The sequence below is a fragment of the Schistocerca nitens genome, chromosome 4 (genome assembly GCF_023898315.1).
Source record: "Schistocerca nitens isolate TAMUIC-IGC-003100 chromosome 4, iqSchNite1.1, whole genome shotgun sequence".
NCBI classification, from domain to species: domain Eukaryota; kingdom Metazoa; phylum Arthropoda; class Insecta; order Orthoptera; family Acrididae; genus Schistocerca; species Schistocerca nitens.
In genome coordinates this window covers 192,365,997-192,438,085 of record NC_064617.1, presented here as the reverse complement: position 1 = coordinate 192,438,085, position 72,089 = coordinate 192,365,997, and the positions used below count along the sequence as shown (strand labels likewise).

General features: G+C 43.6%; 1 protein-coding gene across 1 annotated transcript; it reads left to right on the top strand.

The window, feature by feature from the left end:
* The first annotated feature begins 20,528 nt into the window (after window positions 1-20,528).
* Window positions 20,529-55,894, top strand: LOC126252199 (uncharacterized). The gene is made up of 4 exons (XM_049953070.1): window positions 20,529-20,562; window positions 23,219-23,734; window positions 52,558-53,604; window positions 55,851-55,894. The coding sequence occupies exons 1-4, from the start codon at window positions 20,529-20,531 to the stop codon at window positions 55,892-55,894; spliced, it is 1,641 nt and encodes a 546-aa protein (XP_049809027.1).
* The last annotated feature ends 16,195 nt before the right edge of the window (window positions 55,895-72,089 follow it).

The window sequence follows — 72,089 nt, the reverse complement described above, 5'->3', positions numbered from 1 at the left end:
AACGCGTGCAGTGGTCATGCAGGATTCACATAACCGTACTCTTGCTTATACCATGTTGGCGGGCCGCTTGCCTGGAGCTTGTGCTAGGATTCTTCTCAATATCCCGTAGAACCCGGTCCTCCATATCTAGTGCACGCACAGTCCGACGCCCCCTTGCACATTCGACTATCTGATAGGACCCATGATCACACAAACGCCCAAAAGAGCTTGAAATGTTGTGTGATATCGTTGGCGTTTCTGATGGTACATGTTTTGGTAAAGCCATGCTGCTTCTCGATCGTTTTTTGGATGTACACACACACCATCTCTGTCTGTTCCCGACATGAATACCGGACCATTCTGCTGCTTACAGGACGCTGCATCAATCAAACAGCCTGCAACACACAAGGAACACACGCCATGTAGGCAGAAAAACTTGCATTCGTAAGCGTTATCCACGTAGGCAACGATGCGTTTTGGGACACATGTTTACAGAACTTTGTTTCGTTCATTTCCAGTCAGGAATCCGTCCCTGCGGTTTGTCCGTTTTATTAATGTTCACTCTGTGTAGCCATGGTGCAATTCGGAGCGGACCGTGAAACGGAACTATCGATAGTACAATGTAAGCGCCCCTTCCTCCGTTCTTACAAAGCGACTTCTGTGGGTAGGAAACTATTATCTTATCCAACTGTTATCGCGTCGCATCTATAACTTTTCGTATTGTAAATCTATACTTTACCGTCGTATCTTATTAATTACACCTCCTACAACTTATTCAGTGGGTTCTGGAGTGCGCTCTACCCTCTGAACTCACTCTTTTGCACATTTGTGAAATCCATTAAATGCACTTTAATTTATAAATACATTGCCATTACTTCTTATGTTGAATATACTGGGTGTTACAAAAAGGAACGGCCAAACTTTCAGGAAACATTCCTCACACACAAAGAAAAAAAATATGTTATGTGGACATGTCCGGAAACGCTTACTTCCCATCTTAGAGCTCATTTTATTACTTCTCTTCAAATCACATTAATCATGGAATGGAAACACACAGCAACAGAACGTACCAGCCTGACTTCAAACACTTTGTTACAGGAAATGTTCAAAATGTCCTCTGTTAGCGAGGATACATGCATCCACCATCCGTCGCATGGAATCCCTGATGCAGCCCTGGAGAATGGCGTATTGTATCACAACCGTCCAACAATACGAGCACGGAGATTCTCTACATTTGGTACCCGGGTTCCCTAGACAAGAGCTTTCAAATGCCACCATAAATGAAAGTCAAGAGGGTTGAGGTCAGGAGAGCGTGGAGGCTATGGAATTGGTCCGCCTCTACCAATCCATCGGTCACCGAATCTGTTGTTGAGAAGCGTACGAACACTTCGACTGAAATGTGCATGAGCTCCATCGTTCATGAACAACATGTTGTGTCGTACTTGTAAAGGCACATGTTCTAGCAGCACAGGTAGAGTATCCCGTATGAAATCATGATAACGTGCTCCATTGAGCGTAGGCGGAAGAACATGGGGCCCAATCATCACCAACAATGCCTGCCGAAACGTTCACAAAAAATCTGTGTTGATGACGTGATTGCACAATTGCATGCGGATTCTCGTCAGCTCACACATGTTGATTGTGAAAATGTATAATTTGATCACGTTGGAATGAAGCCTCATCCGTAAAGAGAACATTTGCCCTGAAATGAGGATTGACACATTGTTGGATGAACCATTCGCAGAAATGTACCCGTGGAGGCCAATCAGCTGCTGATAGTGCCTGCACATGCTGTACATGGTACGGAAACTGTAGTGGACTGACAAAGCAGCCAGTCCACAGTGACGGGTAGCCGAAAGGGCACACGTACACACACGCCGACTGGCGCGAAGTCTGGAACAGGATTCGTAATGAATGTGATAAAGAAAAGAACGTAGCTACTTGAACACTTAACTTTTATATCGTCCTTTGGTATACAGCATTCTTGATGATACAAGTGAGACTATCTTGAGATACATGCAATGGTATAAATGGCGCCTTGCTAGGTCGTAACCATTAACTTAGCTGAAGGCTATTCTAACTGTCTCTCGGCAAATGAGAGAAAGGCTTCGTCAGTGTAGTCGCTAGCAACGTCGTCGTACAACTGGGGCGAGTGCTAGTACGTCTCTCGAGACCTGCCTTGTGGTGGCGCTCGGTCTGCGATCCTGACAGTGGCGACACGCGGGTCCGACATGTACTAATGGACCGCGGCCGATTTAAGCTACCACCTAGCAAGTGTGGTGTCTGGCGGTGACACCATAGAAACAACTGGTTCTCCCGTAGCACTCTCCATACAGTGATGTGGTCAACGTTACCTTGTACAGCAGCAACTTCTCTGACACTAACATTAGGGTTATCGTCAACTGCACGAAGAATTGCCTCGTCCATTGCAAGTGTCCTCGTCGTTCTAGGTCTTCCCCAGTCGCGAGTCATAGGCTGAAATGTTCCGTGCTCCCTAGGACGCTGATCAATTGCTTCGTACGTCGTCCTGTCTGTACACCTTCGTTCCGGAAATCTGTCTCGATACAAACGTACCGCAGTACGGCTATTGCCCCGTGCTAATCCATACATCAAATGGGCATCTGCCAACTCCGCATTTGTAAACATTGCACTGACTGCAAAACCACGTTCGTGATGAACACTAACCTGTTGATGCTACGTACTGATGTGCTTGATGCTTTTACTGTAGAGCAATGAGTCGCATGAAAACACAAGCACCGAAGTCAACATTACCTTCCTTCAATTGGGCCAACTGGCGGTGAACCGAGGAAGTACAGTACATACTGACGAAACTAAAATGAGCTCCACTAAATTTTTCTGTCTTTTAGTTTCAAAACTCACCTTTATTTAAAAATCTTGAAAAGTGCTAAAGATAACTCTACCAAACCTCCTTCATCCTATCGTACATTAAAACACAAACAGGGTGCTGAAACAAAGTGCCCAATATTTTGGAACGTGATCACAACCCTGAAAACAAAAAATATCCAGTAAACGTGGATTGTAAAATGCATACCTGTGCATTTGTGAAATAGAGATGTTTTTCTCAGTAGCGAAGATGGACATAGCGCTTCAGATGAGCATTTTTGGGCTCGTGTTTATCAGCCCTTTTTTTTCCTCTTTCATGTTTACTACCTCGTCTCAAAATATTAGACAATTTTTATTAACACTATTTCCAAAATTTCAGCTGGCTATGATTTTTCCCTACCGGATGTGAAACTATGAAAAATAGCGGTATTTGCGGAAACACTGGATTTTGCTCAAGCTTAGTATTTCCTGTATCTACGTCATTCTACGCTATTCTGTGAACAAAATACAAAATTATAACAGTACTTTTAATTTTTGTATTATACAGCTGTGCAACTCTCTCTGGCACAACTACACACAATTGTCCTTGGGGCAGGGTAGGAAGAGTACGGAAAGTCTCTCACTCACTCTCTCTCTCTCTCTCTCTCTCTCTCTCTCTCTCTCTCTCTCTCTCTACGTACCTGTGTATCTATCTATCATTACCCCTTTAATGCGCCACTGTTCCCAGGCAGGAAAAGCGTTTGCATCCTTACACATTGTCCACTTTCATTTTTGGATTAGAAAACAAACTAGGATTAAAGAACGTCATGACGAACGAACGACTGCTGAAATACAAATCCTTTAGCTGCAGAAGTGACTGCTGACACATGTTTTGCATCCAGGAGAACACTGCATTCATTATGATAGGACACAAGTATTGGCAGCCGCAAGGGAATACCACGAAAGGCTACAAAAAGGTACGGCCAAACTTTCAGGAAACATTCCTCACACACAAATAAAGAAAAGATGTTATGTGGACATGTGTCCGGAAACGCTTAATTTCCATGTCAGAGCTCATTTTAGTTTCGTCAGTATGTAGCATCAACAGGTTAGTGTTCATCACGAACGTGGTTTCGCAGTGCGTGCAATGTTTACAAATGAGGAGTTGGCAGATGCCCATTTGATGTATGGATTAGCACTGGGCAATAGCCGTATCGCGGTACGTTTGTATCGAGACAGATTTCCAGAACGAAGGTGTCCCGACAGGAAGACGTTCGAAGCAATTGATCGGCGTCTTAGGGAGCACGGAACATTCCAGCCTATGACTCGTGACTGGGGAAGACCTAGAACGACGAGGACACCTACAATGGACGAGGCAATTCTTCGTGCAGTTGACGATAACCCTAATGTCAGCGTCAGAGAAGTTGCTGCTGTACAAGGTAACGTTGACCACGTCACTGTATGGAGAGTGCTACGGGAGAACCAGTTGTTTCCGTACAATGTACAGCGTGTGCAGGCACTATCAGCAGCTGATTGGCCTCCACGGGCACATTTCTGCGAATGGTTCATCCAACAATGTGTCAATCCTCATTTCAGTGCAAATGTTCTCTTTACGGATGAGGCTTCATTCCAACGTGATAAAATTGCAAATTTTCAAAATCAACATGTGTGGGTTGACGAGAATCCGCACGAAATTGTGCGATCACGTCATCAACACAGATTTTCTGTGAACGTTTGGGCAGGCATTGTTGGTGATGTCTTGATTGGGCCCCATGTTCTTCCACTTACGCTCAATGGAGCACGTTATCATGATTTCATACGGCATACTCTACCTGTGGTGCTAGAACATGAGCCTTTACAAGTACGACACAACATGTGGTTCACGCACGATGGAGCTCCTGCACATTTCAGTCGAAGTGTTCGTACGCTTCTCAACAACAGATTCGGTGACCGATGGATTGGTAGAGGCGGACCAATTCCATGGCCTCCACGCTCTCCTGACCTCAACCCTCTTGACTTCCATTTGAAAGCTCTTGTCTACGCAACGCCGGTACCAAATGTAGAGACTCTTCGTGCTCGTATTGTGGACAGCTGTGATACAATACGCCATTCTCCAGGGCTGCATCACCGCATCATGGATTCCATGCGACGGAGGGTGGATGCATGTATCCTCGCTAACTGAGGACATTTTGAACATTTCCTGGAACAAAGTGTTTGAAGTTACGCTGGTACGTTCTGTTGCTGTGTGTTTCCATTCCATGATTAATGTGATTTGAAGAGAAGTAATAAAATGAGCTCTAACATGGAAAGTAAGCGTTTCCGGACACATGTCCACATAACTTATTTTCTTTCTTTGTGTGTGAGGAATGTTTCCTGTAAGTTTGTCCGTACCTTTTTGTAACACCCTGTACAGAGAGGCCATAGAGACTGAAGCACCCCAAGAATTTCAATAAGAAGGGTGTGAAAATGAATGATAATGTGTACTAGTGTTGCACCTTGGGGTGGCAGCAACAGCTGACGACGGCAAGCGAGAACGGCCACTTTCGTTTTGTTATACAAAGCAAGTGACGTCACGCCCCTGCGCGGCAGCACGCGTAACCGGAATTTCGCTGCAGTCAGTATCGAGCTAGGGTGTAAATCGGACGCTCAAAGCATGTATGTTCCCTCCCGAAAATATCTTCCGCAAATGGCAACGAAAGGTTTGGTTTTAATACGAAATCCATTCGACCACGGCACAATAGCCAGAAAGTTTACATTTTACTAACGTGATTGACACAAGACTGGCTTTCGATAAAGGAAGGCAGTTTTGAAAGGCCACATTAAGTACGAAAACGTTAGTGAGGTTCTACGCCAACGGCGAAATGAGCTTCAAACAGAGCCACCGACACGTGTAACAACTGCACACATTCGTGAGAAACTAAGTCGAAGGCTGTGTTACAGACGTTCACAAAAATTGATCTAAACGACGTGTAACAATAGAAAGTCCAGTGAACTCCCGTGCTGTGTTACAACCACTCGCTCGCTCACCAAAGAAGTCTGTGAGACAGTGCACCCGCGAAACCCGATTGAGTCGTTCAAGTGTTAAGCTGATTTTGAAGATTGAAGTTTTAGGTCCTACAACACGAGATTGCTGAACGAGGACGACCCAGATCGCACAATGGAGTTTTGAAAATAGTTAAATGGCAAAGTGGGCATCAATAGAATTCTTGCAGAGATGATTGTGTGGTCTAATGAGGTGCAATTTAAGGTCAATCGTACAATAAGGCACCGGGGCTGCGTCTATTGATCCGCCACAAATATGCACTTTATTTCGGACAAAGCCGTGATTGATCGGGAGCGGATGTGTGGTGTGTGTTATCGTATTGGCATCTGTGCCTTCCTTGAACGGCACAATTACCGCTGAGATGTACATAGAGAAGCTTCAGACAACCATTTTACCTTCTAGTTGTGTGGTGAAGAAAGGGTTTACTTTCATTAAGGTGGTGCCCCACCCATCTACCACAATCGTTTCGTGAAATACCTCAATGAAAATTTACCCACGCGACAGACAGGTCAAAGGAATGCTGTCGAGTACCCACCACGTTCTCCAGATTCCACGCCCTCGACTTTTACCTAAGGTGATTACTAAAGGACTTCGTTTATCGATAAGAACCACACACATTGGATGAACTTCGAGAATCGAACGGATATCCAACTGGATACGTTGCAGTCGGTAGTTCGTGCAACAGTTCAGCAGCATCATCTCAGTTTGGATGTTAATGTGACGACATCGAACAACTACACTGATTTCAATAACATGAACTTTATATTTCCATCGAAAATGAGACGTTGCAGTCAAGTAATCTGAAAGTTTTGAACAGTTAAACAGCGCATATTGAATATTAGGTATATGTTTCTGTCCACTGAAAACGAAGGACAGTCGCCGAATATTAAGCCAACGGACTTGCATCACCAAAATCCCCGTTCCGCCATTGAAATTCACGTCTTCCGTGGTTCCCCTAAACCATCTGACTTCCTTCTCCCCCCCTCCTTTTCAAATTACTTCCATTGTGGTACAACATTACTCAGCACACGCGTGGCAGAATTCAGCGACCGGAGACACTGATGCACCATGAAAAAGCGTATTTGTTAAGCATCATGAATAAGGCGGGAGACCACATACGAAACTCCAGTTCAATTTCGATAAATTATCAAAGCACAAAAGTACGTAAAAGATAAGATTGTAAATAAAGAAAGGGTACAGTAATAGTGCGTTTAAGTTAAAGTTTTATCCTATTACTTCCTACACCTGATTGACTTTCCTATCATTTTTAGCGTTTTTTGACGTATTGATACTATACAGCAACTGTTTAGAAACAGTATAAATTATTGAATGTGATACTGAATTTATGTTAAAGTAGTTGGTAGCAGTTGAATAGAAAGTATTTCTTCATATTTTTTAAACTGATATGTATCGTAGCTGAGCAGTTATTATACGTTAGGTAAGACACACGATTTACAGAATATCTCAAATTTGTTTGATATATGTTTCAACCGTTCTGGAGAAATTACCCATCAGTCATTAGGAAAGAGAATTAGCGCTGTTAATGGAATTCCCTTTTCAGCTACTTTGCAAATGAAGACCTAATTAGTTGAAACAACGCCAGTAAATTTGAGCTTAATTGTGAGCTTTTCAGATCATGAAACAGAAAGCAAATGCCTGAGTCCATTCAGTGCATTGCACAAGGGCCATACACTTGTTATTAAATTAGCACCAATTTTCCCTGCGATTGTTTACACTCGATATTCGCTGGTACAGTCACTGGTGTCAGAGGCACCACACGAAGTTTTCTTTCTGCCTCGCTTGCTTCAGTCATGGTTTGCAAAAAAAGAAAAAGCTATGCGCTGTTTAACTGTTCAAAACTTTCAGATTACTTGACTGCAACGTCTCATTTTCGATGGAAATATAAAGTTCATGTTATTGAAATCAGTGTAGTTGTTCGATGTCGTCACATTAACATCCGAACTGAGATGATGCTGCTGAACTTTTGAGCTTTGCACGAACTTCTATCGTGAAATAATGGGTGAATATGAATTCCACAGCCAAACTTGTATGAGGGTGTTTGGTAGGGATTTTGATATAAGGAACCTACGAAGTTCGGAGTATCATAGAAGGAAGTCACATGGTTTAGGGGAACCACGGAAGACGTGAATTTCAATGGCGGAACGGGGATTTTGGTGATGCCAGTCCGTTTGGCTTAATATTCGGCGACTGTCCTTCGTTTTCAGTGGACAGAAACATATACCTAATATTCAATATGTCCATTTCGTTTACGATGTGCTGCTGATTATTCATAAGCTTACGTAGCTCGCCGCACTGGCTACATGCTGTTTTATGAGCTCCGTATATACAGGGTGTTACAAAAAGGTACGATCAAACTTTCAGGGAACATTCCTCACACACAAAGAAAGAAAAAATTTTTGTGGACATGTGTCCGGAAACGATTACTTTCCATGTTAGAGCTCATTTTATTACTTCTCTTCAAATCACATTAATCATGGAATGGAAACACACAGCAACAGAACGTACCAGCGTGACTTCACTTTGTTACAGGAAATGTTCAAAATGTCCTCCGTTACCGAGGATACATGCATCCACCCTCCATCGCATTGAATCCCTGATGCGCTGATGCAGCCCTGGAGAGTGGTGTATTGTATCACAGCCGTCCACAATACGAGCACTCTACATTTGGTACCGGGGTTGCGTAGACAAGAGCTTTCAAATGCCCCCATAAATGAAAGTCAAGGAGGTTGAGGTCAGGAGAGCGTGGAGGCCATGGAATTGGTCCGCCTCTACCAATCCATCGGTCACCGAATCTGTTGTTGAGAAGCATACGAACACTTCAACTGGAATGTGCAGGAGCTCCATCGTGCATGAACCACATGTTGTGTCGTACTTGTAAAGGCACATGTTCTAGCAGCACAGGTAGAGTATCCCGTATGAAATCATGGCGGTGAATCGAGGAAGTACAGTACATACTGATGAAACTAAAATGAGCTCTAGCATAGAAATTAAGCGTTTCCGGACACATGTCCACATAACATCTTTTCTTTATTTGTGTGTGAAGAATGTTTCCTGAAAGTTTGGCCGTACCTTTTTGTAACACCCTGTATGTAGCTTGTGTTCAGGCAGTGCGCAGGGCACGGACGAAGTGTGGTGGCGCAGTGGTTAGCGCACTGCACTCGCATTCGGAAGGACGACGGTTCAAACCCGTCACCGATCATCCTGATTTAGATTTTCCGTGATTTCCCTAAATCGCGTAATGCAAATGCCTGGATGGTTCCTCTGAAAGGGCACGGCCGGTTTCCTTCCCCATCCTTCTCTAATCCGAGCTTGTGCTCAGTCTCTAATGACCTAGTTGTCGACGGGACGTTGAACACTCATCTCCTCCTCCTCTGCAGGGCAGGATGCTGCCGTATGTTGCTGCGTCGGTCATACGGACGGAACTAGGGCTTTGCTGAGTATCCTTCCCTCCCCCCCCCCCTCCAAATATTCAGGATCTGTACGGCACGCCAACAGCACTGTGAAGTGCAGAGTAAGTTGGAGAACGGAGGCCTCCTTTTATTGGCCATCTCAACACAGGAAATGTTACACCATAATTTGTTTCGACAGTTCATAGTAGACATTATTTGAGCCCTGTTCGAAGTTACAAGGTGACAGTTACTGAACTACATAAAATCGCAAATTAATTACAAATTACGGCGCGTACGCCTTTATTCAACATGTATACGCCACTACAGATATTCGTATTTAGGTTATGACGCGATCGATATGCGTGGCATCCTCCGCGAGGATGTGGCGCAGATGAATAGCGAAATTCTGCATCATCCGCTGAAGTGTCGGAATATCGATGCTGTAGATGACTTCCTCAGTGGCTGTTTTCGGCTCAGAAATGGTTATGGGGTTATTGCTGCACATTTGGTCTTTAATATAGCCCAAGAAAAAGGAGTCTCATGTGTTCAGATCCGAAGAATATGGCGGCCAATCGATGCCCATGCCAGTGGCCTCTGGGTACCCCGAAGCGAGAGTGCGGTCTCCAAAACACTCTTCTGGTTGAATGGGATTGAGCTCCGTTTTACATGAGCCATATCTTGTCGAAATCATACATTGGATAATGGGGATGAAATCATCTTCCAAAACCTTCACGTACCGTTCGGTAGTCACCGCGCCATTAAGGATTATCGCACCGATTATTCCGTGATTGGACATTGCACACCACACAGTCCCCCAAATGCGCCAATTTTGCTTACTGACCAAGCTATGCAGGTGAAAGTGGGCTTCGTCGCTGAACCGAACGATGCGATCTCCCATCATGCCGCGCTGCCAACCGTACAGTTTGAATATCATAACGCAATCTGTTGAGAAGTTATGACGATTTTATTTTTTATACTTCAATAGTTGTTACTCTGTACATGGGATTGACAAATAACTGATTCGACATACGAGGGGCGTTCAGTAAGAGAGGCAAAGCTTTCTTTCTCGGCCAATTTCGGTAAAAAAGAGTAATTTTTGTATGGGACATTGTTGAGTATTCCCGCATTAGGCCCTATAATTTCATGAACTTCCGATAGGTAGCGGCGCTATACGTCGCGTTCAAAATGACGTCTGTAACGAAAGTGCGTTCCAAGCAGAGACCTCTGAGTTTCTTCTGGGGAAAAACCAAAGCATCTTAGATCTTCAAATGCCTTGCACAATGTCTTGCAAGATCTGGCAGTGAACAAAAGCATGGTGGGTTGTTAAGCGAGGCATCTGCTATTATCGCAACAAGGTCGCGGGAACCTGTCCGATCCCACAAGCGTGCCGGCCGGCCACACACAGCTGCATCTCCTGTGAAGCTGGAACGTGCGGACACTCTCATTCTAGGTAATCGACGGATCACAAACCCTTCGCTGGACGACTCTGTTCGTAGTGCTGACACTTTCCTCCACCAGCTGGAGTACTCAAAAGCGTGTGCCCAGTGGGTCCCTCGCCGTCTAACACAAGACCATAAGGAATAACGGAGGACCGTATGTGCAGAGTTGCTTGCGGGTTATGAGGCTAATCATGATAATGTCTTCACGAAGATCGCCACAGGCGATAAAAAATGGGTTCATAACTTCAAACTGAAAACAACGGGAATCAATGGAGTGACACCACATCACCTCTCCTCTGAACAAAAAGTTTAAAACCACACCTTCAATCTGCAAGTCTGAAAGTGTTATTCTGTTTGATGTCCTCGCTTATGGTGTAACGAGCAACTATGAAGTTGGTTGGTTGGTTTAAAAGATGGGGGAAGGGACCAAACAGCTAGGTCATCGGTCCCTTGTTCCGAATAAAAGAATGTCACAAGGGTGAGAATATGACAAGCAAAACCGACAACACAAAATGGAGAGAAAGGAAAAACCACAAGAACGACGGAAGGGCAACAAACACTTAAATGGAAAAAAGGGGAGAAGAAAACCGCAGGAAACAGCATCTTGGGAATGGCAATCAGGGGGTGATTATGAAAAAACATTGAATAACGTTCTAAGAGTCGGGGCATGAAATATCAGAGGCTTGATTGTGACAGAGAAGCTAGAAAATCTCAAAAGGGAAATGGAAAGGCTCACTCTTGATATAGTAGGGATCAGTGATGTGAAATGGAAAGAAGACTCATCTGGTCAGATGAGCAAAGGCTAGTAACTACAACAACAGAAAATGGTATAACGGGAGTAGGATTCGTTATCAACAGGAAGGTAGGGCAGAGAGCGTGTTACTCAAAACTGTTCAGTGATAGGGTTGTTCTTATCAGAATAGACAGCAAACCAACACTGACAGTGATAGTTCAGGTGTACAATGCAACGTCGCAAGTTGAATATAAATAGAAAGAGAAAGAATGAGGACATTGAAAGGTAATACAGTACTTAAATTGAGATGAAAATGTAATAGCCATGGGGGACTGAAATGCCGCGTGATACAGGAAGATTTCAGTTAGATTACATCATAGACAGATTCCGAAATCAGGTATAGGTATCCAGTATGTAAGGGATGTCACCACCTCATGCATGCAGGCATCTGTCTGTGGTTTGACAGCTGACGGCTGCGTCACTTCGTGGGGCTGCAGGTTCAAATGGCTCTGAGCACTATGGGACTCAACTGCCGAGGTCATTAGTCCCCTAGAACTTAGAACTAGTTAAACCTAACTAACCTAAGGACATCACAAACATCCATGCCCGAGGCAGGATTCGAACCTGCGACCGTAGCGGTCTTGCGGTTCCCGACTGCAGCGCCTTTAACCGCACGGCCACTTCGGCCGGCGGGGCTGCAGGTAGTCTCCTCTGCAGTCTACAGGCGATGGCGGACAGTGTCTGCGTGCGTTGTTTACGTGTCTGTTGCATTATTTTGCGAGCAGGTCTGTAGGCTGTGCTATGTGTTACTTGGGCAGTTTACGAGTTGATTTCGTTCAAAATGGTTCAAATGGTTCAAATGGCTCTAAGCACTATGGGACGCAACATCTGAGGTGATCAGTACCCTAGACTCAGAACTACGTAAACCTAATTAACATGAAGACATGACACACATCCATGCCCAAGGCAGGATTCGAACCTACAACCATAGCAGCAGCACGGTTCCAGACTGAAGCACCTAGAACCGCTCGGCCACAGCATCTGTCACTAATTTCGTGTCTGCACGTCTCCATACTGCATTGTTTAGTAGGAGTCTGCATGTCTGTACTGAAATTATTTCAATAAATTAAGAGTTGTTTGCGTGTCTGCAGAGCGTTACTTAGGAGTAGTTTACAGGTCTGTGGGCTGTTTGGCGTGACCCCAAGCATGTGTTTTGTATCAGTATGATAAATATACTCCATCCCTAAATAAATTGTTCCAAAATAAATAAAGTACACTCCTTCCTTACTCTATCCAGCAGCCCAGAGCAGGCTGAGTCATTTTCGCACTATTTTCCCCCTCCAGACCACCATCTTGGATTACATCACAGGAGGGATGGCAGCACCCTCTGGTATTATGTACTACATCAGTTGGAGTCTACATCTCATGCTGGAGACATTGTCTGCATAATAAAAACTTATGTCCAGCACAGGCAGAGTCGTTTCCCCATGATTTCCCCCCACCATCTTGGATTACATCATGAAACAGAGGACAGCGCTCTCTGGTGGTGGTACTGTGTACAGGTCCAGACCTCATGGTGAACACACTGTTTGCTGCTATCTTGGATAATGGTACTTGCGTCATCAGCTGGCGTCTTGACTGCCATCTTGGATTAAGTCACAGAATAGACGACAGGGCCCTCTGGTGGTAGTGCTGTGTACTAGGTCAGTTGGAGTGCCGATCTCCTGGCAAACACCCTGGATGGTGGAAGACTCTGTTCGCAGTGCTGACACTTTCCTCCACCAGCTGTGGTACTCAAAAGCGTATGCCTGATAGGTCCCTCGCCACCTAACACAAGACCATAAGGAATAACACAAGACCATAAGGAATAACACAAGACCATAAGGAATAACAGAGGACCATATGTGCAGAGTTGTTTGCGCATTATGAGGCTAATCATGATAATTTCTTCACGAAGATGGCCACAGGCGATAAAACATCGGTTCATAACTTCAAACTGAAAACAACGTGTATCAATGGAGTGACACCACATCACCTATTCTCCGAACAAAAAGTTTAAAACCACACCTTCAATCTGTAAAGTCATGGCGATAGTGTTCTGCAAGTCTGAAAGGGTTATTCTGTTTAATGTGCTCGCTCATGGTGTAACGAGCAACTATGAAGTTGGTTGGTTGGTTTAAAAGATGGGGGAAGGGACCAAACAGCTAGGTCATCGGTCCCTTGTTCCGATTAAAAGAATGCCACAAGGGTGAGAATATGACAAGCAAGACTGACAACACAAAATGGAGAGAAAGGGAAAACCACAAGAACGACAGAAGGGCAACGAACACTTAAATGTAAAAAAGGGGAGAAGAAAACCACAGAAAGGCAAGAAACAGGTAGAAGAGATTAAAAGGTCAAAACAGATTACCATGAGTGGCTGACCATGAGAATAAAAAGGAGAAGCCAGCCACTCTGCAACACATTAAAACCTCCACCCTAAAAGCACTAGGGTTGAGGACACAGAGGGACAAAAGACATGCCCAAAAATTTAGATCAAATGATAAAACCCACCCTTATGAATAACACACAAAACTAAATTAGCCTATGAGGCGTTGTGAGATAAAATTAGCGGCAACGAGTTCGGTAACCGAAGATTTCGTCACAGGGCAGTCAAAGTGGGACAGTGCACCAGAATATGGGCCACTGTCAACCGGGCGCCGCATCGACATTGAGGCAGGTCTTCATGGCGCAGGACTAACGCGTGGGTCGCCCAAGCATGGCCAATGCGTAGCTGGCAGAGAACCACAGAGTCCCTGCGAGGGGCCCGCATCGAGGACTGCCACACATTCGTAGTTTCCTTAGTGGCACGCAGTTTGTTGTGCGTACTGAGACTATAATATTGTCTCCCAAAGCCAAAAATCCTGGTGTCGTAAAAACGAGCGCAGGTCAGTTATTGGAATGCCGATCTCCATAAGCTGTTTCCTTTTAGCCTGTTTGGCCAGCCTGTCAAAGTTCGTTGCCTAGGATTCCGACGTCCTGGGGTCCACACAAACACCACTGAACGACCAGACCGTTCCATGGCATAGATGAACTCCTGGATGGTCGCTACCAAAGAATGACGAGGTTAGCATTGTTCGATAGCTTGCAGGCTGCTCAAGGATTCAGTACACAGAAGAAACGACTCCTCAGGACGGATGTGCTCAAGAGCACGAGATATAGCCACCAGCTCTACAGTGAAAACACTGCAGCCATCGGACAATGACTGCTGTTCAGTATGCTCCACAAATCTGGACCAGCCAGCCAAATGGAGGCCGACAACGAGGCCTCTTTCAATCTCTATCGGGGGCTGGTAACGCTGCCTCACACTAGTTCACAACATTTCTATGTCCTTCACAGAGATCACTCATCTGACGCTGGTCACGCTTCTTAAAACTCTGCCAGGCCTGTACTAAACACGAAATCAAAATGATGCACTCTGGTTTCCATTATAGGTGTCACAGAGAATCGTAGCATTAATCATTTACCTATCTTCCAATGATATATACGTGTACTATGTTACATTGACAACCAATGTCAGGCAGTGTAATTATTACCGGTAACAGTAAAACTGTCGTTTCAGTTGATGCTACAATAGGCCTAATTGCATTATCTTTACCAGTTTGCAGCAACTATTCTGTGAAGTTTAAATGTTTCAACGATCCCAGAGTATTGGAAAGCTATCTCATTTACTAAGCTTTTATTTGGTTCAATTGCAAACAGGTTCTTAGAGTGTCGTCTTGTTTCACATGGTTGCCTGACACCTCTGGCGCTACTGTTTGTGATACCTGCCCTGCTACGGTTGGAGGAACATGAAGTGAACACCCTGGCCATGTCTGGATCGGAAAATCCCATCCATCAACGTCGGGCGGCGCCCTGTTATACGTGTACCCAGTACTCGCTTCTGCAACAATGTTACTATGTTCGTCGCTGTTTCCTAGAACATGTACCACCTTATTATGAGACATAATGCATGATCGGCACAGACCAACGCTGAACGGAGATGAACCGCTGGTTTGTAATTTCATGTATAAACAAAAGCCTTCGCCAGTCAATAAATCCACACTATTCTCGTAATTACACTTAAACTTGCTTTGAGGGATGAAGTAGTGGAGGCAGCAGAGGATCAAGTAGGTAAAAAGACGAGGGCTAGTAGAAATCCTTGGGTATCAGAAGAAATATTGAATTTAATTGATGAAAGGAGGAAATATAAAAATGCAGTAAATGAAGCAGGCAAAAAGGAATACAAACATCTCAAAAATGAGATCGACAGGAAGTGCAAAATGGCTAAGCAGGGATGGCTAGAGGACAAATGTAAGGATGTAGAGGCTTATCTCACTAGGGGTAAGATAGATACTACCTACAGGAAAATTAAAGAGACCTTTGGAGAAAAGAACCCAGAGCTCAGATGGAAAACCAGTTCTAAGCAAAGAAGGGAAAGCAAAAAGGTGGAAGGAGTATATAGAGGGTCTATACAAGGGCGATGTACTTGAGGACAATATTATGGAAATGGAAGAGGATGTAGATGAAGATGAAATGGGAGATACGATACTGCGTGAAGAGTTTGACAGAGCACTGAAAGACCTGAGTCGAAACAAGGCCCCCCGGAGTCGATAACATTCCATTAGAACTACTGACGGCCTTGGGAGAGCCAGTCATGACAAAACTCTACCATCTGGCGAGCAAGATGTATGAGACAGGCAAAATACCCGTGGACTTCAAGAAGAATATAATAATTCCAATCGCAAAGAAAGCAGGTGTTGACGGATGTGAAAATTACCGAACTATCAGTTTAATAAGTCACAGCTGCAAAATACTAACGCGAATTCTTTACAGACGAATGGAAAAACTAGTAGAAGCCGACCTCGGGGAAGATCAGTTTGGATTCCGTAGAAATGTTGGAACACGTGAGGCAATACTGACCCTACGACTTATCTTAGAAGCTAGATTAAGGAAGAGCAAACCTACGTTTCTAGCATTTGTAGACTTAGAGAAAACTTTTGACAATGTTGACTGGAATACTCTCTTTCAAATTCTGAAGGTGGCAGGGGTAAAATACAGGGAGCGAAAGGCTATTTGCAATTTGTACAGAAACCAGATGGCACTTATAAGAGTCGAAGGACATGAAAGGGAAGCAGTGGTTGGGAAGGGAGTGAGACAGCGTTGTAGCCTCTCCCCGATGTTATTCAATCTGTATACTGAGCAAGCTTTAAAGGAAACAAAAGAAAATTCGGAGTAGGTATTAAACTCCATGGAGAAGAAATAAAAACTTTGAGGTTCGCCGATGACATTGTTATTCTGTCAGAGACAGCAAAGGACTTGGAAGAGCAGTTGAACGGAATGGACAGTGTCTTGAAAGGAGGATATAAGATGATCAACAACAAAAGCAAAACGAGGATAATGGAATGTAGTCGAATTAAGTCGTGTGATGCTGAGGGAATTAGATTAGGAAATGAGACATTTAAAGTAGTAAAGGACTTTTGCTATTTGGGGAGCAAAATAACTGACGATTGTCGAAGTAGAGAGGATATAAAATGTAGACTGGCAATGGCAAGGAAAGCGTTTCTGAAGAAGAGAAATTTGCTAACATCGAGTATAGATTTAAGCGTCAGGAAGTCATTTTTGAAAGTATTTATATGGAGTGTAGCCATGTATGGAAGTGAAACATGGACGATAAATAGTTTGGGCAAGAAGAGAATAGAAGCTTTCGAAATGTGGTGCTACAGAAGAATGCAGAAGATTAGATGGGTAGATCACACAACTAATGAGGAGGTATTGAATAGGATTGGGGAGAAGAGAAGTTTGTGGCACAACTTGACCAGAAGAAGGGATCGGTTGGTAGGACATGTTCTGAGGCATTAAGGGATCACCAATTTAGTATTGGAGGGCAGCGTGGAGGGTAAAAATCGTAGAGGGAGACCAAGAGATGAATACACTAAGCAGATTCAGAAGGATTTAGGTTGCAGTAGGTACTGGGAGATTAAGTTTGCACAGGATAGAGTAGCATGGAGAGCTGCATCAAACCAGTCTCAGGACTGAAGACCACAACAACAACAACAACAACAACACTTAAACTCGCACAGGATGTTTTATTATAACAAATATGGACAGGGCATAACCTTTCGACCTGCGTGACAATTCCTTCTGAGTTTGCTTTTATTTCATGATAAGAGGATTAATTTCGTTCTATGGAGCTGCTATTCATATCTATACCATGGTGATAAACACTTTTTTTAATGTGAATAGATATCTGTAGTAACGTCTCATTGATCTGATTACAAAATTGTGTGTTTTGGACAAAATAACAAGTTTCTGTTGGTTAAGTTGACTGAACCAGAGGATTCCAACAATAAACAGGTTATAGGTGGTTTTATACGACTTACCTAGAAAAGAAGACATTCGACTTCCGCACACTAGTCATCAGGATTAAAGAGCACCAAACTTTCGCTGTCCGGAAAGTATCGGCTTCCGTTCCAAATCAGAAGAAAGGAATCTAATGCGCTCATTCACTGCTTAATGAATACTTTATTTACTAGGCTATAGTAGCTTTTTTCACAAAATCTCATGGAAACATCTCTTATACATTGAAATGACAATGTTTTCTGCATCCTAAACGTTTCGTTATCTGGTTGAGACGCCATTGCACCAGCATATATGAGTAGTTTTGCCAGGCCCTTTATATGCAGCCTCACATTTTCCTTCTAGCTGTCAAGATTAGTGACGTGCTCATAAGCAATGAATAATTTAAACTTTGACGAAACAGAATAAATAAGTCGAGTATCTCTTTTGCAATACTTCCAACTAGCGTCTCTAGAATTAAAACCATGTAAACCGAGTTGTCGAAATTTAGTGCAAAAGGCAAGCATTGATTTATCTATCGATCCCTGATTCCAATATCTGTTTTTGGAGTACTCCTGTCAGTAGTTTACGTGTAAACTCGTAAATTTGTGTTAAAATTCTCCCTTTTTTAAATACAGCATTGTTCTACGTTTTCTAAAAAATGTTAGATCATTTACGTTATAAAATGCTGGGTTGTTAATTACACTACTTTATCATAAATTTTTTGCCATAACTAAAATGAAGCTCAGCGGTGTTAGTAAACAATATCAATTTAGCCATAGACAAATAACTTAATGGTTTTAGGAGGAGGTTACGTTTATATACGAAACTAGGAACTGATGAGTGGGAACTACGTATGTGTGACATCCTTAAAATGTATTTCAACCACAGAGAGAGTGGATTACGTTTTAAAATGTTACTTGCAAAACCGTTGGTAATTTAAGCATTAATGGGTTTGTTTATGACATAAGTTTTCTACTGCGATTCACGATTTTTATTTATATTTTGCATGACGCTTTTCGAGAAGTAATTCCCACTTTCAAGTGTATTTTCCGTGGGCTATGTCATTTATTCGTAATGTTTTCGATGTGTGGGGTACTGCGTAGTTCTACTATCTTTAATGAAAAATAAAAATAAAAAATTAATAAAATTTAAAAAAAACACGCATGTCCAATACGACTGGTACTCATAGCACTATGACGCTTGTCTTAATGTTGTCGTGGTGCTTTTTGGTATACAAATAATCATTCTTTAGTAAATCTGAAGGTCCTTCCAGTTATGGACTTGGGTGTCTGATGTACTCTGTCTAGAGATGCAAAGTAGATACGAGTTCCTTCGACAGAATTTCAAAACTTTTTCAAAAGTATTTGCTTAATGGTGGTATTTTGTATTGAGCACAAAAATAATATTAAATCATTTCTCAGTAAACAGTCACAACATTTATTACTGAAACGTATATAAAGTATTTAACTCTCTCATGAAGAGCGCCAAGGGAGCAGGTCTCTACCTAAACGGTGAGACTTGTGCCCTTTGCTAGTGTGCCACTTAGAGCCTGTGCCAGTCACCTTCTGAACCGACAGAGGTACTGCTTCTAGCATCACGCACACAATGAGTGACATGTGGGTGTACTTATTTGTCTTGAGTCGGCCATCTAAGCATTTGACATATTCTGTCATGCATAGTGGTAGCACGGAGTCAAATTGGTTTGGCAGACCAGCAAACGGGCCCACCTGCACACTGGAATCCACCAGGGTTTCATAAGTTCATAGGCTCATAGGAAAGTACCTGCATTCTGAACTAACCGAATACGTGCATTTTTCGAGCGTGTGCCATTAATAACAGATTGTGGCCGTCCACGACTTCAGTCACCGAATGCATCGTGGTATGCCGACCCGACCAGCAGGAGGGTAAAGTATTCGCTGATACAGCGTAGGGCTCCAATATATGTTTCTCAGTACCCTGTTCTTTCGAACCATATTTTTCTTGTTTTTGAATAGTATAGTATAGATGCTTTATGGTGACGTAGTTTTTGTGCCACAACCCGGATTAATGTGTATGAAGTCAGATAAAGCGATTAGTGTTCTGGTTAGTGTCATGTGTCGATCACCAGCTGATCACTTCGTCCACCATAGACCCCATGTTAGTGAAAGCGTTTGTCAAATAAAAATGTTTGTATGACGTTTCTTTAGTCATTTTTGTTGTCTTGTGGTGTTAAGGATGAATATATCTATTGTCATTTAGACCACAACTTCTCCCTGTGTTCTGATTAACATTACCTTGCCTTTTTATTAAGGTCCAGATTCGAAAAGAGTAGTAAGCTTGCGAGGTGCAGTTAACTTGTAGCTCCAGCTGATAATTACAACAGTCATGGTAAAGTCCATCGTAAAATGTCTGCATTTATAGTTATTATACTACCGTCGAAAGCAAATGGGAACTTGAGTTCTTGTCAAATTTTATTGCCAAATTGTTATACGAGGGCCATTCCCAAACTAATGCGCCCTAATCTCTGTGGTGACTTTGAGCATCCGAGCCAAATTACATTGATGTAATTTTTTAATCATACCACTGTGCAGTAGATTTCGTGGCCATGCAATGACCAGCAGCGGTTGAGGAGCCCTCCAAAACGGCGTTTGATACCAATGAGCTTATGAAACAGAAATGTTCAATTCCTCACTGTTCAGCAAACTGCGTCGATTTCAACGTATCACCACTTGCGAAATGTGTGAGGTGTCGACACAATAGGCATGAGTGATGTGAGGCGGCTGGCGCTGTTTTCCAGTAATAGTGAAAATGATGTACACGACAAGCCACTACCTGGACGACACCGCTCAGCAGTCATCTCTTACAATCAACAGCATCCAGTTCAACTCCTACGTGATGATCGGCGGATTACGACAAAGGCATTGTGTGTATACTTAAATATCAGCTGTAGTGTCTTAGGTAAGGTGTTACCCAACCTTAATTATCACAAAGTGTGTGCGACACTGGTCCTGCAGATATACAAGCCAAATCAATCACAAAATGGAAATTTTCCGAAGCTGAAGCAGCAAATTTTCAAAACACCGCCATTTCCAGACGTGAGACGTGGTGTCACCACTACGAGCTGGTACCCTAAAGTCAGCCCATGGAGTGGCGACATGCGAATTCTCCAACGAAGAACTTCAGGGCAGAGCCGTCTGCAGGCTAGGTGATGCGCTCAGTCTTCTGGGAGAGGAAGAATTAAAGCAGCTGTTAATTCTGAAAGCTGATTAGGTTGAAAGACCGAATTTTTAGAGGCAGATCATACATGAGAACTAACTTCCGACTTCAACACGATAACTTCAGACCCCACAACGGTTTTGCGACCATAGATCTCACTGCCAAATTCGGTTGGTCTATCCTATCACACCCATCGCACAGTCCTCATTTAGGACCTGCACTTCCATCTCTTTGACTCTATGTAGAATTGTCTACGTGATCAACATTTTCAGGCTCAGATGCTGTCGTCAAAGCTGCAAGACAATGGTTTGCCTCAGAGTGTTAATCTTTTTACGGCTGAGAAAAGCTGCCTGTAGTTGATCGTTGGCAAAAGTGAATGACGAATGGTACTGTGAAAAAATAACAATATGTAGCTGGACTCGTGCTCTGGTTAACTTTCTTACTACACTTTCAGAGCCTTCTGCAGCTTCCATGTAAATGGAAGGCTTGAAGTCGGCATGAACAACCCAGTTTAATAATTAATTGTTACCCCCGAGGGTATGGTTCAAACGACTCTGAGCACTATGGCACTTAACTTCTGAGGTCATCAGTCCCCTAGAACTTAGAACTACTTAAACCTACGTAACCTAAGGACATCACACACATCCATGCCTGAGGCAGGATTCGAACATGCGACCGTAGCGGTCACGCGGTTCCAGACTGTAGCGCCTAGAACAGCTCGGCCACACCGGCCGGCCCCCTAGGGTATCTGTAATTCGAAGATCCCTTCAGTAGAATTGAAAACTTGAGTATTATATTATTTAGGAACAGTCCACTTCAGTGTGTACTGAAATACAACAAGTGAACGTTACTGATTTCTGTCTGTTAACTTTTTACGCGCTGTAGTAAAGAAAGGCACATGCACAATCCCTTCGAATAACTTCTCAGTGGTTTATTGGGATGATTATAATAATTACTGATGTGGTTGACCTTTAGATTCTGCCACCACGTCAATCAATAGTCTAGTGTTTTATATCTGCTGCTTAGATGATAAGTAGAATATATTTACGTTGATAAGGAAGAGCATAATGGTTCAAATGGCTCTGAGCACTATGGGAGTTAACTTCTGGGGTCATCAGTCCCCTAGAACTTAGAACTACTTACACCTAACAAACCTAAGGACATCACACTCATCCATGCCCGAGGCAGGATTCGAACCTGCGACCGTAGCAGTCGCGCCGTTCCAGACTGTAGCGCCTAGAACCGCTCGGCCACTCCGGCCGGCCAGGAAGAGTATAACTCGTGGTGTTGCACGCAGCACCGTCCTCCTGAATATCTTTAAGTGTCCGCTGAGAGTATCGTTCACATTCCATTGCCTGGCTTTTATCAACAGTGACGCATTCTCTCTCCTCGTGAATCACTGGGGAGAGATTTAGAGTTTAATCCTGCACAACAGCGAGCATTTTGCTGACCAGGAAGTGTTCTAGACAACCTAATCTTATGTTGCTGGCCAAAGTCAGGATTAGAAAACGTTACCTGCAATTCGAGCGCTACCACGTTAACCCTCGTTAGAGATATTCACATCACAAAGGGAATGAAGTTTGGGGGTTTAATGTCCCGTCGGACACTACGTCATTAAAGAGAAAGCTCAAGTTATCATTGCTCGACGAAGGACAGAAATTAGGTAGTGTGTTTCTCAAAGGGACTATCCTGACGTTTTCTCTAAACTAATTTGAAAAGCGAAGTCAAATTTAATCCATATAGTCGGTCACGGAATCGATATGAGCTCCCCCTGAATGCAGTCCCATGCCTTTACTTCATTGTACAGTTGAGAATAACATGACGAGGTCATGTAGGGCGCAAAACGACTTAGCTGTATATAAAATAATCTCTGCTTCCGAAATATTTTTGGAACAAAACTGGCAGTCCCTAACTGCAATCGTCATTCATTATCTGCATTTGAATTCCACTAATGTACGAGGGCTATTAGGAAAGTAAAGAACGATCAGGTGTGAAATGGAAACCACAGTGAAAATCAAAACTGTTTTACTTGCAACACCCCCCCAGCAACACCCCCCCCAGCTACACCCCCCCAGCAACACCCCCCCAGCAACACACCCCCCCCGAGCAACACACACCCCCCCGAGCAACACCCCCCCGAGCAACACCCCCCCGAGCAACACCCCCCCCCCCGAGCAACACCCCCCCCAGCAGCACCCCCCCCAGCAGCACCCCCCAGCAGCACCCCCCCCAGCAGCACCCCCCAGCAGCACCCCCCAGCAGCACCCCCCAGCAGCACCCCCCAGCAGCACCCCCCAGCAGCACCCCCCAGCAGCACCCCCCAGCAGCACCCTCCAGCAGCACCCCCCAGCAGCACCCCCCAGCAGCACCCTCCAGCAACACCCTCCAGCAACACCCTCCAGCAACACCTTCCAGCAACACCTTCCAGCAACACCTTCCAGCAACACCTTCCAGCAACACCTTCCAGCAACACCTTCCAGCAACACCTTCCAGCAACACCTTCCAGCAACACCTTCCAGCAACACCTTCCAGCAACACCTTCCAGCAACACCTTCCAGCAACACCTTCCAGCAACACCTTCCAGCAACACCTTCCAGCAACACCTTCCAGCAACACCTTCCAGCAACACCATCCAGCAACACCATCCAGCAACACCTTCCAGCAACACCATCCAGCAACACCTTCCAGCAACACCATCCAGCAACACCTTCCAGCAACACCATCCAGCAACACCTTCCAGCAACACCATCCAGCAACACCTTCCAGCTACTTCTCTACATAGTCGCTGCTCTGACTTAGACATCTGTAGTAGCGTTGTACAAACTGTCGAATACCCTAATCACAGAAGGCGCCTCCTGTGCTTTCTGACAATTTTCTATGCTGGACTTCAGCTCGCTATCTGTACCAAAATCTTGTCTTTATGGCCAGCGGTTTATCTGAGCACAGATGAAAATCAGAGGGAGCCATGTCCGGGCTGTATGGCGGCTGACCTAACACTTCCCATCAAAAACACTACAGCAGTATCCTCATTGCACTGTGGCCGAGAACTTTCTTGAAAAAGGACATGAATGACAGTTACGTTACGTGGGGTTGCATGATATCAGGAGAAATATCACGGCAGGCATCCATACTTGTCGGCAGGCACTATTTTCTAGGCATCGTTACGCGCTCACTGTGCGCTCAGAATGAGAAACGCGACGTGACGCTATCTGTAGGCATACTACAGGCTCTGCCCAACACATCTGTGCAAAGCTTCATCGGATTTTCACTGTGGTTTCCATTTCGCGATCGAATAGACCTCATATAAGCAAATGGTTCAAATGGCTCTAACCACTGGCACCTAACATCTGAGCTCATCAGTTCCCTAGACTTAGAACTGCTTAGACCTAACTAACCTAAGGACATCACACACATCCATGTGTAAGTGGGCTGTTTAGGTTTTTTTATTGGTAACGCCACCTCTGTATGAAAATCACTGGCTGTGCTGTGTGCAGTCTGTGGCTGCTTTGCATTGTTGTAATACTCGCCATTGTAGTGTTAGGCAGCTGGCTGTGAACAGCACGTAGCGTTGGGCAGTTGGAGGTGAGCCGCCAGCAGTGGTGGATGTGGGGAGAGAGATGGCGGAGTTTTGTAATTTGTCATGAACTGCTATATATATTATGACTATTAAGGTAAATACAGTGTTTGTTCTCTATTAATATCTTTCATTTGCTAACTATCCCTATCAGTAGTTAGTGCCTTCCATAGTTTGAAACTTTTATTTAGCTGGCAGTAGTGGCGCTGGCTGTATTGCAGTAGTGGGAGTAACCAAGTTTTTTGTGAGGTAAGTGATTTGTGAAAAGTACAGGTTAATGTTAGTCAGGGCCATTCTCTTGTAGAGATTATTGAAAGTCAGATTGCGTTGCGCTAAAAATATTGTGCGTCAGTTTAAGCACAGTCCTGCATAATTTTTCCAAAGGGGACGTTTCATATGTCGACCCTTAGCCGAGGATACCTCACTGGAATCTTCTGATTTTTTTCTTGTAGTTTGTGTAATTAGTGTAGCTTTTGTTTATTGCCAGCGCGTAATTATAGAGAGAATTTCCATTGTAGTTGTAGTTTTTCATTGTTGTACAGTAAAACAGTTGTGGTATGCATGTAGATTTGCACCAAGTATTTCGCAGCTGCAATTAACTAGATATTATTTTCAGTGCTATGTTAATGTGTTCCCCTATTTTTGCTCTTCAAATCGTGTTTTTCTGTGTTGTCGTGTGAAACACTGTGACAATAATGGCGTGTGAAAAACGTAACACTAGGCTCCAAAGTAAATTGAGAAATGACAGCGAAGACGAAAGCAGTATGTTAGCGCCGCAGAGTAATGAATTAACTAATGTTCAAAGTAGTAATTTAGTAATTGTGCATAGGGAAATGGAGCGGGCGGCAAACAATGGTGTAGACAGCGAAACAATTAGAAAACAGGGAAGCATTATCGATCGATCGGTCGGCGACAGCTCGCCTCAGGAATCCGAAATGACAGGAAACAATCGCGCAAATGCTGTGGATTCAGGATTTGGGTCCTCACCGTTTTCTCAAATAAGTCAAGACACATTTTCTGCTTGTCAAAATGTGAATGTTGCCGGTGCAACTTCACTGCCGGAAAGCACTGAGGAACGTGTTTCAGACACCAGTGCATTGTTATTACAGTTAATGCAACAAATGGGACAAAGGCTACAAAAGTTAGACACAACGCTTGAACAAAATCAGAAACAAATGGAACAAAAGCAGAGTCAAACACAGCAAAAGTTAGACACAATGGAACAAAATCAGAGACAAACACAGCAACAGCTACAAAAGTTAGACTCATTGGAACAAACTCTTGAAAAAACACGTGACGATTTAACTACTGAGTTACATCACATTGAATCGAAATGTCAAGAAGTCTGTAACGACGTAAAAACCCAAATTTGTGAGCATTTCCAACCTATTTTTTCGCGTCATGAAAATGCACTACAGAATCACGAAGCAGCCATAAAAGAACTGCAAACTACTGTTCATGAAAATCATGAGACCTTGCAAGCTAAATTTGACTCAGTTGCATCTACCGATTCGGTTACGCAACTTGCAAAAACTCAGGAAAATTTCAAGGACACAGTAAATACTCTGAAACTTGGTTCAGAAGAACACACTGAGGAAATAAGTACACTATCGGAGAAAGTAGCCGAATTTTCGGATCAGTTCACTAACTTATCTACGAAGGTAGATGATAATCTGAACGACACAAAACCGGTAGTCTTTAATGACACAGAAGAGAGCGAACAAATTAGGAAACTGAAACAAAATCTGAATCAAATTAATACGCAACACCAAAGAGAAATCCGCGAAGTACAAGATCAGCTGACACAGGTAATACAAGAATCACGTATTTCAGAGGACACTCGCGCCCCAATACGGGAAGAGGGACATAGAAATACGGATCAACCACAAAATAATAACACAGGACACTTCGGAAATTATGAAAGAAATTGGCAAGGTGCACCGAATTTTGAGATAGAACCGCCGACACGACGTAACAATGACCGATATGCTACTCGCCGACACGATGATTTTGACTATAAGCTGTTTATTACTACACGTAAATTCAAAACGTTTAAGAATTCTGCCAACGACATTCATCCACAAGCGTGGCTCCATCAATTCTCTCATTGTTTTCCTCCAAACTGCTCATTGGAGCACAGGTTAGAATTTATGTGTGGCTACTTAGAGAATGAACCAGCTGTAAGAATGCGATCGGTCATTCACGATTGTCACAGTGAAGGAGAATTGTATCACGCATTCCTCTCAGCATATTGGTCTCAAGCTACACAACACCGAGTAAAACATAGCATCATAATGAAAACATTTCGAACAATCTGAGTTTTCCAGTCTTGTCAAATATTTTGAAGACATGTTACACAAGAATCAGTATCTTTCAAACCCATACAGCCCCTCAGAACTCATCCGCATTTGCTTAATCAAATTGCCTGAACATTTACGACATATTATTTTAGCAGGACGTTGCAAAGACGACATTGAAGCGTTTCAGGGACTCTTACAAGAATTAGAAATTGACACTGACAATCGCGAAACGCGAAAACATGAAAACAACAATTACAGGTCACATCCGCCACATTTCCGTGATGACAGAAATAATAACTGGACACGACAAAGCTATTCTCACAACACAAATCGTGACCAAAACAGACACCACCCTTATGACAACCGCTGGCACAATAATAGATACAGAGAAAGATCGCATTTCCGTAGTAATGAATATGACAGAAATAACCATAGAAACAGACAATATGGGAATCAGAACTATTATTATCAAGGGAGACAGAATAATTTCAGACGCAACAGTTCAGCGCGCAGTTACGATTCAGGGAGAAATTCTCCACCACGTGACGGACAAGGAAGAAACTACGGAACCTACCGACATGACGACAGACGATATATTCGTAACGACAGACCTGAATTGCATCAGAACTGGCGGGATTTAAACAGGGCAGGGCCTTCTCGTCAGAGTGAATATGTAGAAGTTAGGTCTCCTAATCCCAATAACGGCGCGCGCCAACAAAGAGACAGACAATGACTCGCACAAGCAGGCAGCCGTGTGCGCCCGCTGGCTCCGAGAAAAATAACTTAAGACGCTAGCCTTGAGAAAAATTTTAGCATTCTTTACCGATGTATAAAACATGACAATTGCTTTTCAGTTGAAAAGTCTGAGTACTATGAAGAGTAAAGGTTTACACAACATTTCGCATGTAAAACCGTTTATTGAAAGATAATCTGCTTTTTAACTTTGTCTTTGCCATAAAACTTTTCACTTCACATTTCTAGTATGCTTTGTCAGACTTAAGAAACTGTTAACATGCAACAATGTTTGAAGTTAAATATCCAGTCAAGAACCTAGGGAACATTTTTAAACAGATATTACGAATGCATTGTTATAGTGAACAGACGACACAGTGTTGTATGTGTGCATTCTTGCTTGTTTGTTGCACGATTACGTAACGAATATAAGGCTCACATACTAAGAACATTTACCAGTACTGCTAATGAGATTTTAATGCAACATTTTGGTTTATTTGAAAATACATTCTGAATTTAAAGTGCTTTCTGAGAGATACCAGATGACACAGAGGTTAGTTTATGTGACAGCTACACGATTTTATCACGACGCTACTAATGAGTGACAATTTACAATGTTGCTTTTGCGGTGTATCTGTTTTACATCTGCACAGTTTTTCTGAATTCTTCTGGAAAGTAAAACATGTTTTAGTATTTAACTTTTGTGGTATGGCTACAATGAGACAGCCTTTTTCGTGGCACAACAATACGTTACAGTACAGTACTTTCTTCATCACAACAATAAGCGTAATAACTACGATATCTATACGCAAAGCATTTCACTTTTGTTTATCATGAGGTAAGTACATTGACTTCTGCAGAACTTAGCTTTCGGAGGACGATAACTACGACACTTCCACAGAGATTATGTTGCGACAAGACGCACAGTTTAGCGCTACAGTACACGTATTTGAGTGATTAATTTTGTACTTGAAACATTTATTTTTAAAGATTTTTGAACTGCAAAGAAAGTTTTCCGTGATACATTTCATTCCATTGCTGTAATCTGTAACACCTGAGGGTATAATTACATTAATCCTCAGGGGGGTACACGCTTACTTTGTGTACCATGTGTTTGGCATGCACAAGGAGCCCTAGCTAATATGGTATTTGCTTATACAACTTTACACATCGGTACCATATTTCTCTAACACAGAATTACACAGCTATCAGATCATTTAACTGAGAGAGAAACATTTTTTCTTACTACGTCAGTGACAGATGTTTACGCAATTACACAGTTGGATACCTTCACACTTATGAAATTGTATTTTGTCTGTACTTTGTAAACTGTTCATATTTTTTCGGAACCATTGTGATACTATGAGAGCTTTGAATGATGTATTTGGTATGAGATCATGATTTTTAAGGTACGTTTGAGGTAGATGACACTATTGAAATGAGCAGAGAATATTTTTTTAGGGTTTTGAAATTATTCCAGGAAGCTACGACGATTTTGAGATTTGGCTGAGGTTTTATGATGTTATGATGACGATGTGTATTACGCTGTTGCGGTATGTTTATGATAAAGAAGCTGATGCTATATGAGGAATTTTATTATGCTATGTATCTTATGATGAAGTATTGAAGAAGCGTCGACGAATTTGTATATGTGTAATAAGGTAAGGAGTAATGAATAGTGATTTAGGGCCTCTGACTTGTGAAGAAGTATGTTGGAAACCAAGAATTGTACTTTAAGAGTTATGAAATTTGTGTAAATGCGTGACTGTATCACAATGCTGACGAATATTTTTTTTGGACACTTATATTTATAGGATTTTGTTTCTACAGATTGGTAACGCAAATTCTCAACCTGTGAATTTTTTTTTATATAAGACTGCCACTGTAGCGGAAACTGCTGTCGTAAATATTTCCGTACGAAAGTTAAGTGACCACCTGCACGTAAATGCGTCGCGGGCACCCACCTGGGCGACAGCGGCCCGAAGAAAAAAAAAAAAAGCCATTCGCCTTCCAGCGGCACAGATAGAAAAAAAAAGGTGACGTTCCTTTGTAGAAAGCATTGTAAATACGAGACGCTAATAATAGCTTGGAAACATTCTTACATCTGCACACCTGATTAGGACAAGTGTCTATCTATGAGAATTGAGAGAAATGCCATATGGCTTGCTTTATGTATTTATTTACTCATTTTGTTTAATATCTAGTTTCTAGCTGCACTGCAGCACTGGTTAAAATAAAATTTTATAGATGTACTAATATAAATATTTTCTGTCTCCAGATCCAGTAAATAATTTTATGATCTATTCAAAAAAATGAAGGAGCATAAAAAGATATTTCCCTTCACAGGAATTGCATACGGAATTTTCTTTTCAACTACTGGGTAATTTTTTTTTGGTAGAATAACTTCTTGTGGTGCACCACTTTAATTACTTAGACATTAAGATGTGATTATACATTTCCCTTATCTGCATTGTTGTCTTTACTGTAATATTTTTCTGCTTGAGCGTTGTCATGTTTAGATATAATTTATTGCTTTTGCTTCTGCTGTTTGCCAGGCATAATGTTACTGAATTTGACTTTGTATTACGCTGTTAAGCCAGTTTTACTAATGATTTATTTTTATTGTTTGCTGCACATTGCCTTAGATTAGTTGTAATATTACAATTGCTTTGCTAATTTCTTAATGCTGCTTGCTTCGCAAATCTGCGTTTTTTTATTGCTGTTTATATTAATTGTCTTATGTGATGCTGCATTGCCTCGTCCCTTAGTTTAGCATCTGAGCTCAGTAGATTTAAGTTAGCTTAAGAGGGGTAGACTATATAAGAAACAGATTTGGCAAAAATGAGTATTGTGCACTAAGAAATAATTATTTCGAAAGAAATATGAACAGAGTAGAGAAAGCAGGTATAGATAGGACTTTTTGGGAATAATGATGAACGAAGGGAGATCTCCAAGAACAAAAAAGGTTTTGTTCGCAAAATACTGCAGTACCAAAAGTTACACTGAAAACGAACCCTGTCCTTTCCATTGTGTTATCCCCCTATGTGTTTGTGTACCCTTGTGTATTTGTTTTCTTCCTGTCTCTGTGTAGTTTCATAGAACTTTTTTCTCTTCTAATACTCAGCTACATGAACTACGATGAGGAATACTGTTATCCTCAAATATAATTTGCATTGATACTATGTTATTTACTTTGTAAAGATGCTTAGACATTATTTATCTGTTTTGTTTTAATGCTCATGGGTGAAGTTGATGTTTCGAAAGTTACTCTTATCTTTTATGTATGTACTCTTGTCATAATTCCTGTAACACTGACGTATATGTCTATTTTTATTCTTTTGTAAAGCCCATATTACTACAAGTGTTATCTGTATTGTTATGTTCTTTAATGATGTATTTTGTACCTTTGTTATTGTGTTCTTATCTTATAAAATTGTAATTGACACCAGTTCATCAAATTAAGTAACTTGTAAGTTACATTTCACTGCACACGTTTCTGTTGGTCATAGTATATGGACAATATGTGAGAAGTAGTGACTGTTAGTGTTTGCACGTGTGTTAATAATTCAGCAAGGGACTGGATAACAGCATTGCTGGTTCTAAGGACAATTCCAAAAACTTTGTGAGTGCACAAGTGGTGGTTATGGACTTGCTATATTATCCGCAAGACTCTTCGATGATGATTGTGCACCTGCACAGTCGCAACAGATGGCTGCTGGCCATCTCTACAAGGACTACAGTGGGTCTGCACCTTTGATGACCTACCAGTACCATTATCTCTACAAGGACTACAGTGGGTCTGCGTCTTTGCTGACTCACCAGTACCATTATCTCTACAAGGACTACAGTGGGTCTGCACCTCTGGTGGCCCACCAATACCGTAATCTCTACCAGGACTACAGTGGGTCTGCTCTGTGATGACCTACCTACCAATATTCTTCAAAACTTTGACTGACTCAGCTGTGGGTTTGCTCTGTTGTGGCCCATTACCTGCCGGCATGTCAAGAGTCAGCACTGTCTTTCCGTTGGAAGGACAACGATACTTCTTCAAGACTGCATAGAAATCCATTACTTCCATGTGCATTTTCTTTTACTGCTCAGACTTTGAGAAAAATACTGCAATGTGATGAATGATCAGGACTGTCTTTATGGACTGTGAGAAAATTTTAGCTTTTGACCAACATTGTATCAATAAGTGTGTGCATTTGATTTCTTTGTTATTGTAATTATGAAAATTTTTTTTCAAATCTGTATTGGGCACTGCCCAAACCAATTTGTAAAATTTTTTGTGAGGAGCATGGGGGCTATGTAAGTAGGCTGTTTAGGTTTTTGTATTGGTAACGCCACCTCTGTATGAAAATCACTGGCTGTGCTGTGTGCAGTCTGTGGCTGCTTTGCATTGTTGTAATACTCGCCATTGTAGTGTTAGGCAGCTGGCTGTGAACAGCGCGTAGCGTTGGGCAGTTGGAGGTGAGCCGCCAGCAGTGGTGGATGTGGGGAGAGAGATGGCGGAGTTTTGTAATTTGTCATGAACTGCTATATATATTATGACTATTAAGGTAAATACAGTGTTTGTTCTCTATTAATATCTTTCATTTGCTAACTATCCCTATCAGTAGTTAGTGCCTTCCATAGTTTGAAACTTTTATTTAGCTGGCAGTAGTGGCGCTGGCTGTATTGCAGTAGTGGGAGTAACCAAGTTTTTTGTGAGGTAAGTGATTTGTGAAAAGTACAGGTTAATGTTAGTCAGGGCCATTCTCTTGTAGAGATTATTGAAAGTCAGATTGCGTTGCGCTAAAAATATTGTGCGTCGGTTTAAGCACAGTCCTGCATAATTTTTCCAAAGGGGACGTTTCACATGCTTGAGGCAGGATTCGAACCTGCGACCGTAGCAGCAGCGCGGTTCTGCGCTGAAGCCTGCCATCTCTCTCTCTCTCTCTCTCTCTCTCTCTCTCTCTCTCTCTCTCTCTCTCTCTCTGTGTGTGTGTGTGTGTGTGTGTGTGTGTGTGTGTGTGTGTGTGTAGAACAGCTCGGCCACTCGGTCATAGCGGCCTCTCGTCATTTCCATGCATCACCATCTTCACTTATGCGTAAACAGGTTGTTCCTGCATGTTTCTAATGCCATCTACTGACCCTGGATTAGGCTGTCGTCTGGGTGTTTTCTTATCTCTTGGAATTCATCAAAGAACTACGTTGGTCCGTCTGCCACCTACGTCCCTCTCACATCGGATATTTCCTTGTTTCAGTCCCTCCAGATGCACTCAGGCTGCTGTCAAACAAATATCCGAGATCTTTCCCGGGTATAAAAGGTGACTGGTGCAATGGTCTCACCACACCACCTCCCCTAGAGCTGCGGTGAAGAAAGGCTGCACTCCGCCTTCAGTGGTCCCAGTAACCTGGTCATCGGCATGCGCCACGGACTTTACCTTTCTTAACACGCCAATCTATTCTCAGAGACAGTAGTTCGTTTCCTATCTCTTTTTTAGCAATAACCACCTTGCCTCCCTCCATAGCACGCTCATAAACACTGTTCTTGAATGGTTATCGCATTAAAAAGACATTTCGTTTCTGTAAATCAGTATTTGTAACGTACATCAGATGATTTGTATTGAGAATTCTGTTTCTTACTTTACCAGAACCACTCGAGTCAACAATTACTGTTCTATTTGCTGATCTTCCTGCAAATCCATTCATTTCATTCAACTTAATTGTTAACTTTACTGCTTCTCCGAAATGTTGGCAATACACTAAGGCAACTAAAAATATTCAAATGTTCAAATGTGTGTGAAATATTATGGAACTTAACTGCTAAGGTCATCAGTCCCTAAGCTTACACACTACTTAACCTAAATTATCCTAAGGACAAACACACACACCCATGCTCGAGGGAGGACTCGAACCTCCGCCGGGACCAGCCGCACAGTCCATGACTGCAGCGCCCTGCTGGCCACAGTGGCCGAGCGGTTCTAGGCGCTATATATAGTCTCGAATCGCGCTACCGCTACGGTCACAGGTTCGAATCCTGCCTCGGGCATGGATGTGTGTGATGTCCTTAGGTTAATTAGGTTTAAGTAGGTCTAACTTCTAGGGGACTGATGACCTTAGCAGTTAAGTCCCATAGTGCTCAGAGCCATTTGAACCTTTTTGCAGCGCCCGAGACCGCTCGGCTAATCCCGCGCGGCTGAGGCAACTAAATTCAAGGGCTATCACCTAATATCTTCTCAGACCTCCTATTCTCCCGCGTAGTGCAGCAACATGACGTGGCATGCGCTTAGCAAGTCGTTGCAGGTCCGGTGCATAAATATTGACCCGAGCTGGCTCTATAGCCGTCCACAATTTTGAAAGTGTTGCCGGTGCAGAATTTTGTGCACGAACTGACCTCTCCATTATTTCCATATCGGGCGATATGGGTGGCCAAATCAGTGGATCGAATTGTCTAGAATGTTCTTCAAACCAATCGCGAACAATTGTGGCCCAGTGACACGACGTGTTGTAATTCATAAAAAAAAAAAAACCATAGTTGCTTGAGAACATGAAATCCATGAATGGCGGCAAATGCTGTCAAAGTAGCCGAAGTTAATCGTTTCTAGTCAATGGTCGGTTTGGTTGGATCGGAAGACCGAGTTCATTCCATGTAAACACAGCCTATACCATTACGTCGCCACCACTATATTGCACAGTCGTTTGTTGAAAACTTGAGTAATGGCTTTGTTGCGTCTGTGCCAAACTGTAACCATGCGATCAGCTATTACCAACTGAAATCGGGACTCATCTGTCCAGCCCAACGTTTTCCAGTTGTCCATGGTCCAGCCGATATGGGCACGAGCCCACGAGAGGCGCTGCTTGCGACGTCACGGTGTTAGCGAAGACACTCACGTCGGTCGCCTGCTGCCACAGCCCATTAACACGACATTTCGCCACTCTTTCCAAAAGGATACATTCTTCGTGCATCCCACATTGATTACTGTGGTTATTTCACGTAGTGTTACTTGTCTCTTAGCACCGACACCGCCGCGCGGAATGGCCGGGTTGTTAGAGGCGACATGTCACTGATTGCGCGGCCTCTCCCGCCGGAGGTTCGAGTACTCCGTCGGGCGTGTGTGTGTGTGTGTGTGTGTGTGTGTGTGTGTGTGTGTGTGTGTGTGTGTGTGTGTGTGTTTTTGTTCTTAGCATAAGTTTGTTTAAGTAGTGTGTACGTCTAGGGACAGATGACCTCAGCAGTTTGGTTCCTTAGGAATTCACACGCATTTGAACATTGGAGTACCGACGCCTTTACGGAAGTGCCGCTGCTGTCAGTCGATGAAAGAAGGCCGTCGGCCACTGTCCATGGTGAGAAGTAATGACTGAAATTTTGGTATTCCAGGAACACGCTTGACTCTGTGGCTATCTGAATATTCAGTTCCCAAACGATTTCCGAAATGGAATGTCCCACGCTACTTGCTCCAACTGGCATTCCGCATTCTACATCTACATGGTTACTCTGCAATTCACAATAAAGTGCCTGGCAAAGGGTTCATCGAACCATTTTCATGCTACTTCTCTACCATTCCACTCTCGAATGGCGCTTGGGAAAGAGGAACACCTAAATCGTTCCGTTCTAGCTCTGATTTCTCTTATTTTATTATGATGATCATTTCTCCCTACGTAAGTGGGTGTCAACAAAGTATTTTCGCATTCGGAAGAGAAAGTTGGTGATTGAAATTCCGTAAATAGATCTCGCCACAAAGAAAACCACCTTTGTTTCATCGACTACCACCCCAACTCGCGTATCATATCAGTGACACTCTCACCCCTATTGTGCGATAACACGAAAAGAGCTGCCCTTCTTTACGCTTCTTCTATGTCCTCCGTCAATCCTACCTGGTAAGGATCCCATACCGCGCAGCAGTATTCCAGCAGAGGACGGACAAGTGTAATGTAGGCTGTCTCTTTTGTGGGTTTGTCGCATCTTCTAAGTGTTCAGCCAACAAAGCGCAGTCTTTGTTTCGCCTTCCCCCCAATGTTATCTATGTGGTTTTTCCAACGTAAGTTGTTCGTAAATGTAATTCCTAGGTATTTAGTCGAATTGACAGCCCTTAGATTTGTGCGATTTATCGTATACCTAAAATTTATCAGATTTCTTTTACTACCCATGTGGATGACCTCGCATTTTTCTTTGTTTAGTGCCAATTGCCACTTTTCACACCATATAGAAATTCTCTCTAGATCATTTTGTAATTGGAACTGATGGTCTGATGATTTTACTAGACGGTAAATTACAGTGTCATCTGCAAACAATCTAAGGGGGCTGATCAGATTATCACCTAGATCATTTATGTAAATCAGGAACAGCAGAGGATCAATGACACTACCTTGCGGAACGCCAGATATCACTTCCGTTCTACTCGATGACTTACCGTCTGTCACTAAAAACTGTGGCCTCTCTGAGAGGAAATCACGAATCCAGTCACACAACTGAGACGATACTACATGTGCACGCAATTTGATTGATAGTCGCTTGTGAGGAACGGTACCAAAAGTCTTCTGGAAATTTAGGAATATGGAACCGATTTGAGATCGAATCGAACTCTCTAGCGCAACCGTAATAACATCGGAAACCTTTCACATGAATTACCTGAGGACAAATGATAGCTTCGCCAATGCACTGCCACAATTCGTAAACGGTCCATTTCAACACGGGTAATGTGTCACGAAGCAAATACCGTCTGCACTGCCGGAATGTTACGTGATACCACGTACTTTTAAGTTTGTGATTATTACAGCGCCATCTGTCACAAAGCGAAAAAAGTGGTCCAACAAAAAAATTCATATTTTCTTACGTACTACACGAATATGTAATAAAAATGGGGGGGGGAGTCCTATTTAAAAAAACGCAGTTGATATCCGTTTGACCTATGGCAGCGCCATCTAGCGGGCCAACCATAGCGCCATCTGGTTTCCCCCTTCAAGCTAGACAAGTTTCGTTCTTTGTAGTTTTTTCGTTTGATGCTTATTTCGTGAGATATTTGGCCCGTTCACGATCAATGGACCACCCTGTAATTGCGTTTGTGCGCTTTAATTATGAAGAGGCATACCTATTTTATGAAAACAAAGTCCTAATGTACTGCAACCATAGTGGCATCGTCAAATGTTAAATGCAAAATCAGCACCAGCATCGCCAAATATATATAAATAACATATGCACGACTCGTGTTGTCAGTAGCACTAGTGTTCCAAACAAGCTGCCATAGAGTAGCCACAAGATGTTTGTGTTGCAAGTACACCAGATGTCGCTAATGTAGGCATACACTAGTTTTCAATGATTAATTGAACAGCGTAAAATAAAGGGGGATACAATAGATGAAGTCTCTAATGAGCGTATAACGTATAAAAGGCAATACAGTAATAAAAATCCATGAAGTAGAACACGACAAAAGTCGGATTGTTAATAAGAGAGAGTTAAGAGATAGTCGTTGGCATATGCTCAAGTGCCATTCTAGATAATGACGTAAGTAATAAACACCTTTGAATGTGCACGGAATAATATTTAAAAAAACTATAAAACGAATCGCTAAAGAAGCCACAATGAAAAGAAACATAGTGCTGCACATAATCAGCGCCCTCTGTTAGCGCTAACGCCAGAATTACTCATAGGCGAGAAGTGTTTAGAGGAACATGACCGCCAGAGGGCCCGTCCTGCCTAACTGATGGTTGTTGGCTCTATTTGGAACTTTGTAGGTGGAGACAGCAACACAGAATCCCGAGAGGACATTAAGGCAGACAGAACAACTGCCATGAGGAATTTAGGGACATAACAACAGATGCCACAGACAGTTATGGTATAATGAATCCAGAACAAATGAAACCGACAGAACAGTAGTGTGGCAAGAAGAGTAGGTGCAGGTCCTTGCAGAAGGACTGCAGTACTAGAAGATCGTACTGTCTCTGAGGAATATACGGATAACAACAATTTAAATCCGAGTAGGTTTTTCACGCAGTGTCACCACGAACAGACTGGAAGAGATTACTAGAAACTCGGTTCAGATTGTGACTGTACAAACCCCCATTAGTAGATGGATATTTCTAGTATGCAAGGATTGCTTTGTGGAGAGCGAGAGCACTAAATGGTGCGTGATTCGCGGAAGCGCGTGGCGCGCCAGCGCGGTATTTGCAATGGTCGGTGGGACGCCTCCATCGCCACGTGGCCTGCAGCTTGGGGCATTGTTTGGTTTTTCGCGCTTTACGCGAAAACTATGTAACTTACGGTGAAGAGCGATGCAGCAGTGGATTGTCGTCAGCAATATGCACCTTCTGAAAGATCGATGTTTATTTCAAGTCACGAGACGCAAAAGTTATAGTAACCTCAAAATCGGTTAATATCACGAATACTGAAAGATTAATAAAAATAATAAATAACTTACAGGGATGAGCGAGCATTCATTAAAAACGTTTCGACATAGCGGATCGAGTGCCGTAGTCATATGTTAAGATTCATAAATAATTAAGCCCGTAAAGAGCTTTAAAGAAAGTTTGAGGGAAAATTGTTTATAAAATTCAATATAAAATCCATGACGTAAAGAACTGCACTATATATATTATTTTGGGTGGCATCACACGTATTTTAAACTAGTTAAGTTTTACTATACACTTAACTTGCAATAGTTTTCATTGTTTGCAAATTATTATTAACATTTATTGTCCATAATTAATTAATTATTATAGACATGAAGATTTTGAGCAGTGCAGTGTGTAGATTGCTATAGATTACGTCTAAATGCAGTGCTATATGCAGTTGAATGTTAAAACTTTGCAGCACAGATGTAAACAAACAAATTTGCGCTAAGTGGCGAAATTTTGCAAAACAAACTTGATTTGCGGGCGATAGAATAATCCTAGAAATTGATGTAACATAGTAAGTGGTTCCGATGGTATGCGTATTTCTGTCGAGGGATGTATGTATCAAAATTTTTAATCTTAACTGGTGAGACTGGTACTTAAATAGCCAGGGGGTTGACGTCCGAGCCTATATAAGCGAGCGGCCATCTTGCCCAGGGGTCAGTCGTTTGTCAGTCGCTGTGGAGGGTGGGTGGCGAACAAGCCCAACTTGAGGGTGGCCCATGTGGTTTTTTGAGAATTCTTTTTCGCGCCGATTTATTTCGAAAAATAGCATTGTTTAAGAGTGCAAGTGTGCAAGCATATATTTGGTGGACTGGAAGTGCTACGATTATTTGTGTGAGTACGATTTACGAGGTATACATCGTCGTAAGTGAACATGTGGCGAACTGTGATTTCGCGCCAAAACTGTTAGAACAAAAAGGGCAGTGGGACTTCTAGTTCTGTTCGAATTGACTGAGTAATTTTAGTTTATAGCAGCCTACATTACTGCTATTGGGGGTTCAGAGTCAAATTATTATTAAAGTAGAACTGTAAACCGTCTCACCAGTGCTAATTTCATTGTGTGAAAGAAAAGAACAACGCCAATAAATAGTGATTGAACTGTGTCGTGAAAAACTGATTTTAGTATAATGATCGCCTAATTCTTGTTCCCTAGCATAAACTGTACTTATGTCTGAGTGAATAATTAATTCAAAAACTATAACAAACGCGCGATTGTGGAAGTGTACTAATGCACAAGTGTGTAAATCTTCCCCTGAGACTTACGTGAGAGCCAAAATTTGCAATAACACTTTTAACTAAAATTTGTATATGCACATTCGTGTGAACATTCGCAACCGCCTCTTCTTTATTTACAGCCCCATCGCAAGGTCTCTAGTTATCACGAAAATTGTTCCTCATTTTCATGTTAAATTTGGACTCTATGGTGAATACAAGCGTTGAAAATCATTATCTTCTTAATGCTCAGCATCTTATCACTCCCAAATCCAAGCTTCCTGCCATTTAGAAAGCCTACGTGTAAGTCTGTGAATGCCAGACAATGTTTTAGTTCATCGTCACTGAACTATACACAGAAATACCTACAGATTTAATTTTTGCAACAGGTAAGTGTAGCTGTTATTGGAACACGTATTTAATAGAATAAAATTTGAGTACGTAACTGCCCCACGCCGTTCGTTACGCCACAGTAAACTCACTGCGATACAGTGTTTGTCAAACAGCTGCGCACTGCGGGGACAACAGACTCCGGTAAAAGGCCCGCCCCCACTCAACGGCGCAGGCTCGTCCCACAAAGCCCGTTATTAATTCAGCAAACATATTCGCCGGCGCGTATGCTAGGCACGCATCCGGTTTAATTCACCCAACTCCATTCCTGTAATGGGCTAACACGCTCGTATGGAAATTCATCAATGTGCGACGGCTACACGAAGTTTTTTTATTATTATTCAATTTTTAGAGCTAAATACAACGCAGAAGATATAATTCGTCATCGTAAGCCTATAATATCCTAAAGGAAGTTGAGCTACCGAGACCCCTCCGCCAGCTGTTGATTTAGGATAACGTTGATCACAGAATTGTTTCCCTGGACGCAGAGATTTCGCAGGCTCTCTCTCGGAGTGTTTGACTTCCCCCAGTTGATTACGAAGTGTTTGACAGGTAGGTGGATCAGACTAACTTCTGTTTGCGTCAGGAGTTTGTAATACAGATTCATACAAAAATAATCACAATTTTTCTTGTTTATCTGTGCTTCAGAATGATATATAATGCAGAAAAGGCGAAAAGTGTTTAAAAACGCCCTCTATTTTGTAACGCGTGTGAATTGTGAGAACATATCAGAATGAAAACGGTAACTGAAATCTAAATTTTTGTTCAGGCTTTTAGTCTAGTCCCCGTCAGTTCACGGAAGTTAGGCGCTATAGGACTCGGCACGCACTTGCATGGGTGACCGACCATCCGGTCTACCGAGGGCCGTTGGCAAACGAGGTGCACTCAGTCCTTCTGAGGCAAATTGAGGAGCTACTTGATTGAGAAGTACAGTACTGGCCACCAAAATTACATTTTTACGCAATTTGGGTGCATAGATCCTGAGAAATCAGTACCCATAACCACCTCTGACTGTAATAGCGGCTTTGATACGCCTGGGCATTGAGTCAAACAGAGCTTGGGTGGCGTGTTCAGGTAAAGCTGCCCATGCAGCTTCAACACGATACCACAGTTCATCAAGGGTAGTTTCTGGCGTATTGTGACGAGCCAGTTGCTCGGCCACCATTGACCAGACGTTTTCAGTTGGTGAGAGATCTGGAGAATGTTCTGGCTGGGGCAGCAGTCTAACACTTTCTGTATCCAGAAAGACCAGTACAGGACCTGCAACATGCGGTCGTGCGTTATCCTGCTGAAATGTAGGGATTCGCAGAGATCGAGTTAAGGGTAGAGCCACGGGTCGTAACACATCTGAAATGTAACGTCCACAGTTCAAAGTGCCGTCAATGCGAACAAAAGGTGACAGACGTGTAACGAATGGCACCCCATACCATCACGCCATCGCCAGTATGGCGATGACGGATACACGCTTCCAATGTGCGTTCACCGCGATGTCGTCAAACACCGATGCGACCATCATGATGCTGTAAACAGAACCTGGATTCATCAGGAAAAATAACGTTTTGCCATTTGTGCATCCAGGTTCGTCGTTGAGTACACCATCGCAGGCGCTCCTGTTTGTGATGCAGCGTCAAGTGTAACCCCAGCCATGGTCTCCGAGCTGATAGTCCATTCTGCTGCAAACGTCGTCGAACTGTTCGTGCAGATGGTTGTCGTCTTGCAAACGTCCCCATCTGTTGACTCAGGGATCGAGACGTGGCTGCACGATCCTTTACAGCCATGCGGATAAGATGCCTGTCATCTCGACTGCTAGTGATACGAGGCCGTTGGGATCCAGCACGGCGTTCCGTATTACTCTCCTGAACCCACCGTTTCCATATTCTGCTAACAGTCATTGGATCTCTACCAACGCGAGCAGCAATGTCGCGATACGATAAACCGCAATCGCGATAGGCTACAACCCGACCTTTATCAAAGTCGGAAATGTGATGGTACGCATTTCTCCTTCTTACACTAGGCATCACAAGAACGTTTCACCAACAACGCCGGTTAACTGCTGTTTGTGTATGAGAAATCGGTTGGAAAGTTTCCTCATGTCAGCACGTTGTAGGCGTCGCCACCGGTGCCAACCTTGTTTGAATGCTCTGAAAAGCTAATCATTTGCATATCACAGCATCTTCTTCCTGTCGGTTAAATTTCTCGTCTTTAGCACGTCATCTTCGTGGTGTAGCAATTTTAATTGCCAGGAGTGCATGTTCCATTGGACACGTATTTGCGGATTCTGCTGGCCACGAGAGAACCTCAATATCACACAGACAGTTCATACAGTAACGGGACTTGTCCTGTTGAAAAATGTCTCAATGATACGACTGTATGCGAGATAACAAACGGGGTGCATAATGGCTGTGAAGAACTGCTATGCCATCAAAGTGCCTTCAATCGGTACCATCCTTGACCAGAAGTCATACCCTGTGGCTCCCCATATAGTGACAGGAATAAGACCACTGTGTCTGTCCAAATCAATGGAAGAATGTGACATGCCACCAGCTTACCACCACACTCACCGACGGTGATTATTGGCGGGTGTGAGGAATCCTCGCTGAAGACAATACGACGGCATCTATGAACGGTCCATGCTTCCCGGCCGCGACATCATTCCAAACGCAGCCGTTGTATTGTGGTGTGGTGTAATCACCAGGGTACGCATGGGACTTCTGTACCCTAGCCCCGGTTCTCTTAGTCTCAGAGCAATGGAGCGGGATGGCACCGGGTCCTTTTCTTGTTCTCAGATAGCAGGCGCAGAAGTGAAAGGGTTTACGATGTGTTTGATGCACAATACGGCGATCTTTCTTTGTTGTGGTCAGTTGTCGACTGGAACCTCAAAGACGAGTACGCCTTTTCTCACGCTCCCATGTAGTCCAACATCGCGCCATTGTTACATCAGAATGCCACAAAAGCCTTGCCTAGCCATCCAAGTGGAGACCGACAAAGAAGTCCCTTTCAGTATATGACCGGTGCTGACAACACTGTACCAGAAGCATACGCGGCACCTACGTATTCTTCAGAGCGATCACTCAACATCCGACTTTGCTCCAGACCATTATTCTCTAACAGCCCTGGCAACAACTATAATGTACCCTGCCGCCTATTCTACCCGTCACAGGTAATTCCAACTCATTTACATACCAGCTGATAGTGTATACGTGGACGAAGTTACACTGACATCAGACCATATCTTCTGAGTACTTCACGTTTTTTATCAGGTAGCATATATTTTCCAACTACACAACAATACAGTTTTTAGAGAAAAAAATCCTTACATGGCACAAAGTCTGCTTGGACAGTACGAAAATCCATTCGCTGTTTTTCTCAAATGACAGCACAAATCAGTAAGTCAATATTTGCTGTACGGCTCGCCGTTAAAAATCGTCTGTTTCTCATCCTAATTTTTTTTTCTTTCGTTACAATTATACGCTGATCGATCTGAGAATAACTCGAGGCTCGTGTATGGATAAACGTGGTTCTTCAAAGGACGTATCTCAAATTCGTTCTTGAGCTGTTCCATACGAGGTTCTCCCACATGTCTTACAAATTTGCTGTCTGTATATACAACAGAGATCACGTTAACGTATTGACGTCTAGGGATGGTTTGCGCTGTGTCAAGTCGCAAACACACGATTTTTTCCTACATCACTTTTTGATTCAGCATCTGGAAATATGATTCGTATCCAAGTAAATGTGAAAAATTCTTGTAGAAGTATGTGTTGTAGCTGCTATAAAATCGAGACGCACTATATCAACGCTCGAGAACTGGCGAAGTGCGCTGTAACATGCTCCTGTACAATCCAGAGAAGTTATAGTCTACCGTCGGAGCGGGCAACTGAGAATGCAGCCGAGGGCCTTCATCAACAATATTAAAATTTGTCCAGCTTAATGGTTTCAATCGGTTTTTGTATGGTTCAGAGAGGCAGTACCACTTCAACAGAACTAGAATTCGAGCGAGTCTGGGAGGGAGATAGTCTTGGTAAAGATCGCTGTAGGGAGCGAGGTATTGGGTGCTGTATGTCACAATAGGAGGAAACTGCAGACGATATTTGTCACTTCGCACATCCTCCCAAGATAAATTTTTGGACGAATATGTTTCAGTTTTCTTGGTTAATAGAGTTAGGATTCACCTGACGATTCGCGTGGTAAAGGGAGACCTTCTGTAACGAGTTAACGAACGGACCTGAATACTTATTTTCTATTATATTAGTATGTTTAAAGTTGTAAGGAACAAGTGTTAATGATTGCGACTCTGTTACTGATCTGCCATAGCGGGCTGTTATCCTTATTCTTCCGTGGAGTATTGCCAGAGATTCTCGTAGCACACACTAAGGTAACTGAGTTGTTGCTATTATGTGGTTGTGTGTGGATCGAATCTTGGCCATGATCGAGGTAATGTTTCAAGTACACTGTATTTAAGGTGACATCCTAGCATTGGATAACAAAAACTAATCTTGTATGTACAATACAAATTTTCCCGAGAATTTGAGACGATCTTCGCTGAAATAGTAAAAAAGAGACCAGGCTTTTTAAAGAACAATTATTGAAGACATTTCTACAGCAACACTGTTACTTCTAGTTTGCCAGTGTTGAGTGACCTTTTCAATTAGAGATCTATATTGGGTTGCGTATCACCAGCAACTGAAGAGGTTTAACTCTGTTTAAATTGTTTAACTGTGTGGACTGCTACGGTAGTGGCACAAAGGAATTTTGTTTCCTCCTTTTTTTCGAGTCCATTAAGGAGAACTACGAGAATCTACTGGCACTTGTGCATTTGCGACGCATCGGCTGTACCTGATATTGAAGTCGGAAGAAAAACAATAACGCTACACTATTTAGAATAATATTGACATCCCGACATACAATTAAAATGAATTACCCTTTATTGACATTTATCAACCCAATTTTAAAGATGAAAGATAAGTTTGAAATTTTTTAAATGTAAGCAGATATCCTAAGTACACCCTAGGTAGTCGTGACTGCGTTAAATACAACGCAAAAAATTCTTAAAAAATTCGGTCACAATCTAACATACACAGTCGAGACACTCAATGTTGTGAAAATTGTTACCATCTGACATTGGTGCAACACTAGCTCCCCAAGCGGCGAGAAAACAGTTGTAAAAATAAAGTTTATTTTTAACTGTTTTCTAGTTACTTGACGAAATAGTTATTACTTTTTTGCATTCGAAGCATTAGTAAATTATCAAAAGACTCGACTGACCATGTAAAAATCAGCCGAATCTCCCTAATTCAGTGACGTATGTTATAACTTAATGATGAAATAATTTTGAATATGTGTATAACTGCAGCTTACTCCGCTGAAAATAAGAGACTATAAACACACATTTCATACATGAGAAGAATATAGTTCATTGGTTGCCTGTTATTATGACAGGCACTTCCCTTGACATGTAACAATCTTGTATGGAGCCTAATGTTTCGCATAGTCTTACATTTATCTCAACATCCTAATAAATAAATATTTTTAAGCGTAATCTTTTTGTTTCAAAAGCGAATTTGTTGAAGATTCTTGCCGTCTGTGGCTCAGATTCAGAAATAATAGTGGAACTGGTTTCTTCTCTATTTGGAAACTTATTGCTTTTATTCTTTTGTTATCAAGACAATGCGTTTTTTTCTTCTGCTACGGTTGTAGTAGTTTACCTGCTACGTTAAACATTTCCCATGTTCCTCATTCACTGATTTGACTGAAGTGTAATGAAGATAACTTCACCTTTTTTAGTAGATACGCAACGCTTTTCTGCAAAATGTCTGGTCTTCTGCTGTTTCCTAGTAATTTTTTTTTTGTTGTAGAACACGACATACCCCAATAAATAAACTCGAAAATAAACTTCTGTAATGTAACGGTTCACACCTCCTAGGGTCGTTAGGAAACCCAAAAAAAAAAAAAAAAAAGACAAATGTACTGTCTTTTCCTTGTTGTTGCTCCAATTTATTGCACTACAGAGCGCTCCCGTTTGTAAAAACCATTCTACAGACGAATATAAACAATTGCGATTAGGTTTCGCTTTCACAAGATCTCCCCGAACTCAACACTGCAACTTCCTGGCCGCTTGGTGCGCTGCAGTCGCAGTGGGTAACAAAAATCATACGGAGTATCGATATGTTATGTTAGAGTGTTATTCGACTATCTTATTTTAAGAAAAGATGGAAAATACACATACAAAAAGAATTACTTGAAATTCAAAGATATATGCTGATAAGGGTGTAAATACTACAAAGCTTATTGCATTTTGTAAGAAGTAAGAAGCAAAAGAAATCAGATTTTCTCATTACAGAAAAATAAAAGAAATCCAGCAAAGGCAGTAAAATAATATCGCTGACTTTGTTTTTAGCTTAATATCAGTGAGGCGTTGATAAATTTCAACGAACGAAAGAATGCAATTTTCGTTTGACGGAAATGTTCTTGATCGAACTTTACGTAAGTACTTCTCGCTACTGCCGCTGATTTAAAATCATTTAGATAAAGGTGTTACTGTTAATATTCGTTTTTCTTCCCTAATTTTGAACCGATGTAGTCAGAATAGAGTTTTCAGTAACAAACTAGTACAAGTCTGTCATACGTAGTTCGCACTGCGCACTAATTTAAAAACATTTTCGTAACTTTTCACAGTTTACGTAAAAAGACAGTTGACTGTGATTATTATCGAATACTATCATCAGCTTCAAAGGAGTCACTAATACACATAAGCTATCAGTTAAAAACTACGGAATCTCTGAGAGTATAATAAGGCAGATGCGTTGAAACTATAATTGCTTGTACGTATACTAATAATTCTGTATTGTGGAACCTATATTCAGGTGTAGTCTCAACAGGAATGAGTTTCCCTATAGGGTAACGCTAACAGATATATAAAGTATCGACTAGGTAGTGACGTTCAGATTAATCACACTTGCTTATACAGTGGTACAGTGCACGTTCCACAAGGAAACAGGAGAACGTGCCATATCTGTTGCGGAGTGTTGCATGTTTCGGTACGTTGCTTGATAATGACAATGCTGTTGAGATTATCCAGTAGCAAAGAAACGAAAAAATTTACATGCTGTAACGAACTTTTTTTCTTTTTCCTAAAGTGTCTTGTGACTCTCTACACTGTTCAAAATAGACAAACTGGCTTTTTGTGGTAGATTCATAAACAGCCGTACAAAACAGTAGCATTAGCCCTCTCCCAAGCTCGCTTTCCTTTCAAGTTTGCTAGTTGTTTTTCTAAGCCGCCTGACATTGTATCTTACTACAGTCGGCTATCGCAAAATTGTTTACTGGTATGCTTGTGGACAGCTCTGACGTCGGAGACAGAGCGTATGCGCAATGGTAATTTCTACACACGTTTTTTCATCAGAATATTACGGTCACATAACGTCGTGATTCTTATATAACACTGATTTGCTTCTGCCAAAAGGAACGAATATTATGGATTATTCAACGCAAATCACAGAAGTTAAGCGCTATCTGGCTATTAATTGGATGGGTCACCAGACGGGTCTGTCGAGTGCTTTTTGGAAGCCTTCACGACCGGTTCGGACGGTGTATGTTTATTTGTCTATAATTACAAGGATCAACGCGCAGCAGGCAGATTATGATACGAGGGACATTTATCTCGGATTTCATGCAATCTGTAATAGTAGTCTATGGCACGACAGTTGTGCAACACGTGAACATTATTGTGAACCACCTGAATCCGTTCATACTTGATGTCTTCCCCAACATTGATGGCATCTTCCAACACCTTGATTGCCCGAATCAGATACCCAGAATTGTGCGGCATTGGTTTGAGTAGTATGATAGTGCTCTCAAAAACAGAACCAATAAGTTAAGTGAATTGAGTGAGGAAACCTACCTTGGAGTTATCGAACCCATATCATGCAGAATCGTTGCTGTATTGTTTTCCAGTATGCAATTGAGCAGATGGCCAAAACGTTTGGTGCAGAGAGTGTCTCTCCTTGCTTTGTTTATGCTGGACCTGAAATTTTCTCAGTTCTTCTTTTCCTCTCAGGTAAATGCGTTAGAAAGGTGAGAAGGTGCATGGTTAACTCATCTTACATAATTTTTAATCGCAGATGGCAATCAACTTATTCGATCATTAATAACGCCACTTGACTTTAGTGTGTATGGAAAGTCACTCATCTGTCTCCGTTTCTCACATATCCTATCAGAAATATAAATGTATTTCTACAGTAGTTCTTTTCCTTAATTCAATTCAGTTAGCAGGCGACCAATCAGGACTGCATTCCGTGCACCCTGTAGTTGTGCAATCAAAGCAAATAGCAAAATATATTCAATTATTGAGACAAGGAGGACACAAAGTTAATTTTTCAGTAAAAGAATAAAATCTGAGACCTCTGTAATGTTAGTGCAGAGAGCAGGGAATGCACACTGGATGCCAAGAGGTCATTGACGACCATTTCCTATACTTGAGTTCTACGAACTTCAAATTAAAGAAAGTATGTTCCATCATCCGTGTGCAAATCTAATATCACAGGAGAAAATGGGCAACGCTGCAAAGTTTTATGAAGCCTGGAAGTGGTGTAACATAATCTTGTTACTTCTTCTTTGCCAAAGTTGCTTGGATCAGCAAAGAGAGTGGAGCGACGAGAGCCTAATAAGTATTCTTAAAAAGAGTTCTGCGGAGAGGGAAAACTTGAGGGTGACCGAACTTACAACAGATTCATGGTAAGACAAAGAGAATGAAATCTGGGTGATTTATATACACTATGAGATCGAAATTCTCTCTCCATTACATGCAAAATAGCTCCCAGATAGGGTTGCTTCGAATAGAACATGTTGTTCGTGGGCACTGAATTTAAGAAAATGAAGAGCTTTCATGTACAATTCGCAGCTTTCGGATAAATAAAACACAGACCGGGTACAGAAGAAGTGCAAAAATAAAGTTATTTTCCTGGACGTTTGAAATACCGTCAGTGGTTTTGTAAAAATTATAGATAAATAGCCTTCAAGTCTTAACAAGGTAAAAATAATAAAATTTCATCGTAAACTGAATGTTCACTGGGTGAGTATTGCTGTAGTCATTTCACACAGGAGGTTTGATAACTTCTTTCACGAGTTTGTAGGACGAGTGAAGAGAGTATATGGAGTGCAGAGAGGGAATAGGGGGTTACGTAATGATGCGAATTGGAAGCCACCTATGGAGGACCTACTACGTTCGTGCTACTAGAACAAATAAGTGAAAACATGAGTACCAAATGCGCGCGTCTGTTGGCTGAGAGAACAAGAGTGATTTATTGTGACTGACGATTACTATATTTTGTTTTAATTTTCTATTCGGGCGTTTTATCTCCCATACATGATACCAAAGCATAAAATTACTCACAGGCGTATAATGCCCATTTCGCCACTGATTACCAGACTACTGACGGGCTTATTGTTGGCTGTTACCTTACAACTGTGATGTCTTTGTTGCAATGGTTCCGTTGTATCTACTTTCACGTAAATAATCCGAGCGAGGTGACGCAGCGGTTAGCGCACTGGACTCGCATTCGAGAAAACGTCGGATCAAATTCCCGTCCGGCTATCTGTGATTTCCCTCAGTAGCTTAGGGCGAATGCCGGGGTGCTCCTCATCCTTCCCAAGTGTGTCTGTAATAAACTCGTAGTTGACAGGACATTAAACCATAATCCTCCTTTTCGTAATCACTTTTTTCTGATTCCGACATTCCTGAAATATGATACGTAACGTGATCATCTAAGAAAGTCTATATCAAATCCTAGGTTCTTCTTGGCGCTCATCCTCCGTCGTTAGTATATTTTTTTAAAAAGTGTAGGGTGACGCAGTTAAAAGTAGCCCGCCTCCCCTTTGAATGCGAATGCAAAATTTCGAATTCTGAAATAAACGGCTACAACAATGGACAGTTTTATGCAATAATCGATCGTTAGCATTCTTCTGTCAGAATCGGTTTATTTCGTCAGTGTAGATAAACGTTTCTCTTTACGATCTGTAAAATGACTTTCTCAATAGAAGAGAAATCTGAAATTTTGGAAGCATATGTGACAACAGGTTCGACTAAGAAAAGTTGCGAAATTTTTGGGTTCAAGTATCCGGATGGAGGACAAACAGCAAAGAAATCTACACAGAGCCTATATAAAAACTGGCGCACCTACAGATCTATGCAAAGTGTAAAACGACAAAGAATTCCTTCAGTTTGCACAGCAGAAGTTATTCGAGTCATTTGCAGAAGAATCCTTCAGAGACCAAAGAAATATGCATCTAAACTGGTCCAACAGGCGCCAGTAAATAGGCGGAGTTTCCAGTAGATATTGGAAAGTCTTAATTTGAAGCCATATCATGTAACGGTTGTGCGGCAGTTACGGGTGGATGACAGTCACAAAAGTGTAGATTACTGCACGTGCCTTTTCAATCATCTTTCCAGTCACGTGAATTCACAGGACATGAGATACTGGTCAACTGAGATTCCTAACACTGTGTGTCAGCAACCACTCCATGATGAAGAAATCGGCTTTTGGTGCGGTTTTATAGTAAAGCGCATAACTGAACCGATATTTTTTGACACTGCCCTCAGCAAGATTGCACATACGAAAATTTTTGATACATTCTGTGCTCAGCTCACTGAATATGAAAGACAGTACTTGTTCTACCAGAAGATGGGGCAACATGCCGCACGTCTAAGATGTCCTGGAACGAGCCCATGTCGTATTCACCGAGGGACAAGCTATCAGCAAACATGGCAACCACCTTCGTCGGATCTAACGACATGTGATTTTTTCCTGTGGGCCACTTGGAGAGCAAGGTCTATGAAATAAATCCAAGCACGATTCAGGAACGGAAAGACAACACTAACCGTGAAGTTTCCGCCATCGATATCCGAACTTTACTCCGGGTGTATCTGAATATGTTCAAACGCGCACAGCATTGTATCGATGTTGCAGCGGTTACTTTGAGCATACTCTATGCAAATGTATTTTTCACTGCGTATTTCACTGTAAATGAATGGTAAGTCCATTCTCTTCGTTTCTGTAATTTCCTTTACACTTAAATGGGCCACTTTTATCTACGACGCCCCGGCCCCACAACTGCTCTGTACATATTGACTTTCGCTCTGATCACTTTTGAGGAAGAAAACAGTTGCAGCGCCCTTTAGCGGCAGTAGGTACAATACTGACCATTTTTATCCCACCAGAGAAAGACATTTTCAGTCTGAGATACTTTTATCTCTGAATTACTCTGTTTTACGAGTCACTCGTTCATTCCGTTTCTCGGTATGTAAGATTCAAGGCAATTATTTTACTTACGTCCTCTAGTAATAGTAGAATTTTCTACATCTAAATCTACATGGTTACTCTGCAATTCACATTTAAGTGCTTGGTAGAGGGTTCATCGACCCACAATCATACTATCTCCCTACCATTCCACTCCCGAACTGTGCGCGGGAAAAACGAACCTAAACCTTTCTGTTCGGGCTCTGATTTCTCTTATTTTATTTTGATGATCATTCCTACCTATGTAGGTTGGGCTCAACAAAATATTTTCACATTCGGAAGAGAAAGTTGGTGACTGAAATTTCGTAAATAGATCTCGCCGCAACGAAAAACGTCTTTGCTTCAATGACTTCCATCCCAACTTGCGTGTCGTATCTGCCACACACTCTCCCCTATTACGTGATAATACAAAACGAGCTGCCCTTTTTTGCACCCTTTCGATGTCCTCCGTCAATCCCCCCTGGTAAGGATCCCACACCGCGCAGCAATATTCTAACAGAGGACGAACGAGTGTAGTGTAAGCTGTCTCTTTAGTGGACTTGTTGCATCTTCTAAGTGTCCTGCCAATGAAACGCAACCTTTGGCTCGCCTACCCCACAATATTATCTATGTGGTCTTTCCAACTGAAGTTGTTCGTAATTTTAACACCCAGGTACTTAGTTGAATTGACAGCCTTGAGAATTGTACTATTTATCGAGTAATCGAATTCCAACGGATTTCTTTTGGAACTCATGTGGATCACCTCACACTTTTCGTTATTTAGCGTCAACTACCACCTGCTTCATCATACAGCAATATTTTCTAAATCGCTTTGCAACTGATACTGGTCTTCGAATGACCTTACTAGACGGTAAATTACAGCATCATCTGCGAACAACCTAAGAGAACTGCTCATTGTCACCCAGGTCATTTATATAGATCAGGAACAGCAGAGGTCCCAGGACGCTCCCCTGGGGAACACCTGACATCACTTCAATTTTACTCGATGATTTTCCGTCTATTACTACGAACTGCGACCTTCCTGACAGGAAATCACGAATCCATTCGCACAACTGAGACGATACCCCATAGGCCCGCAGCTTGATTAGAAGTCGCTTGTGATGAACGGTGTCAAAAGCTTTCCGGAAATCTAGAAATACGGAATCAACTTGAGATCCCCTGTGGAATCAAAACAAATGTTTAAGGCAAAATGTAAGTAGTTTTTTATGTAGAATCTGATTCTGCAATAAAAATGGTGGTTCCCATTTGGAATTTTAAAGTTGCCTCCCGCCCCACCCCCAGGGAGCTCGTGTTGCGGGCTAATTTTAGCACCAGCAGAGGTCTCCCTCGAAAATAATCAACCTTGGATTCTACACATTTTTTCGTGTGAAGCTTATTTTTCTAGTTATTCTGGTTTGTCAACTTTAAACTTACACCCCGTATAACTAAACGCTATTTGAACATGCCTGCCTTAGTTCTTGCATCCACGACATCGCAGCACCAAGAAGTTGTGCGACTTAAAACGAAAATTGGTAGGTGTGTATCTACATCTAAAAGATGGTGTCTATTAAAATTTCACGCCAGTAGCACAAGAAGTAGCGCCACTACAAGGATGCAAATCAGTTTTGCTTTAAAAACACGCTGCAAACTCGCGTGAGTGTTACTTGCCTGTGAGAGTCTACGTGTTCAGTTGATGTTAGTCAAGACGACGGCAAAGACGACGGCAAAGACGACGGCAAAGACGACGGCAAAGACGACGGCAAAGACGACGGCAAAGACGACGGCAAAGACGACGGCAAAGACGACGGCAAAGACGACGGCAAAGACGACGGCAAAGACGACGGCAAAGACGACGGCAAAGACGACGGCAAAGACGACGGCAAAGACGACGGCAAAGACGACGGCAAAGACGACGGCAAAGACGACGGCAAAGACGACGGCAAAGACGACGGCAAAGACGACGGCAAAGACGACGGCAAAGACGACGGCAAAGACGACGGCAAAGACGACGGCAAAGACGACGGCAAAGACGACGGCAAAGACGACGGCAAAGACGACGGCAAAGACGACGGCAAAGACGACGGCAAAGACGACGGCAAAGACGACGGCAAAGACGACGGCAAAGACGACGGCAAAGACGACGGCAAAGACGACGGCAAAGACGACGGCAAAGACGACGGCAAAGACGACGGCAAAGACGACGGCAAAGACGACGGCAAAGACGACGGCAAAGACGACGGCAAAGACGACGGCAAAGACGACGGCAAAGACGACGGCAAAGACGACGGCAAAGACGACGGCAAAGACGACGGCAAAGACGACGGCAAAGACGACGGCAAAGACGACGGCAAAGACGACGGCAAAGACGACGGCAAAGACGACGGCAAAGACGACGGCAAAGACGACGGCAAAGACGACGGCAAAGACGACGGCAAAGACGACGGCAAAGACGACGGCAAAGACGACGGCAAAGACGACGGCAAAGACGACGGCAAAGACGACGGCAAAGACGACGGCAAAGACGACGGCAAAGACGACGGCAAAGACGACGGCAAAGACGACGGCAAAGACGACGGCAAAGACGACGGCAAAGACGACGGCAAAGACGACGGCAAAGACGACGGCAAAGACGACGACAAAGACGACGACAAAGACGACGACAAAGACGACGACAAAGACGACGACAAAGACGACGACAAAGACGACGACAAAGACGACGACAAAGACGACGACAAAGACGACGACAAAGACGACATTATCAACAGCTCACTGAGTTTGAACGAGGTACTGCAATAGGGCTACGAGAAGCTGGGTGTTCGTTCTACGATATTGCAGAAAGTCCTAGTAATGTAGCGACTGTCATGAGCACTGGCAGCGGTGGTAACGAGAATTTACGATCGTAAGAAGACCGGTGTCCGGAGGCCACCTGGCACTACCGAGAGAGAAGACTATTGTGTTTGGCGTACGGCTGTGCCGCATCTGCAGCAGCAATTTGAGCAGCAGTTAGCGAAAAAGAACTGTTAAATTCAGTTATCTCAAACCACCGCCATTTGCGACTTTCGTGGCGTCAGACGACAGGTCATTGGAGGGCAGAGTGGAGGTATATTGTATTTTCTGATGAAAGGTGGTCCTGCCTTGGTGCCAGTGATGGCCACGGTTTGGTTAGGAGGCCTGCAATCAACCTGTCTGCGTTGTAGATGCGCTTCACGTACACCTGTAGTCAAGGACTGTGGTGCGATTTCGTTTGACAGCAGAGGCATTCCCGTGGTTATCCCACGCAACCTGTCTGCAAATTTGTACGTTAGTCTGGTGAATGTAAATGTCGTGTGACTATGGCCTCCCGTTGGGTAGACCGTTCGCCAGGCGCAAGTCTTTCGATCTGACGCCACTTCGCTGGCATGCGCGGCGATGGGGATGAAATGATGATTAGCACAACACAACACCCAGTCCCTAAGCGGAGAAAATCTCCGATCCAGCCGGGAATCGAACCCGAGCTCTGACGATGGACATTCTGTCGCGATGACCACTCAGCTCCCGGGGGCGGACGTCAGTCTGGTGATTCGACATGTGCTCCCATTCATGAATAATTTTCCAGTTGGTGTTTTCCAAGAGGATAAAGCTCGCCAACACAGTGCTGTTGTAACCCAACATGCTCTACAGACTGCTGTCAAGTTATCTTGGCTTGCTGGGCCATCATCGGACGACAACTCCAGCGTCATCCACAACCAGCCTTACCTGTCCCTGTGTTGACTGACGAAGAACAACACGCATGGAACACCATTCCACAAACTGACATCCGGCACCTGTACAACACAATGCATGCACGTTTGCAAGCTTGCATTCAACATTCTGGTAGTTACACCTGTTATAAACGTACCGGCATTTCTCGTGTGGAATGGCTTATCTTGCGTTTACATTAACCTGTCATATTATTATTATTACTATATAATGGTGAACGCAGCAAATGAGTTCATTATGCTGGATCTCTTCTTTTTTTTGTAATATCAGCAGTCTGAGACTTCCCATGCTTCCACTACTGCATGATGTATCGGCGGGTAATTCATGCAGATCTCAGTACAATGACTTTTGATATTAGCAGATGGATGTCTCATCTATGTGAATAGTTTTAAGCGCCCACTTAGACAGTTTTATACCAGAGATGCTATAGTTTCATTTTCAAGTCCTAGAGCCGGCCGAAAGGCGCTGCAGTCTGGAACCGCAAGGCCGCTACGGTCGCAGGTTCGAATCCTGCCTCGGGCATGGATGTGTGTGATGTCCTTAGGTTAGTTAGGTTTAACTAGTTCTAAGTTCTAGGGGACTAATGACCTCAGCAGTTGAGTCTCATAGTGCTCAGAGCCATTTGAACCATTTTTTTCAAGTCCTAGAATGTGTCAAGTTTTTCAGACTGGTTACTGGCGGTTCTTGTGTCATCTGGGATGGCAATGTCAATGATCCGCCCTTACTTTCTCTGGTTTGTGATTCCACCAGTTCTCTGCCAGCGGCATATGGTAATTTTGCCGTAAGTTCCAGTGCATCATTCGCACCACATCACTGCGCCTCTGCTTGTAATAAGTCTAAATGGTCTTTCAGCAACAATCTTAGATGTATTCGATTGTTTCGTCAACTTCTTTACAGGATTAGCACATTGGGTCTTTTGATGATTTCTCGATACAGCTTCGATGGCGTTAGTTCTGTGTAGGAAAAATTAGTCCTTCGATATCCTCCTTCAGGATTCCGTTGGTCTCCCAAGACCAACTCTTTTCTTTACTTGTTTTGCCTCCTATCATCTATTAAAAGTGCCCAAGCTATGTTTTATTGCTCAGGCTGTCAGTTCGCCACTGAAGTACAGCTTTCCGGTGTTAATTATAGTTTCCCGGACCTTGAGAAACATTATGTTCTTGATTTCAAACAGAGCAGATTCTTGGGTATCTTATTTAGTTTGCCGAAGCATATTTCTTTTCTTCCACCGCCTGCCTAACTCGCAAGATTTCTCTACTGCCTTCTTTTCAGGCGACGTCACGACGTGGGTTGAGCGCTTGGTGAACTGTCACTAGCTTTCTAGTCCACATTATGAAGCTCTAATTGTGTCCATTCGCAATGCTTGCAGTACATCTGATAACGGGAATGGCCCAGGTATTGACTGCCTTGATGATATTGGCACCACTCGACTTGTTTTTCAAAAATTTTCTGAACCTTCGTGTATACTATTTGCTGACCACATTTTTTTTACATGCTCATTATCCTTCTTTCTTCGATTTTACCATGTACGGACCACGTGAAATAACTTTGTCATGACTGTCTTATTTCCTGATTTTCGGCCTTTACAGTATTTTTTCATTCTGTCACTGTGTTCCTTTCTTCTTTCATCTGTCCACACCGCAATACCCTTTCTGATCTTCTCCTGAAAACTCCCGAACTTCTTAATCCTGTTTCGGAAAGTTTGCTGTCTAGTGTTTCTGTTTGTGTAACGTTGATATCTGCTAAGTCCTTTTATGGTTCCCTGAAGCAATAGATACGCCTATTGGAATTTTTGTCGAAGTAGTCAAATATTTTTTAACCAGACTTTCCAGGTTCATTCGAACCAAGCGACCATAAAACGCAATTCTCGTTTCTGAGAGAATCAGTTCGAGTATAGGTTTGGTCATTACTTCTTCTGATCTATGTACTAGCAACTTTTATTGAACCATGTATTTTCCATGGTGCCTTCTTTTCTTTTTCTATAACCCTTCAGTTTCTTCCCTCTTGTTGAAGACTAAACATTCTGCATCATAAAGGCATTACCGAGAATTATTATTATTATTATTATTATTATTAAATAATGTTACACCGTGCGGGAAAATGAGAGGAACTCGCTCTCGTACGGAGTGTTAGCAAAATTCATTTTTTCCCGCGCTCGTTTTGCAAATGGTACAGGAAAGGCGGTATCGACAGTGGTAACGTTCGCTCCATACCGTAAGCTTGCTCGCAGAGTATAGCTATAAATATAGAGAATAATTATTATTATTATTATTATTATTATTATTATTATTGAACAACCGACAGATGTCAGGAAAGTAATAAGGAACAACAATACGTAAATAGATAAATACAAGTAACAGGGTCGTTAGCACGCCACAGACGGACTGAGCCAGGTGGTGCAGCTCTTGAGGCACTGATCTTGCGTTCAGCACAGGCGAGTTTCAGATCCCCGTCCCTAAGGTTATGTCGTCCATAGCTGTCCCAACGCGTCAGGTACACAGGATCAAACCTTCTTGAACAATACCTTGGATGCCAGTCTACTGTGTTCTATGGACGTGCTTATAGCAGCACAGAAGGGGCGTATTAGAGTGGAGCAAATATTTAAACGTATACAACAGCAGTCGACATAAGTACAGAATCATGCTGATAGGAGTTTGAATATATATATATATATATATATATATATATATATATATATATATATATATATATATATACACACACACACACACACACACACACACACACACACACACACACACACACACACACAGCACGATGAAATTATCCGAATGGGACGGAAATCGGTAGATGTGATGTACATGTACAGATAACAAGTGATTACCATTTCAGAAAAATTGGATGATTTATGCAAGAAACACAGCTTCACAAATTTAGCAAGTCAATAACGTGTTGGCCCACCTCTGGCCCTTATGCAAGCAGTTATTCGGCTTGGCATTGATTGATGGAATGGTTGGATGTCCTTTTGAGGGATATCGTGTCAAATTCGGTCCAATTGTTTCGTCAGATAGTCAAAATTTCGAGTTGGTTGTAGGACCGTACCCATAGTGCTCCAAACGTTCTGAATTGGCGATAGACACAGCGACCTTCTTGGCCAAGTGGGGGCTCGGCAAGCTTGAACACAAGCAGTAAAAACTTGCTATGTCTGGGTGGGCATTTTCTTGCTGCACTATAATCCCAGGATGGCTTGCAATGAAGGGCGACAAACTGGGGCGTAGAATATCATCGACATGGCGCTGTGCTGTAAAGGTGTCGCAAATAACATCCCAAAGGGGTCCTGTTATGAAAAGAAACAGCTTCCCAGACCAACTCTCCAGGCTGTCAGGTCCCATGACGGGCGACAGTCAAGTTGGTAACCCATCGCTATTTTGGGCGTCTCCAGACACTTCTTCATTGGTCTCTGGGGTTCAGTTCGAAGCGGGACTCATCACTGAAGCCGGTTCTACTCCAGTCAATGAGATTCCATGCCGTGTATGTGTCAGGAGACGCTCCAGACAGCGCTGGGATACCAACACGACTGTGGCCCGCCATAGTTCGACAACCAGGAGTGATGGTCTTGAGTATCATTACTTTTCGTACGAGGACCTCTTTGGTTGTCATACGCGGCACCTTTAATGCACAGTGGTACACTCCGTATTGTTTCCCTTCATGGTAAGCCATCCTGATCTTATTTTTCAGCGAGATAATACCCGCCCGCACTTTGCGAAAGTTTCTACTGCGTGTCTTCGTGCTTGCCAAACCCTACCTTGGCCAGAAAGGATGCAGGATCTCTTTTCAATTAAGAACATTTGGAGCATTATAGGCAGGACCCTAAACCATTCCGGGATTTTGACCATCTAACGCACCAATTGGATTGAATTTGGCACGATATACTGAAGAGAACATCCAGTAGCTCTATCAATCAATGCAAAGCCGAATAACAGCTTGCATAAGAGCTAAAGATGATGAATCATCTAATTTTTCTGCAACAGTAATCAGTTGTTTGTCTGTACATGTAATTCGCATCTCCCAGTCGGATAGTTCCTTCGTGACGCGTCGCTCCTTTTTTTGGGGATGTGTATTTACGGATAAAAACCAACAACCCTTCTGAACTCCCTGTCAACCATATAGTGGGCGAGAGTAAAAATCCATGAGAATGGTAGTGTTTGGACATTGTCAACTGGACTGCACAAGTGGAAACAGTTGGGGCGAAATGCGTTAACAGGTGTAAAAGAGATTAATATGTAGGTATTATATATAGAAACGGCGAGTGAAAATTTTTACCAAGTCCGGGAATCGAACCCAGGCCTCCTACTTACTAAACACGTGTGTTAGCAGCCAAGCCACTTTGGCACAGAGGTTCACACCACTGCATGGATTTCCCTGGCATGCCTCTCTCCTCAACAGAAATTCTCACTGCCGCCCCACTCAACTTTAAATTCCCCCTTACACACTAACAGAATTTCTAAGGCTCTCTGTGTTCTGGAATAGCACCTCAGCATCTGTTAGTGTGTAAGGATGAATTTAAAGTAGACTGGGGCGGCAGTGAGAATTTGGATCACAAAAGCAGACAGGCCAGAATAGTCCATGCAGTTGTGTGAACCGCTTTGCCAAGGTGGCTTAGTGGCTAACACACCTGTCTAGTAAGTAGGAGACCTGGGTTAGATTCCCGGACTTGCACAAATTTTCATTCGCCGCTTCTGTCTATGTACACAAAATCTGATCTGTATTAGACCAGTAAAGTCTCTGAAATTGTGTCATTTCAATATAAGTACCTGCAGAATTTTCTTTTTTTTTTTTTTTTTTGCAAAACAGCTATGGTCATTAGCGCCCGGTCCATGACTTAGGAAACAGTAAAAAATCGAAAATGGAAACCAGCAGCAATGGGAACGAAACTCAAAAGATTGGAGAAACTAAAAGCAGAAGAAAGGCTTAAAAATCCACTACAGAAAGGGGTTGGTTGTCCCCAAAAAAAGCTTCAAATGGCTGACGTCATTTCACTGGCACTAATAAACTCGAGAACGCGATCGGCCGAGCGCGTGTCATCTGCTAAAATTGACGATATATCAGGCGACAGCTGTAGAAGGGCACGTAACGGAGTAAAATAGGGGCACTCAATTAAAAGGTGTCTTACTGTCCACAGCTGAGAGCAGTGGGGACAGAGGGGGAGGATCGCCGCTTAAAAGATGTCGATGGCTAAAAAGACAGTACCCTATCCGGAGTCTAGTTAAAATTACCTCCTCCCGACGACGCGTTCGGGAGGAAGAGGTCCAAGCACAAGGAAGAGCTTTCACGTCCCGCAATTTATTATGGGGAAGTGTCGACCAATGTGCGTGCCATAAAAGAACAACACGACGACATAAAACGCTCCGTAGATCGGCGAACGGAATCGATTGAATAGCTGGCCGAAGAAGAGAGACTGCAGCCTTGGCCGCTATATCGGCCGCCTCATTTCCACAGATACCAACGTGTCCCAGGAGCCAGAGGAACGCCACCGAGACGTCCCCCAGGTGGAGCAAGCGCAGACAGTCCTGAATCCGGTGGACCAGAGGGTGGACAGGGTAAAGAGCTTGGAGACTGAGGAGAGAGCTGAGAGAATCTGAACAGATAACATACTGTATCCGCTGATGGCGGCGGATGTAGTGGACAGCCTGGAGAACAGCGTAAAGCTCCGCAGTATAAACCGAACACTGGTCAGGAAGCCGAAATTGATTTGGGGTGTCGCCAACAATATAGGCACTCCCTACACCAAACGATGTTTTTGAGCCATTAGTGTAAATAAATGTGGCTTCCTTCATTTGTGCACATAGAGCAGAAAATGCCCGACGATAAACAAGTGAAGGGGTACCATCGTTGGGAAACTGACAAAGGTCACAAAGCAGGCAGATCCGGGGACGGAGCCTAGGCGGTGCTGTACCCCAAGTTGTCAAGAACGTTTTAGGAAAGCGGAAGGAAAGAGAATGGAGCAGTTGACGGAAGCGAACTCCCGGTGGTAGTAGGGAGGAAGGGCGGCCTGCATACCCTACATCAAAGGAGGCGTCGAAAAAAATTTCATGGGCTGGATTAGCAGGCATGGAAGACAGATGGCTAGCATAACGACTCAGAAGGACAGCTCGCCGATTTGACAGCGGAGGTTCAGTAGTCTCAGCATAAAGGCTTTCCACTGGGCTGGTGTAAAAAGATCCAGACACTAAACGTAATCCACGGTGGTGGATAGAGTCGAGACGCCGAAGAATAGGCGGCCGAGCAGAGGAGTAGACTATGCTTCCATAGTCCAATTTCGAGGGCACTAAGGCGCGATAGAGGCGGAGAAGGACCACTCGGTCCGCTCCCCAGGAGGTACCATTCAGGACACGGAGGGTGTTGAGGGATCGCAGACAGCGAGCCGAAAGATAGGAAACGTAGGAGGACCAGCACAGTTTTCTGTCAAACATAAGACCCAAGAATTTAGCGACGTCCGAACACGGAACGTTGACAGGTCCTAGATGTAAGGAGGGTGGAAGAAACTCCTTACGTCGCCAAAAATTAACACAAACGGTCTTACTGGGAGAAAAACGGAAACCGGTTTCGATGCTCCAAGAGTGGAGGCGATCGAGACATCCTTGAAGACGTCGTTCAAGAAGGCTGGTCCGTTGAGAGCTGTAGTAGATCGCACAAAGAGGGAGCCCGAGACATCAGGAAGGAGACAATCCATAATTGGATTTATGGCAATGGCAAACAGTACAACACTCAGCGCGGAGCCCTGGGGTACCCCGTTTTCTTGGGAGAAAGTACGGGAGAGAGTAGTGTTCACCCGCACCCTAAATGTGCGCTCTGCCATAAATTCGCGAAGAAAAATGGGTAGCCGAACTCGAAAGCCCCAAGAGAACAGTGTGCGGAGGATGCCTGTCCTCCAACAGGTATCGTACGCTCTCTCCAGATCAAAAAATATTGCTACTGTTTGGCGTTTCCGGAGAAAATTGTTCATTATATAAGTGGAGAGAGCAACAAGATGGTCAGCTGCAGAACGATGCTTGCGGAATCCGCATTGGGCAGGTGTTAAAAGACTGCGCGATTCCAGCCACCAAGCTAAACGGTAATTCACCATACGCTCCAAAACCTTACAGACACTACTCGTGAGAGAAATGGAGCGATAGCTAGAGGGAAGATGTTTGTCCTTTCCAGGTTTCGGAACAGGAACGACGATAGCTTCCCGCCATCGTCTGGGAAAAGTACTGTCGGTCCAAATTGGATTATAAAGGCGAAGGAGGTAACGCAGACTATGGGTTGATAAATGCAGCAACATTTGGACGTGGATATCATCCGGTCCTGGGGCGGAGGAGCGAGAAGAAGAGAGTGCATGTTGGAGTTCCCGCATGGAGAAAACAGTATTGTAGCTTTCGCGATTTTGAGAGGAGAAAGCAAGAGGTCGCACTTCCGCTGCACGTTTCTTCGGGAGAATCGCTGGCGGGTAATTTGAAGTCCTCGAAATCTCAGCAAAGTGCTGACCCAATGAGTTAGAAATTGCGACGGGGTCCACTAATGTATCATGCGCGACAGTGAGCCCAGAGACCAGGGAGAAACTAGGCGCGCCTGATAACCGTCGAAGCAGACTCCGAACTTCCGAGGAGGGAGTGAAGGTGTTAAATGAGCTAATAAAGAATTTCCAGCTTGCCTTCTTGCTATCGCGGATGACGCGACGGCATCGCTCACGGAACTGCTTATAGCGGATACAGTTGGCCGAAGTAGGATGGTGGCGGAAAACGCGAAGAGCACGCCGCCGCTCACGTATTGCGTCACGGCACGCCTCGTTCCACAAAGGAACTGGGGGGCGCCGGGGCAATTCGGAGGTGCGTGATATTGAACGTTCCGCAGCTGTAAGAATAACGTTGGTAATATGGGTGACCTCATCGTCAACGCTGGGAAAGTGACGGTCATCGAATGTCGCTACAGACGAAAAAAGTGTCCAATCGGCTTGGGCAAACTTCCAGCGTCGCGGGCGCATATATGGCAGTTGAGTCTGCAGGCTAAGGACACATGGAAAGTGGTCACTCGAGTGTGTATCATCAAGGGCGAACCATTCGAAGCGCCGAGCTAGCGGAACAGTACCGACCGCAAGGTCTAAATGACATAAATTTGTCGAGGAGGCAGACAAAAATGTGGGGACCCCAGTGTTGACGCAAACTAGATCCGCTTGGTGGAAGACGTCTAGCAATAGTGAGCCACGTGGACAAGGATGTGGAGATCCCCAAAGCGGGTGGTGGGCATTGAAGTCCCCAACCAGCAAATAGGGGGGTGGAAGCTGACCAAGAAGATGAAGGAGATCAGCTCGTGCCATTGGTGTGGACGATGGAATGTATACAGTACAAAGAGAGAACTTGTATCCAGAAAGGGAAAGACGGACGGCGACAGCTTGGAAGCAAGTGTTTAAGGGGATTGGGTGATAATGGAGAGTATCATGGAGAAGAATCATGAGTCCTCCATGGGCTGGAGTGCCTTCAACAGAGGGGAGATCAAATCGGACGGACTGAAAATGGGGGAGAACAAAGCGGTCTTGGGGACGCAGCTTTGTTTACTGAAGACAGAAGATGACCGGCTAGTAGGATCGTAAGAGGATCGACCATTCATCCAGACTGGCTCGAATGCCGCGGATATTCCAGTGGATAATGGACATAGGGTAAACAGAAAATGGATGAATGTGACCAAGGTTGCCGTCAACTCAACGACTGCTCAGAGCTTGCGACCGACAGCATGGAATGGCATTCAGCCGAAGGCAGATGATCCTGATCCATAGGTTCTTCAGGAGCAGCTCCTGCCACCAGCGATCGGCCGGTTGATCGGCCGCCAGCAGTGCGCCTCGGCGACACAGAAGACGGCCGAGGGCGATTTCCGCCAGGTAGTGCCGTAGATGGGACACGTCTTGGCGGAGGAGATTAACTGGGTTTCATAGTAGCCTTCTTGGAAATATGATGTTTAGATGAAGGAGGAACCCATGGTTGTGAAGTTGGGGTACGTAAAAAATCTTCACGAGTATGCCCTTTTTTCGAAGTCTTGGTGTCTGACTTTTGGGCTCGAGATTTAGCAGAACCCGATAAAGGGTGAGCCATAGAGTGGGCAGGCGAAAGTGGTGAGGTTGAACGGGCGATCTTTGCGCTGGCCGATCGGACGACCGTGGCACTAAAGGTGAGGTCGAAAGTCTGCGTGGCCGCCTCCTTTGTTGGCCGGGGAGAAGCAAGGACAGTGCTGTATTTTCCTGTCTGAGGCACGGTGGGCTGACGACTGGCGAATAATTTTCGAGCAGCAAAGGTCGACACCTTTTCTTTCACTCTGATTTCCTGGATGAGCTTTTCGTTTTTAAAAACGGGGCAATCTCGAGATGAAGCAGCGTGGTCACCCATACAGTTGATGCAGCGAGGGGATGGAGGTGGACAAGCACCCTCATGGGCATCCTTGCCACACGTAACACATTTGGCCGAATTGGAACAAGACTGGCTGGTGTGATTGAACCGCTGACACCGATAGCAACGCGTAGGGTTTGGGACGTAAGGGCGAACGGAAATTATCTCATAGCCTGCTTTGATTTTCGACGGGAGTTGAACTTTGTCAAATGTCAAGAAGACAGTGTGCATTGGAATGATGTTCGTGTCAACCATTTTCATAACTCTATGAACAGCCGTTATGCCCTGGTCAGACAGGTAGTGATGAATTTCTTCGTCAGACAATCCATCGAGGGAGTGTGTATAAACGACTCCACGCGAGGAATTTAAAGTGCGGTGCGCTTCAACCCCAGGGAAGGTGTGGAGCAGTGAAGTACGCAGCAATTTTTGTGCCTGGAGGGCTCTGACTGTTTCTAACAACAAGGTGCCATTCCGTAATCTGGAACAATACTTTACAGGACCTGCAATTGCGTCGACACCTTTCTGAATAATGAAAGGGTTGAACGTGGAGAAGTCGTGACCTTCGTCAGACCGAGAAACAACAAGGAACTGTGGCAACGATGGAAGGACTGTCTGTGGCTGAGACTCATTGAACTTACGCTTGTGAGCTGACATAGTAGAAGAGGAGGAAACCATTGTGAAAGTATCCCCCCATGATTACTGCCGTCTCCGATGGTGCGCACCTTCTGTGTGGGGGCCCCTCTCTGAGGGCACTCCCGCCTTAGGTGATTGTTCACACCTCAGGTCACACCTCCCGACAAACGGACGGAGGGACCAATCGGCACTTTCGGAAGGTATCAGCTCGGGTAATCACCCCTCACTGGGCCTGGCCGTTACCAGGGGGTACGTACGTGTCCTACCTGTCTACCCGGGGTGGGGAATTACGCGTTACCCCGTCATCGGCTACGCACAAAATGCGTGGGTCGGCCTTCAGACACGCACAAGGAGGAAGAAAGAGAAAGGGAAAAACAAAGAAAGGGAAAGGAAAGAAGAGAGGTCTCAAACGCCACAGCGGAGAAAAGGGTAAAGAGAAGAGGTAAGGAAAAGAGAAGGACAAAGGAAGGATGAAGACATACAAGCAGAGAAGGCGAAGAAGTCGAAGAAGGCGTTACATTTACGAGTGTCCGTCTCCGGACATAGGCACAAACCATACTCCCAGTGGGGGAGAAAGGGAAGGAAAGAGCCAGAGGTGAGGGGAGGGGGGGCCAAGATGGGGGGATTTGGAAGGATGCAGAAAAGGAAGGTATGCAGCCTGGAAAGGAAGGAGGGCCACATTAGCTCGGGCTCCCGTGCTCGCTACGCAAGTATCCACAAAAGAGTTGTGGACCCCCTGGGGGGTACCTGCTGAATGGATCCTCCTTTTACAGTCTATTCCAGAACATGGAGAGCCTCTGCAGATCTATTCATGTCTACGAGGGAATTTAAAATAGACTGGGGCGCCAGTCTTAATTTAGATCGAGGAGAAAATTGGAATATATATCAACAGAAACATCATTTCCGCCCTTTTTATTGCTCATAAAAAACACACATTGCATATTGTAACACCATACAGTGAGATCTTCATAGGTGGTGGCCCATATTTCTGTACTCACCGGCACCTCTAATTCCCAGTAGCACGTCCTCTTGCATTGATGCATGCCTGTATTTGTCGTGGCATACTATCCACAAGTTCATCAAGGCACTGTTGGTTCAGATTGTCCCATTCTTAAACGTCGATTCGGCGTAGATCACTCGGAGTGGTTAGTGGGTAACGTCGTCCATAAACAGCCCTTTTCAATCTATCAAATGGTTCAAATGGCTCTGAGCACTGAGGTCATCAGTCCCCTAGACTTACAACTATTTAAACCTAACTAACCTAAGGACATCACACACATCCATACCCGAGGCAGGATTCGAATCTGCGACTGAAGCGCCTAGAACCACTCGGCCACCGCAGCCTGCTTCAATCTATCCCAGGCATGTTCGATAGGGTTCATGTCTGGATAACATGCTGGCCAGTAGTCTAGCGATATCGTTATCCTGAAGGAAGCCATTCACAAGATGTTTACGCTGAGGTCACGAATTGTCCAGGAAGAGGAATGGCTCGTCAATATACTGCCGATATAGTTGCACTATCGGTCGGAGGATGGCATTCACGTATCGTACAGCCGCCACGGCGTTTACCATGACCACCAGCGGCGTACGTCGGCCCCACATAATGCCACCCCAAAACATCTGGGAACCTCCACCTTGCTACACTCGCTGGACAATGTGTCTAAGGTGTTCAGCCTGACCGGGTTGCATCCGAACACATCTCCGACGATTGTCTGGTTGAAGGCATGTGCTACACTCATCGGTGAAGACAACGTGATGCCAATCCTGAGTGGTCCATTCGGCATATTGTTGGACCCATCTGTACTGCGCTGCATTGTGTCGTGGTTGCAAAGATGGATCTCGCCATGGACGTCGGGAGTGAAGTTGCGCATCATGCACCCTATTGCGCACAGTTTGAGTCGTAACACGACGTCCTCTGGCTGCACGAAAAGTATTATTCAACATGGTGGCGTTGCTGTCAGGGTTTCTCCAAGTCATAAGTCGTAGGTAGCGGTCATCCATTGCAAAAAAAATGGTTCAAATGGCTATGAGCACTATGGGACTTAACATCTATGGTCATCAGTCCCCTAGAACTTAGAACTACTTAAACGTAACTAACCTAAGGACATCACACAACACCCAGTCATCACGAGGCAGAGAAAATCCCTGACCCGCCGGGCATCTATGGCAGTAGTAGCCCTTGGGCCGCCTGAGCGAGGCATGTCATCGACAGCTTCTGTCTCTCTGTATTTCCTCCATGTCCGAACAACATCGCTTTTGTTCACTCCGAGACGCCTGGACGCTTTCCTTGTTGAGAGCCCTTGCTGGTACAAAGTAATAATGCGCACGCGATCGAACCGCGGTATTGACCGTCTAGGAATGGTTGAACTACAAGCAACACGCACCGTGTACCTCCTTCCTGGTGGAATGACTGGAACTGATCGGCTGTCGAACCCCCTCCGTCTAATAGGTGCTTCTCACGGATGGTTGTTTACATCATTGGGCGGGTTTAGTGACATCTCTGAACAGTCGAAGGGACTGTGTCTGTGATACAATACCCAGAGTCAACGTCTATCTTCAGGAGTTCTGGGAACCGGGGTGATGCAAAACTTTTTTGATGTGTGCATATAAAATCATATCTGTATGAGACCAGTAAATTCTCTGAATGTGCCATCTCATAATGTGTAAAAGCAGCAGCCTGTGATTCGGTGGACTGAATCAAATAAGGGAGGACTGTTGCGTAAGCACCTTCCCAGACAGGCTTCGCAACTTTTACCCAAGCGTAATACCTCCGAAACTCTGCTGGCAGAACTGGAATGGTGCTGAGCTGGTATGGCGCAAGACACCACCCTGGCTCTGAAGCGAGCAGGTTTACGACACACAGGGCCTGACATTGCACCGCCTGGTCCTCCCTACGTGATCGGAGGTCCGCCCCAGTCAAAACAAAGAATTACAGCAGCATCTTGATACTATGCTAACAGTCACAATTTATTTAATATCTACGACCTTTTTCAGAGATTTACACCTCCACATCAGGTGGATTATTGTGAATTAATACGACATTTATGTCTTGGATACGACTCTGGGGTAACCTGTGGCAGTTCGCTGGGTTGTCACACGATCATTTTCTGCGCGTTATGTCGTATACATAGCACACATTTCAGTGGTTCAAATGACTAAGCACTATGGGACTTAACATCTGAGGTCATTAGTCCCCTAGACTTAGATCTACTTAAACCTAACTTATCTAAGGACATCACACACATCCATGCCCGAGGCAGGATTCGAACCTGCGACCGTAGCAGCAGCGCGGTTCCTGGCTGAGGCGCCTATAACCGCTCGGCCAAAACAGCCGGCTACATTTGTGTTTACAAACTATAGGTGATGTAAGACTACAGAAAAGCCCGTGGCCAGTGGAACAGTGCTATAGATAACCTCAAAGTCATACAGTCAACATACACATCTCGTATTAATTGATATGAATCCACCAAATGATAAACGTTGAAACCTCTGAATTGTGTAGTGTAGAAAACAAAAAAACAAAAACAACAAACTATCAGTTGTGCTAAAGTTTAAACAAAATGTTCGCATCTATAGCAAATACCGGACTGCATCATTGTAGAAAACAGCACTGTAGATTTCCTTACCCATCCGTGTACGATTCGAGTTTGTTCTCAATCCCTTATGACCTCGCCGTCGCTCTAGCAGTCCTGCTTAAGCCTGCTCACATACGAAGATAATGACACGTGAAAGTAAGCAACTAAATGTACATAGAAGATAACAGATCTACAGTGAAATCCGCTGTTTCCATCAGTTTACGCTGTCCGTATTCCCTTTTCACTTTGTGCGTTGCACTTTCAGAGAGCTTCTAGCAAAAGTTAAAGTAATGGTTCTTTGAATCGGATCTTAGACTCACAGTGAGCATCACTCAGGTAAGGCAGTAGCATTCCAAAGCGCTTACCGTGTTGTCTGTCATCCACTGTGTTAAAATAATAACGAACCACCACAAATACACACACATTTTTAAATAATTAAATGAAAAGTTTCAGTGTAAAACATCCTAACATTAATGAAGGGAAAAATTCCTAACCATTACGCCGAACAAATGCCATAGCATTATAAGAGACAAAGAAACAAATTTCTTTCTTTTGTAGCTTCATAAATATATAGGACTCAGTTTTCAGTGTTTTTGTCAATATTTAGTGCATTATCACACTACAATAAAAAAATTTCTGCATTATGAAACCCCTCGTGCGTTTGCGTTAGCACTTTGCTATCGGCTCGAGCTTAAACTGACAGTACGTCACACATTTGTTTGGCTTCCGCGGTTTGTGATTTTTATAACCACCATGAAATAGCCATCCTCATCTCAACCTGCTCTGCAACTATGCCCGCTATGATTTTTAATCGTTGACCTGGATGAGAAATTTAGATCCAGATGTGAGTGAAGCTTTAATTTCTAATTGAATGTTTCACAAAGCTCCAATAAAAACATGCCAGAAATTAGTACTTATTAAATAGTGCCAGAATTCTGTTTCGCAGTACAGTGTAAACTTACTCATTATCGAACTTAATGGTTATGTTGTTCTTTAAGGCATTACGTTGTTATTTACGAGTAGCAGCTATGTGATCACCGTACAATATATTAGTCACTCCCTTCAGAGGACGCACTCGTCGCTGCAGACTGTTTTATTAGTAGACCTACCGGACAGTCATTTTAGTTTCCATTTGAGTTGACAGGGCTGTACGTATATGCTCCTGTTTTCACGAACACCGAGCCACCTTATAGGCCATCGACCGGTCCGCATTAATCCGTAAGAAAAATGTTTGGGACTAGTTGGACAAGCAGGTGAAACTTGCGGCCAACATTTTGGTCGCTGTACGGATTCCAGTGATCCACGAGCGGCTACAGTTCAATACGACATACCTGACAGTTGTAGACTCTCTTCCTCTCATAATTGAGGCCTTTATCACGATTAGAGTCGGAACTATACGGTATTTTCCTGATGCCTCCTGGATGAAAGTAATTTTTGTCCGACGTTCTTAATACTAACAGTTATGTTTAGAGTTAGTCTTTTGTTGCTCGATAAGATAGGACGAAGAAATAAGCATACTTAATGTGTATGTCAGCTGTTCACTGAAACGGGTTTTTTATAAAAGTATTATTTTTATTGCTTAAATACAGCCGGCCGCGGTGGTCTCGCGGTTCTAGGCGCGCAGTCCGGAACCGTGCGACTGCTATGGTCGCAGGTTCGAATCCTGCCTGTGGCATGGATGTGTGTGATGTCCTTAGGTTAGTTAGGTTTAAGTAGTTCTAAGTTCTAGGGGACTGATGACCACAGCAGTTGAGTCCCATAGTGCTCAGAGCCATTTGAACCTTTTTTTTTTTTTTTTTTTTTTTGCTTAAATACATCTCTGCAGTTACATTTCGTAATGAAATAAATCAACGGCAGCTACTTTATCAAAAGAATTCTTTATATTTAGCCCGCAACTGATTTCTGTCGGTTGTACACTATCTCATCAAAATTATCTGAACATCTGTTAGTGGACATTAATATGGGATGTGTCCAACCTACGCCGTGATGACGGCTTGAACTCTGCTGGGGAACCTTGAATGACGTGTCCTAATGACTGTAGAGGAATGGCAGGTCAGTCTTCCCCAGAAGCCGAAGATAGTGATGCTGGACGGTGGGGTCGACGTTGCAAGTCATCCCAAACGTGTTCCATTAAGTTCAAGTCCGAACTCTCGGCAGGCAGGCCAGTCCATTTCAGGAATGTTATTGTTCAAAAACAATTGCCTCACAGCTGCTGCTTTATGACAGGGTGCATTGCCATGCTGCTACAAGAACTTATAGTCTCCAAGCTGTTATTCAGTTGTACACAGCACACAATGTTAGAAAATATTTTCATATCCTTCCGCACTTATTTTCGGAAGCGCAGTAAGGGCACCACAACCTTACCACGGAAAGTACCATCATACTGTAGCGCCGCCTCCTGTGTACTTCCCTGATGGACTGCACATGATCGCAGGTAATATTCTACAGAAATTCACCAAACCGATACCCTTCCATCGGATTGCCACATGATGTACTGTGATTCAACACACCAGATCTTTCGTTTTGCAGTCATATATTGCCCAACGGCGTCTGTTTTTACACCACACCATGCATCGCTTAGCACTGAGAACAGAAACGTGTGGCTTATGAGGAGTTGTTTGACGCTTGTACCACCATTGTAACTCCATATGGACAGTCCTTATGGTAGTAGCTGCCTATAGCCTTTTGGAATTCACAAATAATTTCTTTCCCTTATTTCATGCGATTTTTTACAAGATGCCCGACTGTCCCTGTATCACTCAGTGACGTTCGGCTGATCTTGGTCTATCTGTGGTTGTTTCTTCCCATTTCCATTTCACAATCACATCATCGACAATCGACCTGGGCAGCCTTAGAAGGGTTGAAATGTCTGTGTTTGTTGCTCAGGTGACATCTAATCAATACTCCACGTTCGAAGTCACTGAGGTCTCCTGACAAGGGAACCTCCCCATCGCACCCCCCTCATATTTAGTTATAAATTGACACAGTGGATAGGCCTTGAAAAACTGAACACAGATCAATCGAGAAAACACGAAGAAGTTGTGTGGAACTATGAAAAAAGAAGCAAAATATACAAACTGAGTAATCCATGTGTAAGATATGCAACATCAAGGACAATGTTGGCATGTGGGCGCAGTGGTCCCGTGGTTAGCGTGAGCAGCTGTGGAACGAGAGGTACTTGGTTCGAGTCCTCCCTCAAGTGAAAATTTTACTTTATCTTCGCAAAGTTACGATCTGTCCGTTCATTCATTGACGTCTCTGTTCACTGTAATAAGTTTAGTGTTTGTGTTTTGCTACCGCACCGCAAAACCGTGCGATTAGTAGACGAAAGGACGTGCCTCTCCAATAGGAACCGAAAACATTTTTATCGCAAGGTCATAGGTCAACCGATTCCTCCACAGGAAAACACGTCTGATATATTCTTTACGACACTGGTGACGGCATGTGCGTCACATGACAGGAATATGTTGTCGACCCACCTAACTTGCACACTTGGCGAATGGGTAAAAAGATTCTTCTACCTTACCCGATTTAGGTTTTCTTGTGGATGTGATAATCACTCCCAAAAAAGTGATGAAAACATAAGAGTTTGTCACATAAACTGCAACAAATGAATGCAAAAGTTTCGCAATCGCACAGTTTTCCCTGTGCTCTGTCAAAACATACGTTTTTTACGTTTTCAAATGTTTCCATGCGTAGACCGTCAAATCCTGTATATGTCCTAGCAAATCTGAACATGTCCTGGAATTTTGGAGAGCGAAGTTGATTATGTGTGAGTGCCTGAACTTTGATAATTATCTGAAAATAAAAAATTAAACTTTTCACTCGAGAGAAGATTTGAACCAAGGACCTCTCTTTCCACAGCTGCTCACGCTAACCACGGGACCACCGCGCTCATACGCTGATACTCTCCTTGATGTTGCCTA

What these genes read in the sequence shown, in the direction of transcription:
- LOC126252199 (XM_049953070.1), top strand. Translation starts at nt 20,529, where the DNA reads ATGAGTGATGTGAGGCGGCTGGCGCTGTTTTCCA. An exon ending in CCTTCCAGCAACACCATCCA is followed by an intron (nt 23,735 to 52,557) that starts GCAACACCTTCC and finishes ACGACGGCAAAG; the next exon opens with ACGACGGCAAAGACGACGGC. An exon ending in CAAAGACGACATTATCAACA is followed by an intron (nt 53,605 to 55,850) that starts GCTCACTGAGTT and finishes CCTTCTTTTCAG; the next exon opens with GCGACGTCACGACGTGGGTT.